We start from the raw sequence: 72,089 nt of genomic DNA on the forward strand, positions 1-72,089 counted from the left end.
ATTATGCTGAAAATCCTGCTTATGGTTAAACTGCAAAGGATTTAAGTCAATCTGATCTAAAATCTGTAGCAGGGCCTGCCTTGCAGAGCGTCACCAGAGACCAGTTAGTGGGGAGGAGGAGCCGGACCAAAAATTCCACTGCATGACCCGCCCCTTTGCATCCTTTCAGCCAATCACCAGCCCTCTCTCCCAGCAGCCTTTGCTTTCATTGCTCCAGAGCAGACTGACCTCAGCCAATCAGATGGCTCATTCACTGCTTACATCACTAACTAGCCAGTTCCCTCCAGCAGCAGAGAGCTTCATTTTCTGATCTGCTTTTGTGCTAAAATGGAGGCTGGCCTCTCGCCCTGAGTGGATCGCCTTCCTGGTTTAGGTTTAGATGTTGACATGCAATAAATCTGGAGACAGGATGGTTGTGGATGCACCTAATTCCAATGGGCCTTTTCAGCCGGTGGCTCTTATGCACTTCAGAGGTATGTAAGGACATATTATTCTTCCTGTATTGTCCTAGGGAATTAAGGGGAGAGAGAGAGAGAGCTGTGTGTTGCTGTGCTCCGGTTCCCCTCCACTGGTTACTGCTTGGTTAGTCAGCATACAGACGTTTGAGGCACGACCGCTGTTCTGTGCTTTGGAAAGCAGCTCTATTGTATTCGAAAGGGAATGGGTGAATGGTTATTTGTAAGGCTTGTGTGCATTAGGCTACTGTGAGACACGGGTGCTACATTAAAATCTGGTTTTACTAGCTAGCTGTTCTCTCTGCCCATCCCCCCGCCAAGCTAGTGATGTCAAAGGAAGTGAGGTCATAGCATAGGGAAGGGTCTTCTCGTGCGTGTTTAAATGTAATCGTGTGTTTCCGTATTTATGTGTACAATTATTAATTGTAGCCTTTGAGGAAAAGCTAAAGAACAGTCTTATATTGTGTTTCATCTTCACCTCCTTAGCTGGTCTACCCAGCACAGCATTTTTGTCACACTCCAGTTCATCTGGGCACACATTGGTCATAGTGTGTAGGCTGTAACGTTAGTCAGTCACTGCTCTGCAGCAAGCAGCCCCCTACTCTATCTCCCCACCCTTTTCCCTTGTGAGCGACATGCTTAGGCACTTTTTATTTTTTTTTAGACGTTTTTTTTTTCCACACAAGAAACTAAATGTGAATATGTCTGAAGTATATCTCTGTCAACAAAGCACCGCAGTCAATATGACCCAGCCATAGCAGTAATGTTTTAGGATTACAACATCGAGTTAGGCCTCTTAATATGTGTACAATGTACTCAGTCATGTTTGAAAGGCCCAGCCTGTTACCACTGTACTCTGGTGCAGCCCAGCGTTAGATGAAGCCTCAGGCAATTATTGATTACACTCTATTGAGCCACAGAGGCCACTGCCTTGAATGACAACTCAGTGTGTGTGTGTGTGTGTGTGTGTGTGTGTGTGTGTGTGTGTGTGTGTGTGTGTGTGTGTGTGTGTGTGTGTGTGTGTCATTCTGACCCTGTCTAGACCAAATGTCTTGTATCCAGATTTTTCCAGATTGTGTCTAGATTCAGTTGAAACTGATTGTAGTGTATACCTGGCATCTGAATGTATCTCAGTTGAATGTTTGAGTGACCATCTATGAGCTGTGAGTTTTCACTTTCCTTCTCACATTTGATTCTGTATGTGGGAAAGTGAAACTACTATAAACCAAAACAATATTTATATGTTCATATGGATTGGACAGGATCACCTCAGGTAAAGATTTACAAACTACCATCAATGTTTGTTTAGGCTAGTTTAGACAAATTAACTGTGTTTGGGATATTTTTATGAGCCTCACACGCACTACAAAAAATGATCAGGTGGCTTATGAATGTTGTTGGGAATGCGTTTGCATCCATGGCCACCTCTGAATCAGACTCTACATCCAAACATTTCCTCAGTATGTTTTGGGTGCATTTATGCCTGCATTTGAGCCATTTTCATGTTATCAGAAGTTTGTGTAAACAGGGTCTGTGAATCTCTTTTGCTCCCTGTTAGTTACTTTGAGATGCAAGACATCATTTTAATAACAAGCACTGCAGAGCACTTTTTCCATTGTCAGGCACAAGGGAGCCTCCGAATTGCAGCCATGAATGTGTCTTAAGAGTGGCAATATTTTTTTTTACTTTTCCCAAACGACACATGTTTGAGACGATTCGTGAACCGTACTTTACTGTATGTAAATCCTGGATGCATTCTCAGGTGCTGCTTACAATGCTGCCAAAATTACTTTTAATACATTTCATTTGGCCAACCTAGTTGCTCACATGCATTCAAACAGGCAACATGTTGTCACATACACTCTACACACTGTCCCTCTACGTAGCTGTAAATAGCAAGCAGTCAATGTTTACATTGATCATAACCTACTGTCGATAAAGCAGATTGCCAAACCAGTCCCAACTCCAGACTGGACTAGCAGCTGTTCATTTGACCCACTTGCAGTGATAAAGTAGAGACTGTGACTCCAGTTATTTATTATCTTTGTTTTGAATGGAGGAGGGGGGGGGGAGGCATTAAGATAAATCTCTCTCTGTTCTCCACAAGACATGGTACTCGTGTGTGTGCATGCGCATGCTTGTTCCCCTCCTAAGGCTTTTATTAGCTTCATTAATAGATGTCACATTGTGGTTAACATCAATTTTGGGATCACAACACTGGGCCTTTATCTGTTACACAACAACTCGCTGGATATTTTCAGAGTGCACAGAAACTTTATAACACAAGCAGACAGACTTATGTAATGGGAGCAACGCAAGTCTGCCACGGTCAGGGGGAGCAAGGCAGCACATTCCAGTGCAGCTTCATGTCCCAGTGCAACTAGCACAAATGACAAAAATATGTTACAACACAAACCTTATGCCAAGGAGAGAGAAGGTTCACTGACAGTTTAGTGTTGGAATTGGAAATAAACACTCACAAATAAAATAAATGGTAATCCTTATCTTTTTTTTTTTTTTTTTTTTTTTCTGTTGTTGTTCCAGTTGTTTCTACCAGTCCTCTGAGTTGAAACTGGTGAACCTCAGTTGACCTAACAGGACTCATTCTGAAACGTGTCCACTTTGGAGTGAATAATATTAATGATAAATGTCTTGGATGAATCATTCTTTTATGTGTTTTTAATCAGGCATTCTGGCACTCGTGTTTTTGGCATCTCACACACTTAACCTCTCTCCCCTGGAATTCCCAACCTCTCACTGTCATCTAGATGAATTGGCCGACTTGAAAGTGTGTGTGTGTGTGTGTGTGTGTGTGTGTGTGTGTGTGTGTGTGTGTGTGTGTGTGTGTGTGTGTGTGTGTGTGTGTGTGTGTGTGTGTGTGTGTGTGTGTGTGTGTGTGTGTGTGTGTGTGTGTGTGTGTGTGTGTGTGTGTGTGTGTGTGTGTGTGTCCAAGCAAAGTCTCCATTATGTCTGAATAGGATATCTCTCTTCTTACCTAGAATCTGCCTATTTGCAAGAATGTTAAGCACGTGTGTGTGCCCTTCTCTGGCCTTTGTCACTCTTTGTGTACATTCCGTGAAATTAGGCCATAAGTGAATAGGTTTAGCGTGTCTGTATCAAGTTATTTTCTGCAGTGCTTTCCTTGTTACACACCTGCGTGAATGAATTGGTGGAAGGTTTCAGTGCCAGCAGTTAATTGGCTAATTACTTTCCGTTTTAATTAAAACAAGATGCATGTCAGTAACACAACACAAAGAGACAGAGTTAATTTATCTCAGAATAATTTGTTTTATATACATTTCTGCATTAATATAGCATGTTTGCAGTGCTCTGTTTACCGTCCTCAATTGGTTATTATTATTTATCTTTTTTCCTTATTTGAACCCTGTGCTAAATCATAATTTGTCTCCCAACCTAATTTTCTTATCTCTGTAATTGGAAGTGTTCTGCCTACAGGTTATTGTACAGTCATGGAAGATAAATGGGATTTATCTATTTTTGTTTCCTTTTGACGTATATGCTATGTACATATCTAATCAAATTCAGCTCACCCATGGCGCCAACATCTTCATTCATGTGCAGACAGCTTCCAGGCCTCAGTGTTAGCTTATTGTTAATGCCACACCCTTATACTGATCATTTTTGGGGAAGAGAAAGTGTGTGTGTGTGTGTGTGTGTGTGTGTGTGTGTGTGTGTGTGTGTGTGTGTGTGTGTGTGTGTGTGTGTGTGTGTGTGTGTGTGTGTGTGTGTGTGTGTGTGTGTGTGTGTGTGTGTGTGTGTGTGTGTGTGTGTGTGTGTGTGTGTGTGTGTGTGTGTGTGTGTGTGTGTGTGTGTGTGTGTGTGTGTGTTCTTCGATACATAACAATAGTTTACCAGCAGGGACACTAATGAAAGCATGTATGTGAATCTAGCAAACTAACCACATTAAAGTATGTTTTGTTGGTCAGTTTTGGCAGGGTGTTAGGGGGGAGGGGGGGTGTCAATGAAACAGCCCATTTGTGTGACGTCCTGTTGTGTTCTTAAACCCCCAACAAAGCACAAGTAGACTTTATATTTCACAATTACTGTTTTCCGTCAGATCGTTTTATAGATTCCGCCATTTCCGAACGCAGCTTTATTACACAGGGGAGAGCGAAAGAAAAGAGACGAGCGAGACATAGGGACTGCTTTGTTGTTGCAGGAATCATTCAGCTATTACACAAACTCCCGGGCAGTTCAATTCTTGTTTCCTTTTTTACCCTCATAGTGTTTTAAAACTTTATTGTGGCAGCGATAATGTTTCCTGTCAACTCTACAGGATTCTCACACCGCCTCAAACCATAGCTCAAGACACACTGATCAAGTCTCATCGTCGATTACATGATTGGCCACCGCAGCGTGACGTGGGGTTGTGTTTCTCCAAAAGTTGAGTGGGTCTCAACTTTTCGCCACAGGACCGCTGCGTTTGTTTGAGTGTCCCTACTGCGACAACCCCCGTCGCAGCCTAAACGCACTACTGTTTTTTGCCGGACCGTTGGACGGCCGACGCGGGCAGTCTGAACAAGGCCTCGCTGTATCTACGTTGCATGCAGTTGCTGTCAGTTAAATTAACCCACACTTAAGTTTAGTGAAGAAGTATGTTGGCATTATATTTTTGCCTTTGCTATTATACAGAATCAAATTTAAGTCAGTCAGGGAAGAAACTTGAGATAACAAAACATGTTGTTTTTTATTGAGAGAACAAGATTGTTCTCAGACATTATTGCCTTGACAAAACAGACATTATTGCCTAATTAAGTCTTATTTGCATCTTTATGTACAACGGCACCAAAAAGAAATAACCCTGGTTCCAGAGTTTGCACTCCTACTCTTTTGATAAGAAAACAGTAATTGAGTGTAAATCTGTTTATTTTGAATGGCCCTTTTGGCATTAGCTTGAGAATTTAATAAATATGCCTTTTTACCTTCTTGGAAAGCATTAGATGAGAAGACTGATTCCAATTTCACATCTGTTTATTAAAATGTAAGGATGCAGCCAGTTAGCTTAGCCTTAAAGTGCTCATATTGTTCTTTTTGGCCTTTTGCCTTTCCTTTATTGTGTTATATATCTTTTTTGTGCATGTTATAGGTTTATAAAGTGAAAAAGCCCAAAGTCCACCCTAAAGTGGCTTACCATCTTCCAGAGAAAACACTGTTCTCAAACTGCTCCAAACAGCTCTATTGTAGTCCAGCCTTTACTTCCGTGACGAACGTGTGTCACTTTGTAACACATGTTATAATGCTCGCCTAGCTGCTAGCGTGGCACTCCCTCATACTCTGCTTCTGACTAGCTAGCAGTACTGCGCATATGCGACTCCCAACAAAGATGGTACAGAAGAGTGATGCCTCACTTGGTAGCTAAAACAGAGAGCTCAACACACAGGGTGAAAAGAGGAGCTGCAGCAATGTGCAGTACAACAAATGTATGGTGTTTTCTGAAAATTAAACCTATTCTGGTACAACTTCTAAATACAATTATGAACCTGAAAATGAGCATAATATGAGCACCTTAAGGCTGGAAATGGGGGAGACCGCTAGACTGGCTCAGTCCTGTGACGAGACGAAGAACACCAGTGTATTATTTGGTAATAAGTATGCTTTAGAAGTGTTGGTAGGCAAATACTTACCTTTGGACAGAGCCAGGCTAGCTGTTTCCTTCCATTTCCATGTCTTTATGCTAACTGAGCTGATTGGAGCTTCATATATAAAGGACAGATGAGCAAACTTCATCTGTCCTTTTTAAATATGAAGCTCCTTCTCATCCAACTCTTGGCCAAAAAACCTAATAAGCATATTTTCCAAAATGCTCAACTCTCCCTTTTTTAAACGGTGTATAGCATCATATAAATTAACTTCATTAAATGAACGGTGTATTTTAGATCCACATGTTGTTTTTTTGTCCCATAATAGCGGTTATTTGGGTAGCTGAAGAACATATGTAGATATTCTTCCAATGTGACTATCAAAGATAAAAACCAAACATCATAGGAGAGAAAGAAAAACAAGCTACATCAGAGTTGTGTCACATAACTGCATAATTATGGTGTCAGTGTGTTATTACAGCACAACGTGAGCAGATAGGAATTAAGAGTAACCGAAATGGATGTTTCCTCTTTGTGTTGTCATGTGTGAGGTGTTGGCTCTGGCAGAATTGTTTGTTTACGAGTCCGTGCTCTTGAGTGCTTGGGTGGAAATAAAGTGAAAAGAGGAAGTCTTCAAACCACCATGGACAAATATGACATACAGTGACTTAAATAGCTAGGTTTTCCTTTATGAAAATATCTTTTAGCTATTTTTTATTTTCAGCGTGTTTGTCAAATGGCTAGACTGTGACCATTCACCTAGTTCCCAAATCATCCTCCACTCCTTCTCCAACCATCTCTTTTCCTCCACTCTGCCGCCTTTCTCTCAATGCACTTTAGTCTTCGTTACTCATTTGCCAGTCTTCATCACTCTTCCGCCTCATATTTCTTTTTTCTATCGCATTGGTTTTTTAACTGTCATCCTTGACAGTTAAACTGCCCCTCCTTTCTTTTGTGACCCCTCACTCTTTGAACATGCCTTTTTTATTCTCCTAAATTCTCAACTGCCTTATCTCATCGCTGCTGTGTACCATCGCTACGCCTTCAGTTCTTTTGGTCATCCCTGGACACTTTCTCCTTTTCTTCCCTTTTCCAAAACTCACGTATCCCTCTCTTTGTCTCCTCAGATGTGGCCCCCGCAGAGCAGGAGAAGCTCTTCATCCAGAAGCTTCGCCAGTGCTGCGTTCTTTTTGACTTCCTGTCCGACCCGCTGAGCGACCTGAAATGGAAGGAAGTGAAGCGTGCGGCCCTGAGCGAAATGGTGGAGTACATCACCCACAACAGGAATGTCATCACAGAGCCCATCTACCCGGAGGTGGTGCACATGGTCAGTAAAACTGGAGGGGGTTAAGTTTGCGGTTCAAGCTGAAGATGAGGGCGAAACCTGGGCTGAGAATAGGGGCAGGCTGCAGGACAGAGATGGTAGGATCACAGCTTGGTGTCCCAGCTGATGCTTGTGATCAGGTTTTATTGGGGGGTTTGCTTAGGGCAGAAGGTGTCTATTCATTCCCCTTTTTTGAAATGATTTGTTCAGCAAGTATGCTTGCTATTGCCTTTCAAATTATTTTTTAAAAATGAGTTTGGGTTAAAGCCAAAGAGGAGAGGGAAAAGACATGGATGTTTTTGTTTCTTCCATAAAGACTTGCAAAAGCTGTAATGATCTGCAAGATTTCATGTATACCAATGTTACATTTTACTACTGAACTGGACTTTTCATATAGTCATCGTCAGGGCAAACTTAAATGTGTCCAATTCTTTGGTTTAAGACTATAAACCTGCAAAACTAATAACATTCCCACCAGCCTTAGCTGTACTTAAAGTGCTAATTAGCAAATGATAGCATGCTGATATGCTACACTAAGATGTAGGGCTGAGTAAAATAATCAATTTTCCAATTAAAATCTATCTTTGAGTGCTCTATCGATTCATAAAATCCAATTTTAATATATGCCATGTCACCATGGATGTGTAAGTAAATAGTACTTAAAACATACTTTTTGGTCATTAACCGGGTGCATTCTAAAACAATTTACTGAGAGTTGCAGCGGATCTGCAGTTTTCTGGGAGTCTCTTCCAGATATGTGGTGCATCAAAACTGAACGCTACTTCTCCGTGTTTAGTTCTGATTCACGCATGAGGTGGTATTAAATCTGCAATGGAACATGGAGGACGGGGCACCGCTGTCGAGCCGAGTAGAGTCGAGCAGGTACCATGTAATGGAAAAACGCCATATTATTCAACTTTTAAAGCCAGCAATGCAGTTTAGCTTAAGCTTTCAACATCTGTCATTCACACCGCAATTTCTTCATAAATTGCCACCTCTAGTATAAGTTAGTCTTTCCCAGAAAGTCTTTCTTCTGTTACAAGGGGTGGGATTCATTTCCAGCAGAAGCAATAGTGATTTAGTTTGAAATTATTTATTTACAACTGAACTTCAGCAGAACAGTCCAAGCTAACTCAACTACAAACTACTATCTTTTCATCAACAAAGCCAACTGCAGAACTGCGATAATCATGGTTATGACATTCCCATTTACAGTTTTCATTGTGGAGTTAATGCACAGTCATCTTCACAGCATGTTCTGGGTTGAAGTGCGGCGCAGTCCAGATAGTCTATCTACCTTTTAGCCTGTAGCCTGTCTTGTCAAACAAGGTTCCCAGTGTTTTAGTAGGCCACCTGCACTGTCCCATGATCTGCCTGGCGGAGAACAGCAGCCCACAGGGGAGTCAGTTGACACTGTGAGAGACCAGAAACACAACACACTCGAATTATTGTGGGACAAAGCCTTTGAGGCCAGTTGCAAGGACAACTTTTAACATTAACCTAAAACGAAAAATAATTTTAGAATACCTAAGATGTGACATTTCATGGACGTTTCCAAACACAGCTAAAATTTAGTTCAATGTATTATAGACTCTAAGGACGGTTACCCTTTTGTTTAAAAATTTCCTTACTGTTTTTTTGAAGCAGTAACAAATCAAGAATTGAAACATGGCACTAACATGAGTTCCTAATCATTTAACACTAAATAAATGCGTTGTACCCCTGATATGATCCCAGCACTTGTAATCGATCTTCAAGCAATTCAATTGATTTTAAAACCATGCACGGTTATGAGTTTATGAAAATAAGTTGCATTTGTCACATACTCAACACTTAATCACTACATTGTGCCGAGAAATGCCTGAGGCCTGTACTACGAAGCAAGATTTGGCGTTAACGAGGTAACTTCAGGTTCAACCCAGGGTATTGTGTATCACGACGGTGGATCACTTGTTACCGGCTTGAATCACCGTGGTAACTTATCTTGAACGCCTAACCTGCTCGGGAGCAGGTTAAGTTGTTGATTAGAGATCAACCGCTGTTAAAGCACTACCTACTGACCAATCAATACTCGATTGATAACGGCATCACCGTTCTTTGAAGATCTGGTGGAGCTCGGTGCACAGAGACAGAGAGAGGTGCGCTCATAAAAGTTAAAACATTTAAAGACTGACAACCCCGTTAACATTCCCCGATGGGTATTTTTATGAAATATATAGATTTTCAGCGGAGGGAATTACCTATAGGCTATTTGTCGGCTTCTTGAGCCGTGTGTTGACAATGCGCACATTGGTTTGAATTAGGTGTGTCCACGACTAAAGAAATCTTAGTCGACTAAGACAAAACGACCGATTAGTCGACTAATCGACTAAGGCGTGGCAGCCCTAGTTTGAATTATGTTTTGTATATTTTCTCTCACGATTGCTTACCACTGCCAGGGTTGCATCTGAAATAATAGGCTAAAGCAATGACAGTTCATGGAAAGGACAAGTGTAATTATGGTCCGATCTTGTGCCTGACTGATGAAGAAGTGATATTGATAAGTGTTGTGATGTACGCATTTACACCGTCGGCTATTTTTATGCCAGCTTTCCTTCCTGTTTTAGGAAGCAGCGACTGTATTGCATTTTGCCTGTAAAACCATGTCTGTGTTTTTCATATTTATGTAGAATTATAATTTTCCCTTATGTAAAATATGCGGCTCTGGTAGAGGTTTGCGATTGGTCGTGCTGTGCAAACACCGCCTCTTTTATGTGAACGTGCCGGTCGCTGGATTGGGAAACACTGGGTTGATTGGACTAGTTGATAACCACTGTCGTGACAAAGGTTATGCGGTTGGACCGCGGTTGTTAGGTCTGGTGAAGCCGGATAACTGAAATAAATCCAGGGCATGCCGATCTTGATTCGTAGTACAGGCCTCTGGTCTGTTGAAAGTGATGCACTCTATTGATGTGGTTTCACTGTTGGTTTAATGTGTCATGACGGGAAACATTTATTCGAGAGTGGGAAACTTCTGACAGGAAGTCCAGGTCTCGCTGTGTGTTATTTTTATTTTTTATTTTTTTACTTTGTGAAAATCTCATGTAACCTATTCTGGGTAGAGATTTTGGCATTGGTTTTGGTTGAAACATGAACTATGACTTTGGGTTATCAAAACAACAAAAGGAAGTTAACTTTTAATAGCGTACTGTCCAGTGGAATAAACACTCATATTATCCTTTTCGAAGTGTCCTTGGGCAAGACACTGAACCCGGAGTTGCCCCCAATGCTGCGCATCGGAGTGTAAATGTGTGTGACTGATTATCTGATGAGCAGGTGGCACCTTGTACGGCAGCCTCGGCCACAGTGTATGAATGTGTGTGAATGGTGATTGGTCCTGTACTATGTTAAAGCGCTTTGAGTAGTCGTTGAGACTAGAAAAGCGCTATATAAGAACAGTCCATTTACATTTACATCACTTCTTTTCTTCCAGTTTGCAGTAAATATGTTCAGAACATTGCCTCCATCATCCAACCCCACTGGAGCGGAGTTTGATCCAGAGGAAGACGAGCCAACACTTGAAGCTGCATGGCCACACCTCCAGGTTGACATTTAAATAGTTTAATTATCTGCAAAACACTGAGCGGTTTATAAACGGTTATTGTCCGACAACCTCTAAGCCCATGGCTTTAGTTTCTAATGTTTACAAAACGGCATGTCTGTATTTGATTTTAAATTGTTTGTTTGGTCTTTTGTGAACTGCCTCAACATTGAGCCGAACTGAACCTTATTGTCATTTACGTTATGCACACTTTACTCCCATCATGCTTAAATTCCCTCTCGGCATTCATTCCTTTTTTGTTTTCTTGTTTCTGTTGCAGCTCGTCTATGAATTTTTCCTTAGGTTTTTAGAATCGCCCGACTTTCAGCCTAACATAGCAAAGAAATACATCGACCAGAAATTTGTTATGCAGGTAAGAGAATAATATTTTTGCCAAATTCTTCCGACCATATAGTAGTTTCAAAACAACAATTACAAAACACAATTTGCATGAGGACTGTCATTATGGTAATCTCCCTTCTCTTGCATTGTAGCTCCTAGACCTATTTGACAGTGAGGATCCCAGAGAGAGAGACTTCCTCAAAACCACCCTCCACAGGATCTATGGAAAGTTCCTGGGGCTGAGAGCGTACATCAGAAAACAGATAAATAACATTTTCTATAGGTCAGTGCAGGTCTCCCACTGCTCTAAAACATGTATACCAAGAAAGATGGTCAACATATGAAACATTCATTTTGTAGGTTAATACAGTCTGTGTATTTTGTTTGCTCCTACAGGTTTATCTATGAGACAGAGCACCATAATGGTATAGCTGAACTACTGGAAATACTTGGAAGGTATGGCCCTTAGTTAAAGTTACAAGATCTAATGTCTTTGTGGCTTTCATAAAACTTCTTTTGGCATAATTGTGCTGAATGTTAAAGCTTCCCAATTATCAGCGGTTGCGTGCCAGTCTACTTATCAGGTGTGATAGTACATTTGTGTTTATTTCACAGCATAATCAATGGATTTGCCTTACCACTTAAAGAAGAGCACAAGATTTTCCTGTTGAAGGTTTTATTGCCTCTGCACAAAGTCAAATCACTCAGTGTCTACCATCCACAGGTGAGTGTGTCGAACACAAAATGAGGCATGAGAAGCTTGATTAGTTTTTTGTCAAGCTGTGTGGAAAGAGACATGGCACCTTTATTATTTACAGGTCACCTTTTAAAAAAAAAAAAAAAATAAATAAATAAATCTTGTCCAAACCTGCTTTGAGTACACGCCTCATGTTTTCACGAGAGCAGCAGGCCATTCTGCAGGTTTTGTCAAAAAATGGTGTTGCATGTCCCAGACAGTCTGTCCCTCAGGTGTGTGTGTGCCCAGTTACCTTTTTTTTTTTAGTTTTCTTGTGCATGAATCCAAACACGTTTAATAAATTGTTTGCTAATGTGTTTTGCAGCTGGCCTACTGCGTGGTGCAGTTTTTGGAAAAGGACAGCACTCTAACTGAGCCGGTATGTCAAATAAAAACATGGTTGAATCCTTTTCATCACTTTTTTTTATAATGCTGCTTGCTGAAACTCCTTTTTTGATGCGTAAATTGAAGTTGAAATATGAAGTTGGTGCCTTTTTGTTGATTTCATAAACTGTTATCCCCTTATCCTCCCTAATTGGTTATTCAAGACTACATTACTTTCGTCATCATCCCAACAGGTGGTAATGGCGCTACTAAAGTACTGGCCAAAGACTCACAGTCCCAAGGAAGTGATGTTCCTCAACGAGCTGGAGGAGATCCTGGACGTCATCGAGCCCTCTGAGTTTGTTAAAGTGCAGGAACCTCTTTTCAGACAGCTGGCCAAGTGTGTGTCCAGCCCGCACTTTCAGGTAACCAATGGGTGATCGGTGATCACAATCTTACCTTCATAAAGCGTGATTTATGTTTCTGCGTTAAATCGACGCCGTGGCTATACCTATACTGACCCTACGCTGGACTCTCCCCGTTGCCTGACGTACGCCTCTCAAACTATTTCAAGGGGAACTATGCAGTTTATTTTTTATTTTTTTTTTAGCTTAATTTACCTTAACTGAACAGCTTCGTAATCATTGGAGTGGTTATATGACTCTTTTTTTTTTTTTTTTTTTTTTTTTTTCGGGTTGAATGTTGGTCATCTCGCTTTCCCCTAGCGCCTGTGAGCGGAAAAACCACCCTTGGCCGGCGAGCCACTAACGTAGGCTACGCCGAAAGCTCTGCGTGGAGCCTCCGCAGAACCATAAATCACGCTTTACTCAGGGAATACGTCATTCAGGTTGAGTGGTGGTGGCTGTCAGTAAATGCCTGACTGAGGTGTTCTGTGTAGGTGGCAGAGAGAGCTCTGTACTACTGGAACAACGAGTACATCATGAGTCTGATCAGTGACAACGCAGCAAAGATCCTGCCGATTATGTTTCCTGCTCTGTACCGCAACTCTAAGACCCACTGGAACAAGTAAGATACTTTTGAATGTAGTTCTGTGCAATTACGCAGGCTGTGCTAATGTCCTTTTTAAAAGCTTGGTAATTCGCACTGCATGTAACACCGTCTGACGTGAGCTCGCATAGTGCTATCTCTCAAGTGTGTGTGTAGACATTTGAGCTTGGTCACAGAATGTACTCCTGCACATCAGTAAAACACGTCCCTAGAATTTGTCATAAACAATTTCTAAAAGGCTTTATCATCACCTTTTTAATGCATTTTTTTATTGTATATATTTCTGCAGATCACATTTTCATACATAACTTATTGTAATTTATAGTTTTGTGCTTTCAGTGCACATTGAAAGACTTTCAGTTACTTTCATATCTCTAGTATCTGATACGATGAATATAAGCTGAAACAAACAATTAACTGATGAACAGAAAAGTAATCTGCAACTGTTTTTTTTATAATCGATAAAGTAATTTTTCAAGCAAAAATGCCCAAAAAAACCATACGTATAACTTTCTACTTACATTTTTATATCCTTGCGACCTCAATATCTTTAAGGCTTAAAGGTGCAGTAGGTACGACTTATAAAACTAACTTTCTGTCATATTTGCTGAATCTGACCCTATGTTGGAGTAGAACTACATGAAGCAGGTCATTTAAAAACAATCTGGCTCCTCTGGCACCACCTACAGCCTGTAGTGCAATTTGCAAAAATCCACAGCTCCCCTGTTCAGATGCACCAATCAGGGCCAGGGGGGTCTCTAACTGCATGTCAATCACTCCTCATGCACACGCATTCATTCTCCCTTGTGGGGGAGTGGCTTAGGAGACCGTTATGGGCATTAGCGGAAAGAGGGGAGGGGGAGAAGAAGTTGTCGATGTTCACATTTTTTGGCTAAGTCCTGGATCTTCACAATCCTACCTATGGCACCTTTTAACATTTAAAATAAAATGTGTTTAAAATGTTCCATCCAAAAGCAGACGGCTATATATTTTTTTTAAATGTCAGTTATTTGCAGGTGCTGTAGCTATTCGCCAAGTGTCCGGCCTTAATTTGTGTGTGTGTGTGTGTGTGTGTGTGTGTGTGTGTGTGTGTGCGTGTGTGTGTTCCCAGGACCATCCACGGCCTCATCTACAACGCTTTGAAGCTTTTCATGGAGATGAATCAGAAGCTCTTTGATGATTGCACACAGCAGTTCAGGGCCGAGAAAAACAAGTAGGCACTATAGACTCTTCTCCCACTCAGTTAATCTTTTTTTAACTATGATGTCTGAGTGACACATAATTATCAGCCTCAACACCGCAGCTGAATGGGTGTTGGGTTTCACATCTTCTCAGTGGAGTGGAACAGATTAATGACGTGAGGTTTGGTGCTTTGTTCAACAGAGAGAAGGCAAAGTCAAAAGAACGTGAAGAGGCTTGGATCAAGATCGAGAACCTCGCCAAGTCAAATCCACAGGTGAGCAGTGTGTGCAACCATCTAACCTCACCTGTTTTTCACTTTACTACCACAGTGTGTGAGTGTGTGTGTGTGTGTGTAGCATTAATCTTTACGAAATAAGTGTCTTGTGTTTTCTATAAGCCAATTTTGTTGTAGAATTGTAGTTTCCTTTCCATCTTATCCCGTTAAGGACTCCATGTGTTCATACTATGACTTGGTAGTTACTGTTTTCTAAATTCCACTGCTGGTGAATATGGAAGGAGCTTGATGAGTGGGCTTGTTCTGAGAATGTGCTTAGATGTGGTGAATGCGTGAATCGGACAGCTCTAAAAGGCTCTCTAAAGAAGTATTTGATTAATTTAAAGATTAACTATATGCAGACATTTCTGTCCCCTCCGCAAAATTGATTTTAGCTTTCCACTGACGTTCAATACAACTTCAGTGTTGAGCATTTAGGAGATAGTTCAACATTTTGGAAAATATCCTTATTCCTTTTCCTGCCGAGAGTTAGATAAAAACACCTACCCTGGCTCTGTCCAAAGGTAACAAAATCGTATTTAAATCCTAATTCTTGGCCGGGTGCAGTAACTTCCCGGGGGCTTGTTGTCACCGTGAGGTTGCCCGGCAACCATTGGAGACTCCAGGAAGTCACTGCGCCCAGCCAAGAAATAATCCAGCACACAAACCTGCTGTAAAACAATTGTTGTTTTTACACTTTGGTTTTTGTACGGATTAAACATAGATATAAGGCATAGATATAGGCAAGATATAATTTGATATATAGTTTTTTAATTGGTGAGCTTTACAGGGGCTGGTATACAGATTTTGTTATTGTTGGACAGAGCCATGCCAGCTGTTTCCAGTCTTTGTGCTAAGCTAACTATCTGCTTGCTTCAGTCACATACTGTATTTGAAGTACAGGCATGAGAGTGGTATCAATCCTCTCTTCTAACTCTAGGCAAATAAGCACATTTCCCAAAATGTTGACCTATTAATTTAAATGTGCAAAAAAATAAATGTTTCAATCCAAACAGATCAGTGCAACAACATCAGTGTGCTATAAATGATTTAGTTTGGAGTTGAATTTATTTTGGTCTCCCCAATAACTGATCTCTTAACATCTTTTGACACAGGTGCTTTTTCAAAATCAACACTTCCCAAAAAATCAGTAGTAAAAGTCCTCAACTAAAGGATATAAAACAGCTAACTGCAATAGATCAGTGCTGCCTTTTTTGCTTCAGTTCAGAGCCTCTTGATTCATTCTTCTTGCATGCGACTGAAAGTCTTTTCTCCATCCTTTTGTTTTTGTTTTTGTTTCTCTTTCTTTTCAACATAGTTCTTTATGTATGTTGATTCCTCTGACCTCAATAGTCCTGTAGCAATGGAGACGGATGTCCCTTTGATAGAAGATGTTCTGAGGTTAAAAAAGACAGTTGAGGAGGGCGCGACTCAGGTAAACCTGACTTTCTCTCTGTCTCTATGCATCTTTCCTGTTATAATCACTTTATATATATAAATAAATAAATAGTGTGTGTTCCCGGAGCTTGCAAAGTCTTCTAATTGAAGCTACTCGCACTATCAATTATCATTATATACTTACTGTATAAAATGATAGTCTTTGTTTGTGTTTTTGTTGTTAATTTAGTAATAAAAAAAAAAAAAATGCAATATCAAATCTGGCCATGGACTAAACACTGGAATCAAGAGCTTTATTTTTTGTGTGCCTGCCTCCCCTTGCATGTTGTCTAAGTAGTAGGAGCCCCAACGTGTTCAATATTACCCACATAAGTATATCTGAAATGCATTTTAAATACATTTAAAGTGTGTGTCAGTCATAAAATAAAAAGTAACAAGAAAAAGTGTCTGTGTAAAGTGCCATTATGAAATAAAAAGAGCCTTTTGGAATAAATAAATTCTATATTAGAATACAAATAAATCCTATAAAGTTTTAATAATTTAGTTTTGTCAGATATATTTGACACAATTCTTATGGTTATCTCATAATGTCTTGTAAGACTTTGGGGCTCCATAAATGTCTGATGTTGTGTATTAAATTTAAAGTTGTCCTAATAATGTTAGGCAGGTATGGCTGGATCAGTACAATGTTTTAACTCGGATCTGGTTTTCCTCTGCAGATTAGATTTTCACGTATGTAACTGAATTGTGCCCAAGCTGTCGTGCTTCATCTTAAAGATATGATCAGAACAGGGACAACTTGACATGCTGACAGGAGATGACGATGAGAAACGTTCTAATTAAGTCTAACATTCTCTTCTTGTCTCGGCTCAATCTGACAGTTGCAGCATGACCAGCGGAAAGAGCGGCCTATGGTGCGACGCAAATCTGAGTTGCCTCAGGATATCTACACCACAAAAGCCTTGGAGTCCCACCGCAGAGCTGAAGACATGTTAACCACCCACGATGGACTCTAGGTCCCGCCACCTGCCGGCTCTTTGTTCAACTGCCCATTTTACCCTCGACAGCCATGGACATCCTCTTCGCCCAGGCGCCAAAATTACACTGACGACCCATGTTGGGCTCTCCATCCCTCCTCCCAGCACCAGTTTTCCCAGAATCCTCAGTTCTCCTTCATTCCTGCTGCCCCAGTGCAGAAGCCCGGTTTCCTCCTCCCTCAGATTTCTGCTTTCTCAGGTTTTTTTTTTCTTTATTTGGAGAGGAGTAGGAGTGTGTTTGTTTGTTTGTTTGTTTGTTTGTTTGTTTGTCTGTTAGCCTTCACCACATTCATTGTGTTCCCCGATTATTTCCCTGATCAGTTCCTCTTACCTTGCTTTCTCCTTCCATCCCCCCTGTGCGCTCACTGTAAATGTGGAACCTGGGAGTATGGATGCCACAACGCTGGCTCCTTCATTCCTTCTTGCAAACACAGTGGATTGGACATGGAAACATAGGAACTGACTGACTCACTGTCTAAGGATCGTCACTTGGTCTCTGCTTGATTTTCTTTTCTGTCAAAGGGAACAAAAGCAGAACCTGTTGATCAGATGAACGACATGACTTTCCTGTCATCCGTTGTATGTTTTTTTTAATTTTTTTTTTTTTTTTTTTTGCTCAATCTAATGGACATCTTGTCAGTGCCAAGACTGTTGTGTTCTTTATGTTTGTTTTCATGTTTTTATCTGTGACTTTAACAGGGACACCTGCCTTTTGTTTTGGGTCACTGGTGTTTTGAAAGTTTTTTTTTTTTTCTTAAGTTTAGCACACCAGACCAAACTGAGACTCGTCCTTCAGCCTTGCAATGTCCAGGAAAGGTGGCGAGGAAAGAGTAAGTTGTCCTGTGGACATCTGACACTTTCCATCTTATTGTTTTGTGCCATATGCCGCTCTTTTATATGCTCGCTTCCTTATGTTCGTTGGCAATATTTGAAAACCAGACCATAGTGATGACTAGACCGTTCAAACAATGGTACTTACTGTCTTTGAGTTTCGTAGGTGAGGATGAACCTGAATGAAAGCTGTTTTGTGTTTGCTGCCTAAGTTGCAATAGCAATATCCAGTGCTTGGATGTAACAATGTGAGCCCATATAACGGCTGCATAATCAAAAGAGGAGAGCGCAGCTGTGGGGTGTTCAGGGTGAGTGGTGGGTTTTATATATATATATACTGTAAAATGAATATGGATGATTATCTTTGTAAAGGAAATATAATTGGAGATAAGTTTTTTTTTTTTTCTTTTTTTTGATCTGTACTGTCACAACACCTAACAACTCCACTCACTGATGGTTTTTAGCAGCCGTTACTATGTTAGGAGCTTTGCTCATTGTGTTTCTTTTTATTATATCATATTGTATGCTATAAAGATTTTAATTTCCTCTACTTAAAAATAGACATTAATTTATTATCAAAAATAAGTGCTGGTAACCTCAGTAGCTATTAACATACTGACATCAAATGATTAATACACAAATTAGTTGATGTGAGTTACCAAAAAATTGACTTCCTTTACGTTTGCAAGTGTGGCATGTTTGTGGCTACCATTCCTAATTTCAGGTGTCTGGTTTGCAGGCAGCTGTTTAAGGTTGGAAAATATCTTCCAGTTAGTACCATTGTTTAAACTAAGGAGGTCTGCTAGATTTCTTCATATTTGATGTGTTGTATTTCTATGTCTTGTCTCTGGAGGTAAAGTAGCGTGGATGTCAGGTTTTGAATTTTTTTTTTTTTTTTTTTTTTTTTTTTCTTCTTCTGGCTATTCAGGATGCCCAACGCTGAAACAGACTGGTATCAAATGGCCACAAAAATGCCAGATGCTGAAAATAAACTGACATTGTGACTTGGCTTGTTAACTGTATTAATACTGTATTTGCTTGAATGCAAAAAGATGTAAATTAAAACTACCATGTTAAACATGTACCTTTTACCCTGGAGGAATGCCATTCACCAAACTGATTTTTGTTGTCAAGTTCATTGTGTTTATGAAAGAGTCCGGCTTGCTGGGAGAGATGTTTTATGGATTTTATGAGTTTGAGTCAAGAGACGTTTGAGGTTTATTTTAGCGCTGAAAAAACAAGAGGTGATTTTAAAAATGATTTGGTGGCTTGTTCTCTTTTCTGCAGGATCTTTGCAGATCTTTTAATTTTAACATATTATTTCCAAAACATAACTTAAAGTGTCCTTTTGTATGTGACCTGTACTATATGATTCATTTAATATTGTATATATGATTTACCTTGTCTCATGTAGTGTTATATATCTAGATTAATTTTGTACAAATTGTCCCTCTGTACAGAATAAAACATCAATAGCAAGTGAAAGAAGTCAATCTGGCACATACCGTCTTATTTCTCCTGTTCTTGGATGTACTTTCAGTGACACAAGGATTTAGAAAATGTTCTTATTTTTGTTATCAAAATCTGCAAAGTTTCCTCCCTCCTCTATATAACTGACAAATGTTTATACCCGTTGTGTGCTCCTATCACTGTCTTTAGTGGTGTACAACTATGTAGGATGAATAAAGAGATTATTTGAATATATATATTTTCAACCATGCATCCATTTTGGCTTTACTTGACTGGCAGGGCACATCTCAAATAACTATTCTGAAACACTTGTATGCTACAGTATATAAACTAGTCCATTTGCTGTAACATGGATAAAAAGGCTAGTATTGGCAATGGGGGTGTTATTAGTTTGGTTTAATGCATTAAACGGCAGTAATGTCACTTGTATAGCCACTCTGGCAGTGGGCCGCTTTGAACACAAGAGGGAGCCAGATACCTGAAAAAGGACATTTACAAACAGTTCTATTTTTTACAGAGAATAACGTTTGCAACGCCACTTGTAGCATTCATTGTGCAGGTCTCAATTATCTCATCTATGACTGGATTCAGCAACACAAATATGTCAACCAAAGCTCAAAATGGACACCATAATCAGTCCGTCACATACACTGCAATGAGCATGTCAGTCTCACTGGCTTCCAGCAGTGCCCTAACATGAAAAATTCTTATGACGGCAACCTAAATCTTACTGTGAAATCATTTTAATAGGCCCGATATACAGTGTGCCTGTTCTGTGGTTTAGAACAGATGTTAGCCATCCGTGTTTATCAGTGAACAATAGTTTCTCAGTGCTAGAAACTACAGAAACAAAACTCCAATATTTCACCAAGCTTTAGCATATGGATCTGTTCTGACAAATATAGTTTCTATAATATACTAACCAGAACCATAAAACTTTCAATGTTATCCATTTCTCAAGCAGACTTTTTCCATCTATTTCAATGGATTCACCTTGTATTTTAGAATTATAATACTGCACAAACATTCTGTTGTTTTTTCATTTACAATTTCTAGCTATCATCATTTATGATCCTTTCATCTTTAAGGTTCTTTAGTTTTTTTGTTAATACATAAAATAAAGTAGCATTGGAGTAGAGCTGAAATAAAAGGACAATGGACATCTTTCAAGCCAAAATGTCAAACATTTTCTAAATTTCAGTTTCATGAATATGACTATTATCTGCTTTTCTTTATCATATACGTTTGAAAGTAAAGTGACTATATTTGGGGTTTGAACTGTGGGTCAAACAAAACAAGAAATTTGAAGATGCTACCTTGGTCTTTGGATAAGTATAATCAGCAAGTTAATCAATAATGAAAATTAAATTAGTTGCAGCCCTTAATTGAATTTAACCACAATTCAGGCAATGCCCTTAAATACATTTAAAAAAAAATGTATGAAGTATTTAAATGCCCAATGAAAGTAAACACATGCATACATACAGTACTCTAAACATTTGCAGACATAGGGAGAGAGCTCTTCAATTCCATGAATGACTTTAATTGAGTTCCAAATGAGTTCCAAAAAAGTGATGAGTGCACAAAGCTGCTTCATAGAGATGAAGAATTAGGTTTTTCTTAGAAGTAGCAAACAAATGCATCAACCTCTCTTTTTATTACATGTGCTTCATGGATTACTTCCTGTTTCAGTAATGAGAGTGTTTTTGTTGTTATGTCGTTTGCCTTGTACTTTTGTAACAGTTGGCTGTAGTAGCTTATCTCCCAGTGCAGACAGAGTATTAAATCTTGATGTTACACAAGGTGAAGGTAAAGCCATGTGAGTCACAAAGGATTGGCGAGTGGAAGGCCAATTCTAAACAAGTGTGTTTGTTTTCGGAAGGGGGTTGATTTCACGGAAACCAGACTTTTTCTTTTTTTTCCTAGAGGCATTTCCGCAAGATCTGTTGCCTTGTCCTGAGCTGACACTGCTGATGGAAATAACCCTGGTATACACAGTTGGCCTGAAGTACCAATGTTGTAAACTCACTTCTCCTTTACTCCATTAAAGCAAGGTAAAGTGAGCAAGAGGGATGACTATACTCTGCTGGTATTTGAACATGTATGGTCCTGTTAGATGTTCAGATGTGCAGCACAACAAATGTCAGCATCATCAATAAATCAACATATTTCTTTATCTTCTCCCTGTATTTGAGGAATTGAGGAATATGTATATGACGAAAACCACCCTTTTCAGATTTATAAATAAGTAGTGCACTAATCTTTAGTTTGCTTACCATCTCAGGTACTGTAGATACAGGGTTTGTGAGTTTTGTGTCAGCCATTGTATTAGCATTAAAAACCAAAATGTTACAACACCACAGCAAAACTAGGCTACAGAAGTTCATATTAGTGCTGCCTTTGGCCCTAGTAGTAGAGACACCTACTTTTATTTGTCTAATGTTGGCTTTCCTTCCATCCCTCTCTGTAGGAAGCTGCCATGGCTGCTGCTCGACAGCCAAAAATGTTACTATTGCCTTTATTAAACCTGAACCCTCCTGTACCTCAGTGTCTCTTTCTGCACTTCCAATGGCCATCTGACGTGACCACCAGCATACACCACAGAATAAACAACACATAAGCAATACTAAAAACTAAAAACAGATAATAATAATAATAATAATAATAATAATAATCATAATCATAATCATAATCATAATATAAGGGTGAAAGTAGGCTAGGACAGACAATATGTAAGCATATGTAAATGTGTATGTATAATATTACAAATCCATTTATTATGAAGTGTAGAGGCTAAAAAGGGGATTTAAAATTTTGTAAAATATGTCGACATAATAACAATAATAACAATGTGTTTTCACAACAGTGTTTTTTACTGCAGCCTGGTGGGGAAACAGACATGGTACTGCAGCTGTGACCTCAGCGATAATGAAAGATTATCAAAGCAATTTCTGCCTCTATCTTTCCAAATGTTAACCATGACCCTAAGTGAACCTGCAGCCAGGGTGTCACTCACACAGTCTAAGTGTTACTGTTTGGGATTTTTTTTTCTTCTTTTTAAGATAATGTTTTGGGCATTTTAGCCTTAATAGACAGGACAGGGGGGAGAGAGATGGAGAAGACATGCAGCAAACGGCCGCAGGTCAGATTTGAATCCTGCGCCGCTGCTTTTTAAGCATCATCACTGACAGGTTGCTGAAAGAAATAGTGTATCACTGCATTCAACGTCGTAATGTGAAAAGTGGCTGTTTGGTTCCTTAACTCCTATGCTCTGGTTCTTGTGATGTTTCTTTTGACAGTTACATTGCTAACATGACCGTACTATTATCAGTTATGTGTAGTACTTTGCCATCTGCCAGTGTGATTGTTGGGGTCTGAAGGTAATGAGATTTCTTTGTTTGTTTGTTTGAAGTAGGAAAACACATTGCTATTTTATACACATTAAAATTCTGGAAAGATATAGCAGCCAAACCAAAGAAACAATACCATGGTATACTACATTATATTGTCATTACATTAGCTGATTTTGTTGTACGTGTGATGTGTTTGTGAAATACAGGCGATACCGAAATAATTCTCACTGATCCCGGTCTGCTCTCTGAAATCCCACAGCATCTCCTGGGTTTGTGTATTGCAGTGTATTGTTACTAAGCTGTCCTCACTTGCCCTACCTGACTCACACGTGGCTCAGAACCAAGACTGACAGACTGCTGGAAGGGAAACCTGCCACCATCTGGAACATAACAGACCAGTTGCAGCCGGCTCCTAGATAAAATCTTAGTATCGATCTATAGATCCATCAATGTATCATCCATGGGAATTCATGAAATTGCATATTACCATTTATTTTGTGTGGATTATTTTATGGATTATGGACATTTTGCCTTTATTTCAAAGGTCACAGCTAAAAAGAAAAGTATTACAGCAAACCAACATTCCTGGATCTGAACCTGAGACAACATGACCACATTATACATGTCCCAGATCGCTGATGCTCCAAAACCCCTCTTCTGTAATCATATATATATATATATATATATATATATATATATATATATATATATATATATATATATATATGTATATATATACTTAGAATCTCATTCTAAGATTACAAATGTCATTTGAAGCAGGAGCTACATTGTTCCTGTTGTGCTCTTTAATTCAAACGTCTGTAGACCATCAACTAAATGCACAACAGGGCCAGCAAAGCTTTAAAACAAGCTTTGGAACATTTGGAACAATTACATGTTATGATGGAGGATGGGTCGGGGTTGAAGATCCTTAACATTTAAATTGCAGCTTTTGCCTCACTCTGTATTTTTGTGAGAGCCAGTAATGCTTACTTGCACACTGAACTGAAAAACATGTGGGAGTGAAAGAAAAACTGATGTCATAAAGATTTATTCATAAGCTACCTTTACATGTCTTTATTGTTGAGTAATTAATAAACTAGTGTACTGATCATCTCTGGACTCCGCTCCACTGTCACTTCTTGAGTTTGAATGACATATTAAAGTAGGACATAAGGCAGTCTGGAAGACATTAATTGGCAGCGACTCTATAAAACCACGTTTTTTCATGCACCTGACTTTTGTGTACCCTTTGGTGTATGGCGGCCATAACATCATGATGCAGTGTGGGGCAGGACACTTTAATTTCTCAAAATGTAATATCGTTCGCTGACTTGTCATAAAAAAAAATCTGGTATCTTTAATTGCATGCAGGCAGCAACTGAAATTAAGTATATTAACTTGCCCCAAAAGTACAAATTTGCATTAGAGAAACAAATGAAAAATATACATTCTAAGTTACACTGGACATGATCATTAAGAATTTGGACTTGCTCTTTCTCTAGTTTAGTATTCTCTTAATTTCTCTCTCCACTCAAATCAGGCATACAGGATTTTGAAAAATATTTGTCTGCAGGATGCACTTGTCTTTATGTGAAATTTTAACGTTATATATAATCTTTTAGGCTACGGGTGAAAGCTGTAACATGAGAGATAAAAAAAAAAATGTACCATCTGTCTCCTGAGTAGTTTAACCCACTGCAGAAATTATGATTTATTTTCAAATAATTCATTAATAGTATGTGCTGTGCCGGTTTACTCACCTCAGAAGCCTTCATGAGAAGCAGCCAGGCGTTTGAGGTTTCTAGGTTGAAGTCCTGCCTTGATCCTACAGGGGGAGGTGTTACTCTGCAGGGACTAGATCCTGAGCCTGATGGAGGGAAGATGAGAGATGAAGGAGAGGGCAGATGAGGTGAGTGGCGGTGTGGCAGCCGCAGCTAACAGCCTCACCACAGCCTCAGCAAGGTAATCTAATCGGCTGTTTCAGCTCTCTCTCTCTCACTTTCTGGGGATGGAGAAGAGCTACTATGGGCATCATCTCATTATCTTCAATCAGGTATGTAGAGGTTTGAAAACAATAAAATAAAATAAACACTGCTATTTTTCCCCCTACAGGATGGTTTGGTCAGTGTATTTTGTTTGTGGGTTGATTTTAATCTTTGCTTGTCTTGTGAGTGAAATTGCCATTCATATAAGGGTCTCTATCTTCTTCAGATGATGTAATGAAACATTTCCCTCTGCTTATAAACCAAGTCGCATTTCTTCCTGGTCAATTTAATATGATCCTCATCATCCTCCGTTCACTATTACTGTCAGACCCACATCTATGCAAAGAATCATGAGGGGGATGTTAAAAAGGCAAGAACTTTCATGATATTTAGGTAATGTAGTTGATATCTGACAAGTTTCTCTCATGAATAGTCTTTCAATCACATTGCACAGGGAAGCAATTTAGTAAATATGGAAGGACACGAGTGAAGGTTAAAGCTACAAGCCTACATCCAATTTAAAGTTCAGTCCACCTTAAGACCGGAATGGACACTGCCAAATTTGTCAGAACATTTAGCCACACCCTGACCACGAGACTGCGTGGACTGGAAAGGTTCAAAGGTCATAGACCAGGAGTAGGTGACAGTAGTCTCACATCGCCATATCTCGCTGTGTCAGTGCAAGAGTGGCCCGGTTACACCACTGATCTATTCTGAGATAGGGGGAAAAAACAGGCTCGTTTGTGTGCCTATTTTTCAAACCAATCACAACTGACCTGGGAGCGGCCCGGATGCAGCAACAGTGCCCTTGCAAAATAGATAATACAGTAGTTCTGCTGTAGGCTATTATCTATTTTGCAAGGGCACTGTGAGAAATGTAGAGCCAGGCTAGTGGGCAGAGGCAGAGGCAATCAAGGATGGCACCTGCAACCACCTCCATCATATACAACCACCTTTTATCAGTAACCAAACTACCATGTTGACAACCCAGATAGCAGCTGACTCTGGGCCGGATCCGCCTCCAAACCGGCAGATCCGTGTAACAGTCACGCCCGTTTTACTGCCCCATAAAATGGAACCCCATACTGGCCCGGACTCGTCGGAACGGTTCATACCAGACCAGAAGTCAGTCGGCGGAATCGTAGTTGTTCTGGCCCGGGGCATTCGGAACAAGCGCGCGAACTGTTGGTCTTTCTTTGGATCAATTCGGACTGCAAGCTTTGTGGAAAGAGTTTATAACGGTAAGTTGAACAATGTCAAACAATCAAAACAATCAATCAGTTTAGTGTGCTTGTTTGTAGTGCTTGTTAACATCATTTCGGAATGTTTTGACCAGGTTTTAACTTCTTACGATGGCTAATTAACTGTTGGTCTTGGAACAATTCGGACTGCAAGCGTTGTGGAAGAGTTTAACGGTAAGTAGAACGATGTCAAACAATCAAACAGTTTAGTGTGCTTGTTTGTAATGCTTGTTAAGATCATTTCGGAATGTTTTGACCGGGTTTTAACTTCTTACGATGGCTAACGTTAATTGAAGAGGCATTGGCTAACGTACGCTTTTCAGCTGGGTTAGCTAAATTAACTGAATGAACTGATAAGCTAGCTAGCATTAATAAACAACTTTGTGTGTAGCTAGCATAAAACATTAATGCTGTTTAACGTTGGTTAAATGTTGTACGTTAGTTTTGAGGTGCTGTCAATTGGCGCTGTTCAAAACTAACGTGAGAAGTTAAAACCCGGTCAAAATTGACTGATGGATGCTCACGCCTACTCCTGATTGTACACAGACTAATGGTGCGTTCTTTTTGTCTTGTAATCGCGACTAGTAGCTCGAGTGTGACGTCACATCCATGTCGGAAAACGAGTAACCGTGGGTTACAATAGAACAACAAAAAGAACGCACAATAAGGTTACATGCAGAACTGCATCTGCGTCGATTTGTGCGTCTTTCTGCAACACTTTTAAATGCTTCCACATTGCCGACACGTCAACGTAATTGTTCGGTAAAATTTAATCGGTCTTTTGACGCATTATGCATAGCTGTCAACATCGAACATTGAAAATAAGGAAGATTTCCCGGAATCCATCCCCAAAATAAGGGATTTTTTTTTTTTTTACACGATTCTTACCCACAAACTTAAAAAAAAAGCACTAATCATTAACAATCTAAAGAGTTTATAACTACACAATATATATTAAAGAATTACAGACCAATGGATATGTTTAAAGTGCTTTATTTATGAACAAAGTAAACATTACTTACACATTTTCATTTGCTACAACGTGTTTTAGCTTAATGTTGGGAGACAGAGTGAGAAAAAAACTCAAAGAATTGGTGGTTAATTTGGTAATTTTGGCCGTCGGCGTCCTGATCCATCATCACACATCACACTCATCTACTCTACTCTCCTTGATCATTCGAAATTCACTTCCCGCTACTTTTTCCCTCTTCCTCGAGCCCGCACCGCTGCGACAAGGCGTTTTTTTTTTACGTCACTTAACTGCGAATAACTTTACATCAGAAATGTTTGAAGGCTCTATTTGTCCGTTGTTTAGTTCCAAAGAAACACGACAATGTATAAAAGGCTTCATTACCTTGTACCTCACGTTTTGGCTCCGTAGCAGACGTTTTTGTAAATATAAGCTAACGATTGTGTCATAACCAAGTGACTTACTGTCGCATAGTAGAGGAATTACCGTATAGTACAGGAGAAGCTCGCAGGCAGTTTCGACTTACATGAGCTGTTTAGGTTTAATTACTAATGTTAACTAGCATGTTAATTAGCAATAATTAGCCTGTGCCCATGTTATCTCCTTACAATCACCTACACTCTCCGTATCTGTAAGATTGGGAATGATTGAGATTTCTCTTGGCACAGCTGCCAGAAGACTTCCAACTTTCAGACACGTTGCTCACGTCACATTCTCTCAGTTGGAGGCTGCGCAGTAAAGCTGGCCATCACCGGAAAAGTGCTTCTAATAGCCTTCACTGGCCTCCGTTCAGAGCAACGGGGTCTATTGGTCCATTATATACTGTCTATGCGCTGCGACTGTCGTCTTCTTCTTCTTCTTCTTCTTCGATAGTAGCCTAAGCTACTGTCTGTATACTGCCACCTGCTTTACTGGAGGTCTAGCAACCCAAGTGCAAGCCACTTCACATTAGGGCTGGGTATCGATTCAGATGTTACAATTCGATTCGATTTTGATTCACAAGCTCTCAATTCGATTCGATTTCGATTTGACCCAATGAATATATATTTAATACAAATCCTATATTTATTTTTAAAAAAGAAAAGTGAACATAAATTTACAAGTGGTTAATTAATAAAAAGAAACTAATAGCTACAAACCTGTATATTAAACTCTGTTTATTTTAGGTACACTTAGGTACATTTACCTTTGCCCTTCCTGTCTAACAGGTAGGACATATGCAGAAATGTAATAAAGTTATCAAACATTAATTGCATTTTACATGCATTAATTATAAATTATATATAGAATCCTTGTTAAAGTTACAAAAGTTCTTTAGTCAAGAGCAGTGAGTGTTTTTCTCTGTTCCCTTTGTTCTTTGTTTAACTTTAACGACAGAGATAATTAGTGGCTACTGTGTACTGTCCCTTTAAGACCATCCGCTGCTAACGCGGATCTCACACGCGCCTCATTCTCTCACGAGTCACAACTCTTCACGTTCCTCATAAGACTGCTATTAGTTACGAAAATACTCGACAAAAATACATTTTGCCATAATTGTGTGTGTTATTGTTTGTTCAAGCGCGAAAGAGAACTGTATTCTGGGCTGTCTTGTGTGCACGCACGATATCAGCGCGAGTCTTTATGTGTGTCACAGTCAGGACATTCACGTCATATTCATGACAGCACCGGTTACTCACATAATCACGTAATGCTTTACTTGGAGTTGAATTGAGAGATTTTACTTTAAAAATTTCTGAACGACATTAAAAAGAGTCTGTAGCCTGCTTGACACACCTCTGAAAGAGCTGTCAGAAAACGTGATTCCCCTAAATGTCCTCTGCCTGGAGATACTGGGGAAATGTTGAGGGGTTCCTCTCCTTCGGCCATCCTACACAGGCCACTGACTACTGCACCACACAGAGGGGGAGGGCCGTGTTACTCTCTACGCTGCGGGATTCCTGTACTTTACATCTTTGGCAGATTAATAACATAGCAACGGTAAAAATTGTGGTTTTGTAACCTTTACTTTTTCATACAGTGGGAAACCTTGAAACCGGTACCCGCCAATGCCTATCCATGACCTGATACAGAATCCACACAGATAAATTTAGAATGATAAGATGCACTGAGATTTAAGGATGATCCAATACAATCTAGATGTGATTAGTTATTAATTTGTTTTGAGTTACTAAATGAAAGGCTACAGAAAATTAGGTCTACTGCCACACCAACAATAGTAATCATGGGCAACATCTAAAGCATTTCTCAAAACAGTGGGTTATTGGCTTGACTTAGAGGTAATTTTCAGAATTTCTGTTAATGACAGCTCATCAACCAATTGACTTTCTCTCTTAACAGAGGCTGTACGGAAGAACCAAGCTGCTAGCAGCACATCGGACAACGAGATTAACCAGCACGCCATCCGCTGGTTCAGCCTGGCCTCTGACCGTGGAGGTGGCCGCAAAGAACGTGCCATGGCCAGAGAGGCCTTTCGTTAACCGTGGTAAGAAAGTTGCTTGCTGGCGGGGCTGTGGTCTGCTGGCAGAACACCGGGTGCTTTCTGATCAGGTGCCATCGGGATGTTGCCGAGGCGACATAAATTTTGTTTTACGGTGGACGGACTGCATCATTACTGAGTTGTTGTTTTCTTTTAGCTTGAAATAATCCCATACTTTAGACACTTTCTTCTTCGCCCCTCCCTATTTTCTCTCTCTTCCTCCACTTTGCAAACAGCGCCATCATAATTACGTTGTGTTCACAGCATAAGCGCGATGTGCGACAGTAATAAATGTCCATGCAAAACAGTGTTCTATATAGTTATATGGATTAAACGAAGCTTTGCATGGATGCAATTTAGTATTCAATTCAATACTAAATTGAATTGTTCGAGCCCTTGTTAAGTGAATGCCAAATTAATCAGAGCACATATGTGACTGGGTGCTGACAAGCAATGTAGCATTTAAAAACAGCATCACTGATCTATTTTAACTGAACATTCTTTTATACTTTGCAGAAATGAACGCATCGGCCATCCCCCACTCTTCCACCACTGATGATTTGTTGGGTGTTATGTGAGGGTTGTGGCATTCCCACTTCACTTGCCTCATCAATGTTTCCCAGAAAGCCACCAGAACGCGTATGTACATTTTGCAGTTTTTTCTGGGTTTCATATGACTAGAGTTGGATATTGTATTTTGGCTATAAAACCTTTGTTATTTATACCATGGTCACGGAAAATGGTTAAAATATAAATGGCTGGCAGGTATTATCTATTAAGACAAACCTATCGCTAATTAAAACGTTACATCTTGTGTGTTTAGGCTGTAGAATCTCGTTTCTCTGCTGGCTTTAGCTTTTTTTTCTGCTTTAATTTAAAAAATAACACCTGTGTCATAGGTATGTGATAGTAAAGAAGTCTCTTGTTCCTACAGTTGTTAAAGACAGAAATGAGCTGTAAAATGTGTTTATTAGATTGATTGTTAGTTTAGCAATTATCTACTTTGTTTTAAGTTTCTGTCCTGTCTTTTTATCTCAGACATTTTAAATAAAATTTAAAATGTGTCACTCATCTGTTCTATCACTTTCTTTGCTGAAATTCTGTGTAGGACAAATAGAAACAGTCTGTGTAACAGAGTGTAACAGCTTTGACTGTCCATGCTTTTTAAATTCAAAAGAAAGAAAAGTAATCGAGTTTAAAATGTAAGGAAAAAGAAAACGCAAGTAAAACAAGAAGTCTTAAGATGGTGGGGGAAGGGGATTACGGTAGTAATATTAACTCATTACCATTGACGGCAACGTTGCCCAGTACGATTGCTCTAAAAGTTGCTCCGTGTATCATCAGCTTCAGTGTACCTTGGTAAATACAAGTCATAATAGTTGTTATACATTATATAGACCAGTCAGTTAATACATTATATAGACCAGTCAGTTAATAGAAACAAAAATCAACAGATTAATTGAGAATGAAAGTATTAGGTTAGTAGCAGACTTCCATCCTATAATTGTAACAGTGCATGGGCTTTAGCGCCTGCCATAAGTTCTGTGGTTGAAACTATCCCAATAACCCTTTGGCTTCTCAGACAGAAATGGTATACCTTCACTGATATCTATTACTAGCACCCATAGCACAAGCTGAATCATGCACAACATCTAAACAAAATTAAACTATCCCTTTAACTGAAAAAAAAATCCATATTTTGGAGACTGGGATCCGGTATGGAACTGGTCCAGATCTGGCCCACCTTTGGGCCAAATGACTATAAAATAATTCTCATCCGTTCTGGAGCTGGGCCAGTGCCGGCCCAGATGTGAAAACCGGATCCGCACCGGCATTGGCCCGTTGCGCTAAAGGACACCGGCCCAGGTCCGTTTTACTGATCTGGCCCAGAACTAATGAAGGATCTAGGCCAGATCTGGGCCGCATGATTTTTGTTATCTGGGAAGGGATCTGTTTCCATCTGCTAAAGAAGACAGATGTATCAGGATCAGTGTAGTCTGTATGCAGGACAGAGACAGCTGACCCAAATGACAGAGATCCTTAAGATTTATTTATGTTATGTTTTCATGTTAAAAAAACACAACAGAATATCAACTCTCAAATGTTGATTTTGGTATCAGCCTAACAAAAAAATCAGTATTGGTCCAGATCCAAAGCTCCAGAAAAGCCCAAATGGACATCAGTTTGTAGGATAGCCAAGCCTTTTTCACAGTAGACATTTTGGCTTATCATAGTAGGAAATGCAGGTGTCATTTTCCAAAATGTCTGAGATCTGAGATGTCTGTGATCATCGAGGTTGTGATTGCAGGACTAGACTGGGTTCAGGGTTGTATCTAATAATGTATGATTTTGTGTTGCTAGATTTTGCGTTGCTAGGTTACTGATGCACTGCTAATGTAGCAGGTCATAATCAAGCACACCTGCCACCAGTCGGACCCATACGTGGTCGCTCAAGAGCGTGTTTGTGGACATTATGTTCGTGTTGGCCTGTCGTTATTCTGTAACTCAGTTCGTCGGTACTTTCTCACATGAGATTTCGACCTTACACCCCACTTTTGGCCGAGAGTTGGGCTTTCCTTCCCCGGCCGTGGGCAACCTGAGACCACGGAGCCGAGACCCTTGGTAGCTTCACTTCAACAAGCTAACGTTAAGTATTTGCTGCCCACGCTAACATTTGTCTGTTATGAGTTGCTGTCTTGGTTTAGAGTTCCTGTGCTTTACTGCCAATGTAAATTAGCTGTTGGTTGTTTTGTTTGTTTATTTGCTTTGGTGTTAATTGTGATATATGCGAGCTAACTTCCTAGCTGAGCTTATTATTCTGGTGTTGTGGTTTGGCACACATTATGATGCTGTCATGCTGCTGAATAATGTTAGTAATGAAATTTAAATAGACTGTTATGAGTTATGACTGTTATGTCCTGAAATGATCTTTGACACATTTCCCCCTTAGTTGTTCCTATTGATTTGGGGGGGGGGGGGGCTGTTCTAGGTGAGTGAATATTACAACATTGGCAAATATGACTATTGTGTTGCAAATTGTCTGTAATACTGGCTGCATGGGTAACATGGCATGTCTTTTTTTTTTTGTATATGACAGGTAGCTTAGGCAGTTTACGTTTTTTATGTACACTTCAGCTATGACAAGAAAAAAGTGGGTTTATGGTTTTATGGTTTATGGTCAGCTTGCTTGAAAATTGTTCACATCAGAACGTGCTGATCTCCTGTTCTGTGGTTTATGGTTCTGCTGCACTTGGCTGCACTCCTACCAATGCAATGTTTAAGCTGTCGTTTACTACTAGGCCTAACTAAGGTGGTCATCAGATGAGATGTGGTCAGGATCTGGGTGGATTATCACCTTGAGTCAACAGTTTCCTTAAGGAAACCCAGTAGTATGTTGACAGCGCTTTCTTGGTGATGGAGTGTTGGGAGATTTTTTTAGGGACACAATTCTAGATTCCTTTGTATGGTTTACCTTAAATAAAAATTTTAATTTCTGTCATTTGTGCAAAAGAGGCACTCCGTAGACTGTGACAAGCTTATATATTATAATACATATTTTGTGTAAAAACACACACATTTTTACAAAATTGCATTGCATGTGTCTTCTTGGGAGGACAATCTGCACTTATTTTAAGCTGCAGATTGTGTTATCAGTTTGTTCAATAGCGCAATCTTTAGTTTATGCCTGTTGTTGAGATTTTTATGCGCCTTGTACCTTCTACTTTTTACAATTTTCTAAAGCAGCACATTTAAAATTGAAAATATCACCTTGGACTTAGGAAACTGATGGGCGTAATTTACTATTTTATGGCCGATGAAGGTGAAGACTATTGTCAAACTGTCCTTGACCCCAGCCGACCTGTGACCTGTCACTCTGAACAAGACAGTTTGGCTGATAGTATGGATTGTTGTACACAGCAGTTTTAGTGCTCTACACACTGACCGCAAAATCTGTGTGTGTGTGTGTGTGTGTGTGTGTGTGTGTGTGTGTGTGTGTGTGTGTGTGTGTGTGTGTGTGTGTGTGTGTGTGTGGTAATTCAATAAATACATAGTCTATTATGAAATAACCACAAGGTAAAGACTATTTTTGTCTTACTCCTGTGTGAATTACATACTTGACAAATGAAAAGTACTGAGTTTTTTTTGTTATTTTCACAAAATGCAAGAATCAGAACGTGAAGCGTTGTCCAAGTGATGTAAATATCGCCGTAACGCAGTTAGGCTGCTGTTTTTTTTTACGTTTTTCAGACCGCACACATTCTTTACTATAATTGCTGGAACTCCATAGTAACAGAGAACATATCTCCAGTGTTTAAATGTTGACGTTTTGCTCCGACGCAAGAACAAAGAGAAAGCTCTTATGATAACTTACGTAAGTGTGACTTACACTTGGAACAGAACAGACTGCATGTAACAGACAAACAATCATCGTGGGTGGTATAGAGACTGACTCATGACAGCATTCCCTCAACGGCATAACCTGTAGTCATCAGTGTTTTGAATCTTGATGTCAAAGTAATGAGCACACTGGTAGTAAAGTCCTAATAAAATTTAGCATATTGGTCTACAGCTGTTGAATATGATGCTGCAAGCAAATACCTGGATACACGCAGAGTCTCTGCTCTCCAGAAGGCACCAACCCTCATACTGCATTCATTGTGGTTTAGATCATGTCTTATTTTGACGATATTTACGATAGTGATCACATAACTAAAGAACAGTCCAGAATAGACTAGAATACTCTTACTTCCATTAAAGCTTCCTGTAGAGTAAATTATCTGATTTGAAGCACTTCATATAGTAATATAGAAGAAAAGACACTAAAAACTTGAAACTAGAGCTGAAATGATTAATCGATTAATCCCTTGAAAGAAGCTTTAATTTTATTTTAATTAATAAACTATTTTTACAATTAATTCATCCAAACATTTGCACAAAGGTTTCTGGCTTGTCAAATGTGAGAACTGGCTGCTTTTTATTGTCTTACAATTTAGTAAACTGAATATATTTGGGTTGGTTGGACTAAACAGCAATTTAAGACCGTAGGCTCTGAGAAAGGCTTGTATGTAATGATCAGTAAAATTTGTTAATCAAGAGAATAATCTGCATATTAAACAATAATGGGACATATTAAGTAATTGAGAAAAAATATGCCCGCACTCTGCTAATACTCCCATACGTTTATTGTGTTGCAACGTTTCGACCCTGCCTAGTCTTCATCAGGCAAATGGAATGGCATCTCATTCTTTTCCGTTGTATCCCCCTTTTTGCCCTGCACCTCACCGGTGGGGATGTGCACACTACCACTACTGCTCTACATATTAAGTAATTAACAGATGCAAAGTTTGTGGGCATATTTTCTATTGATGTATTAAATCCCTCGAATATTTTTCATATATCGTGGGGACTGGCTTTTGTTGATTGTTTGGTTCTTATACTTGTTTTACTGACCTATATGAAATCAAACGTTTTTCATTCATGCTTTGAGTTTTACCATTATATTTGCCTAAAAAAAAAAGAACTAAAAAGATATAGAGCATGTTTAGTCAGGATTCGTATAGGCCTAGGTACTAAAAAGCTACAATAAAGCTGTTTTTTCTGCTGTCCGTTACATTAATCCAGTTTTTATGGACAGCCAACCGTTGAGTTTTTAGCGCCACAGCAATCCCTGTCCACATGGTAGCTTACATAAACATGATTCCAATACGTTTCATGCAGTGAGATATACATAAGTACTGGTATTGGATGGAAAAAAGAATTAGCAGATACCCTGAATTTGAGGTATTGGGAGAGAAACCGTTGCACATAATGAGTATTGGAATTTAGAATATTAAATTTTAATTCCAAGAAAAGATTTATTTGTGCGTCATATGCTGTGATTGACGTCATTGGCTCTAGTCTTATCCCCATACACTGATTGTGAGCTACGTCATGCGAGTAGTGTTTCATTATTATATTATATTGTAATACTGCTAAAGTTTTCTGCATAAATGTAATAAGAAAAAAACTCAAATAGAAATGGTAAACTATATGTTAACATTTTTCTAGAGATGAATTTAGCGGTGATGGAGAAAAATGTTCAACATATTGACTGATTTTTTTTTTGCCATGCACTCCTCCCACATGCAAGCTTTCTGCCCCCTAACATTTTCTCTTTTATTGAATTAGTGTCTCCTGCTGATCCCACCATATGATTTTATGTTTGAGTTAGTGCACATTCTGTATGAGGCCCCTCACATATAGCATATCCTCCTTTCCAGTCTGAGATGAATGTTAAAGGAGAGCATGTTTGAAAGTTACTGAAAAAATGTTGACATCTGTAATCATATGGAAACCTGCAAACTTTACAAGTCATCTGAAGGTGTGCAATGTTAATGCATACTGCTTTATGAATATTTCTTAAATGTGGAAGGATAATGGCTTGAGCTTTAATTGTCATGTGAATGAGAAGGCAAGAGTTTCATACTTACACTTCAGTAATGACCATGTTTGCTGAATTATATACTGTACATCCAACATGGCGTGACATACGGACTGATTTAAGATTGAAAGTTTGAACTGAATGCTGGAGTCGTTCTATTTAGATGCCCTTTCATATCCTGCATTTTCTCTTGAAATATAAGGATGTGGGTTAATTTGTGTCTTTTATTAGGTGCAAAAGGGTACAATTTTCTTTTATGAGCAAATTCGGGGCTGCTAATTATGTGAAGGATGTATAGTTCACTCATCACTTTTTTTTAATCTTGTGTATAGTTATTAAATGTTTATATACCTCTTTGAAGAAAACATTTCAGACCGCACACATTCTTTACTGTAATTGCTGGAACTTTGGCAATACATTCATATATCCATAATAGCAGAGAATGCATAGTGTTTATATTTTGAAGTTTTGACCCAAGAACATACAGAAAGTTATTATGATCAATAGCTATATGCAGACTAGAACTGCATGTAACAGACAAACAAGTGTCGTGGGTGGTATAGAGACTGGAAGAATTCATCACAGCATTCCCTCTACTGCATAACATATAGTCATCAGTGTTTTGCATGTTGATGTCAAATTAATGAGCACCACTGGCAGTAAACTCCTAATAAAATTTAGCATTTCTGTTGAATGTGATGCTGCACGCAAATACCTGGATACTCGCTGTGTCTCAAGGTGTATGCATTTTGTCCAACATCATCTGGTGTTCAGTTAGTTCATGATTTGTATACCATATTTTTATGGTTTATTTAATAGCCCAAGAATGACCAAAACTTAAGTGTGTCACAGTGTCTAAATAATCAATTCCACGTTGTTCTCATTGTTTCATTTGTGCTTATTTTTTGACACAAGGATGTTTCATGAATGGGATATTTTTTTTTAGATGCTTCAATGTTTACATGTCCTAGAATAAGGAATGTGCTAGTGGTATGGGATTAACTCAGATTTGTAACTTTGAACTCTGAGATGGAGTATCAAGTGTGATAGTGCAAAGTCCGTTTTTCCATTATTTTTGTCAGTATACAGTGAAAATGTGTTCCACCGACCGGGGAACTTATGCTAAAATGCAAAAATAACATTGTGCACAGCTGTCAGTTTTCAGAAAAATGTTCGTTTACACGTACCCGTGTATATATGCCGTCAATGCCGTCAAGTGAATGCCAAACCTGTAGGTGGCAGTGTAACGAGAAGCTCAAGCCCACGTTAGCCAATCAGAACCCCGTAAATAGCAACAACAGCAACAAATCACTTTCTCTCTTCTCTTCCTCAATTCCTCGGCAGCCTAAACCTTTGATTATCTCAGTTTACGTGCAAACGTGCAAACAAAGTTTTCCAAAATCTCCACTCTGTCCGGAGGTTTTAGAAAGAATCGTTTTCAGCAAATTCTCCGTTTGTGTGTAAACGAAGGGCACAAACTAAGGGAAATGTCTCCATTTTTCAAAATAACCATGTACATGTAAACGGGGTATTAAAGGACAAATATGGTAATAATTTAAACGTTTGTGACTATAGCAGAGCATGTTATTCACCCGTACGATATAATAGCAATATACTTTATTGACAAAAACACAAATATTTAATCTTCAACAAGATTGATATTGTTGCCAGTGCAATTAGAAATTCTAAATAAATCACTTTAATCTGTGGTTATAATTCTATTTCTGATAACTGATAATTAATTTAAATCCGTATCGACAAATTATTGCTGATATTTGATGAGTGACTGCCACAACCAATATATGGTATAGCGCATCCAGAAACAAAAATCTTGTTAAAAGTCTTCATTAACCTAGATAGGCCATCTGTAAATTATGCTGCAAGATGTGTGTGGTGCTTCAGAATTCAAATTAAGTTCACAGCGGCAAAACTGACTCTCCATGCAATGGAGCCATCACTAGAACAGCAGGGGTATTGAACAGACATTTACTCTAATTATAAATCAACATTTCATCTGCTCAGCCTGCTCAGATTTCTCTCTCTCTCTCTCTCTCTCTCTCTCTCTCTCTCTCTCTCTCTCTCTCTCTCTCTCTCTCTCTCTCTCTCTCTCTCTCTCTCTCTCTCTCTCGGCCACATCTACCCGCAGCCAAATACTTTGGTTCATCCAAGGTAAATCTGCACTGGGTAAACAATCAGCTCCATAAGGGAGGCAATTTAGTAGGGCTGCAACTAACGATTATTTTAATAAACGATTAATCTTTCGATTATTTTTTCAATTAATCGATGAATTGGATAAAAAAAGCATTAATTTACATCAACTCAATACATGCATACTTATTGTTTTAGTTAATAGTTGTGTAAAGGTAAGTAACCCAAATAGCAGATACAGACAAGACAGACAGACACACACACACACACACACACACACACTTATTCATTAAATTATTACCATCATTGTAGTAAGTGCAAGTTAAGTTTGTTTATACACTACACACTATTATATTTGTCAACAATAACTGATATGGGACAAAGCCCATAATATATACATAACAGATTGAAAAATTAATGGGACAAAAAAGGCGAGTGAATAAAACCGTGTCTTTAGTCTTGCAAAGTATACCACCCCTGCTTTATTACTGTTATTACCAAGCTAACGCTAGCTTGTCATGCTAGTCAGCTGGATAACAAGTAAACAGCAGCACCAGAAGAGCTACTGGAGGGACGGTACGTTCCTCACTTCAGAACAGAACAGAAGTAGGATAGTGTAGTGACTTTACCCTGCTGTTGAACTCCCTTCCTCCTCATCAAGGACTCCAACACGTTTACGTTTTAGGTGCTGACTCATCACCGTGGTGCGCCCGTGCCATGCCATGTCGCTTTTGCTTATCTTGCAATTAACACGTTTTTGATTTATTTAGTGTGAAATGCTCCCACACCTTGGATGACTTGGGTCGTGTTAGGTTTAAAAAAGTTAAAGCCAGGCTATGTTTGGAAAACAATGTTTAATGGGGCTTGCAGCTAAATTTAATCAAGTAACTACATTAATCAGCATTTGACTGCCTCACCCAAAACCTAGCTTCTAAAGAATTAATCAGGTCATGTCTGACATTTAGCATATGAAGAAGACTCATTGTCCCCACAGGAAAGGTAACTATTGTTTATGCTTTTGGGGAGCCACTCCCTGCAGGGCCAGACGTGATTAGAACAAAGGAAATGCAAACTCTGTAAACTTGAACAGAATCGGCACTACCATGTGAAACAACCTTTGTCTGTGACTTGGAGAAAACCTGAAATCAGAGGTGTGTCTTTAACCTGGGACAGTTTCCATTCAGGGAAACACCCACAATTCCAAGGGATATAATTCTGATCCTGAGTAAGATTCGGGGCTTCAACTGTGACCCCGCAGGTGGAAGCATGTAGAAGTCCGCTGTTTACAGTGTATTGTTTTGTCATGTCGCATGGCTGCAATCTGTGTCCCCACAAGGGGAGGCATGTCTGCAGTCTGCTGCTGGCAATGTTTTATGTTTTATGTTTGATTGTGTTTTGACTGTTGTTTTCATTGTGTTATTCATTAAACCTCTTGCTTAACTTTCAATTCGACCCCAGCCTCTCCTCCTTCCTCCAGAAATCAGAACGACCACGTCATTTAGACATTTCTTAACAGTCGTACTGATTTCTCTGCCTCCGCCGAGTGTTTCAGAACAACGTTACGGGTCTCTCCGGTCTCTCTCCGTATTTCCTCTAAAGTATTTCCTCCGCTCTGCGCTCAACTCAATTTTTTTTTTTTATCTCCGCGACTAGGTGGCCTAATAGTTGCGCGACACAACGAATCGATAATTAAATTCATTTCCAACTTTTTTAGTAATCGAATTTTATCAATTCGTTGTTGCAGCCCTACAATTTAGACCACGATTCTGAAAAGTTCTTTGGAATGAACAGTGTGCTCCTGTCTCAAGATGGCCACTTAACAAACAAATATAACCTTTTAAGGTAACCGATTAGTAATTTTGGCGTCGGTCCAATGAGCAAGACTGGTCCGATGTCAACAGCCGATGTTTACCGACGCAGTGACACAGCACATGATTTAAATGCTGAAGTGAAGACTGCGTGAAAGGAGGACATGCTAGTGCAGTTTGCAGTAATTGCAAGGTCAAAGTAATGCAAGGAGGACGCTGTGTCAAATCCTTCAACACCACCAATTTGATCACTCTTCTAAAGAACTGCATCCAGAAATTCACAGACAATATCAAGAGCAAGCTACTAGCAAGCAGCCTGAACACAAACAGCGGCAGCTGCAGCCTCCGCATTAGCCAGTGTGATGTGGAGGAGAGGGAGAGAGATAGGGAAGTGTATATGCAGTGTTAAATATCAGTTATCGGTATCGGCAAACATTTTCATATCGGTGCATTTCTACTTATAACACACCAGAAAGCATTACAGACAAAGCTGGAGAAACACTTTGCCAAACTTTAATACTAAGAGACCATACTTACCAGTAGTAAGGCACAAAAGTTTTGTAAGGCCCGATGATGGTGCCACACCAGCGTATCTCAGAGCCAGCTTGTCAGGCTCAGCTCTGTCAGAGTTGCTTTAACAAGCACAAGTTGCACTTGGTCAGCTTCAGCTGAAATGTCTTTAAAGTGGGATTATGCCTATAATGATAAGACTCTATTTGAATGACCCACTGGTCACTGTTGGCCCCTTTTGGTATTCAAATCTTTGTTAGTGTTAGAGAAGATTTTGTTGTTTGTTTGGAATTAATGAGTCACTCACATTATTATGCTAAAATGCTATATTAGCAATAGCTTCAATGTACAGACGAGGCTTACTGGAATATGGATATTAGTTGCAGCATACCTTGCTACTCATTTCATCTCTTGCAGTTGTGATAGTATTAAAAGGACACTATGTCGTGTGATTCCTACTAATGCACTGTGACTCCTTGTGCAGATCTGTAACCTGGGGCCCGTTTCAGGAAGGAGGTTAAACAAACTCTGAGTCTAACCCTGAACTCTGAGTGGATTTACCCTGAGATGGGAAACTCTGAATTTTCGGTTGCAGGACAGCTGATTTAAGTTGGTTCAATTAACTTAGAGTAATTTGACTCAGAGTTAAGCGCATGCACCACCACTATAAAAAGGCAGCATGAATGGAGTCATGATACTACGATTCACCATGGCAACAACCACAAACAAATCGGTCGGCTTACTTTGCCCCTCTGGAACTGGAACTACTCGTGCACTGTACAGCGAGTTTGAACATATATTTCGTTACAAAAAAGCAACACGGCTGCTGCTATAAAATAGCAAGAATTGGTGTGGGAGAAAATTGCTGCTCGAGTCAATGCGTAAGCTCTAATCTAGTGTATTCATTTCATATTTAATCACAGATATAATATTACTAGTGTAAACTGGATTGGTATTACACCTATAATTTGGTAAAATAAAGGTGCAATCCTGCGGGCGAAAAAGTAAACTAATCCCATTCTGAGGTTGCAGCACCATGTACCTGCACCAGCACATTTTAACAGAATTAAAATGTATAATCATTTATTTCTTTTGAATGACTCTCACTGGTTTGACTCTACAAAAACAGTTCAGAGGGAGGCACACTTTTCTGACAGCTCTGCATACAGTGGCTTTACTAATATGCTCCGCATCACCAATGTTGTTAAGAAAACTGCCGTTTGCAAAAAAACATAATGCACCACAAAGAATTATGTGCTCTGATGTAAGAACGTGTCCACAATGGGTGACGTTGGTGATATGAGGACGGATAAGGTTATCTACATATCTGATCGACTGTGAAGAAAAATGATACTGCTCAAATAGGTAGTTATCTGGAAATGAAAATACATCTTGTCAGGCCTCAATATCACCCGACGTATGTTTAACTCCCTGCAAAGTAATACAGTTTCTTCATCAACGGGATTGTCGACAAAAGGACATGCCATGTTCGAGAAAAAAACGTTTTCTAATCTGCCTAACATAGTTAATAAACCAACACTGTTTTTTTTTTTTTTTTTTTTTATTCATGCAGATGTCAACACTGCGCTAAAATTTGCCTGATACAGACTGAATGACTGACTGAGGGAATGAAAGAGCGCTGTGTCAGAGGGAGGAGACTGAGAGAAACTCAAGGTTTATTGAAGAAAACCTGATCCCGACCAGAGACCTGTACTACAAAGCAAGATTTGGCGTTAACGAGGTAACTTCAGGTTCAACCCAGGGTTTTGTGTATCACGGCGGTGGATCACTTGTTACTGTGTTGAATCACAATGCAGTGTTTCCTTTAGGATTTTTTTTTAGCAGTGGGGGCAGATCTGTCGGAACCTGCTGTGTGCATTTGATTGTTCTTGTCTTTTGCAAAAATAACTCCAAGGCTCGGCTATAGGAGAATTCAGAAAGAGGTGGCCCATTAATGCTGAGTAGCATGCTGCTAGATGGTCCCCCTGTGGCCTGTTCTTTAACACTAGAATGGCCAGGACGTTTTGAAATGTATCTGTGTAATAACTTTGCTAAATAAAAAAATACAATCCTGCTGGTACCTGACTTTTCCTAAAATTAATTAATAATTATGTGCTGCTGTGCATGGCTGTCAGTTTGCATATATGCTGTGCTACTGTAAAACTAATAAGACAAAGGTCATGAGGCTTCTAGGTATTATTCAATTCTTATGCAGAACCTGGGTGATGCAGCCTGGTCAGCCCTCAAGAAGACACGGGAAAGGGATCTGAGTATTACACTTGATGATGAGGAGTGGGACAGAATCTGTAGGACTATTAAAACTATGTCATGCTATGGTGCACCTCATTCAGTTCAAGACTATTCATTACTTCTATTGGACTCCCTCCAGACTGTTTAGAATTGGTCTGAAAGACACACCAAATTGTTGTAAATGTAAGATGGAGGACGGCCAATTACATCATGTCCTACGGTCCTGTGATAAGGTTTAGGAATTTTGGACCAGGATACATGATAACCTATGTCTGATTGCAGGAACCAGGTTCCATTCAGCCTAAGATTATTTGTTCTGGAAATGGGTCAGTCCTAAACTGGATGGATAAGCACATAAGAAGCTGGGTCCGGACTAGTGTAATGATAGCCAGACGATTAAGAGGATGGAGGAAGGAAGGGGTGCCGTCAATTCAAGAGTGGGCTTGTGAGATGGCTAGGGTGGTGACGTTTGAAAAAATGTCATATAAACAGTTTGCCAGATTGGATGTCTACACTAGGAAACCTACTGTACCTGAACTTTTTGGAGGGGTACTAAGAAGCTTTGTGCTGAGGAGAGATGTGTGTGATGGGCTTATGGTGTTGTCATTTATAGATATGTCTATTTTGGTGGGGCGGGATGTTTGTTGTGAATTGTATGTTTGAAAAAATTATTGTTAATCACAAAGAAAAAACTAAGACAGGCTTTCCACAGAAACCACGTGTTTTTTTGTTTTGTTTTTTATGGCAAACAAGATCAGGAAGAATGGAGTGATCAGTGAATTACACTGTGGATTGAAAAGTCACAATAGCCAGTGATACAGTTAAGCCCCACTGTCTGCGTAACCCAAGATGACCCTTGAAACTACAACTGTAGTAAACAAGCTTGGCTCAATGATCAAGTCATAACTAAAGCACCAACACCAAACCAACCACACTTATTGGTTATGGTCTGTGTGTACTAGGAAATCCTAAAGAAATGACTGGCTTGTGCGTGCATCTGCTGTAACCTTCCCCTTTGCCTTTCCAGTTGTCCAAACCATATCCTGAGGTGAAATGGGTCCAGAGGAGTGTGGGGGGGCCCTGCATTGTGGTGGCCGAGCTTAGGAAGGATTTAAACACTACTACTTAGCGGCTCTTAACCTCACTGAGCCTTTTGGGACTACTACAAATCCTGTTGTGCTAGAGCATTACATTAAGCCCTTGCTTTGAACCTAGGCCACAGTGAGCACATGGACTGCAGCATTTACGGTAGATTTTTCAGCTCTCACCTAACTTGGTAAGATATGAGCCTTGAGTTTTGAAATGATTACTAGACTCAGAGCTTGATATTCATTTTTCAAAATTGGGGGGGGGGAATTCCCATTCTACTCTCTTAGTTGTCATCTCTCTGATCAGATTAGTTGGTAAGGTTTGTATTACTCAGTGAATTTTTTTATTTAGTTCTAATCCCGTGTTGTGTGCTGAATTCACGTTCACGACATGGCATTTTGTAACATGTGCCTTTTCCAAGCGGTTTCCAATGACGGCTCCTCAGATGTTTCTGTGTGTTAGTAACCAATACCACACTGAACCAGAATCAGTCACTTACAGTTCTATAATCCGTGCTCAACTGTGCAGGTAACAAAGATGATAATAATAATCTTTATTCAAATCGCTATGGCTATGTTCAGAAGATTGTGTTGTCTGGTGACTTTCCCAAGCAGCGGCTCGAGTGAAGATAATTACAGAAACTATATGCACTATAGCTTTAACCCTGATATTACGCTGACCCCAACCCAGATGTGCCTCTTCCTATAACATTAATCCCAACCCAAAGATTAAACATGGCATGGACATTCAATATCTGGGGACTGCTTTTCACACATTCCCAAGTAGGCGGTCTAGATTGTTAGTGGCACATTAGAGCTGCGTTCTCGACCTTTTCTGCAAGTCTTCCGACATAACGAGCAACTCCAGAGTTGAGAAACATTGTCTTATTGATAGAAATAATAATAATAATAATATCAACACTGGTATGAATGATTTGCTTTACAGAAAAAAATGCCAAGGTTATATTTTTCCAAACTTTCAGTGGTATGAGCTGAATCAGTTCTCAGATGGTCACATTTGTGAGGAAATAATTAAAATTAACATGCTAAAGTGCCTTAATATAATGACATTAATAAGAAGTTACATGTTTTTAGGAAATGTGGGTGTAGGTAAGGAAAAAGTGCAACTATGCTCATGTCAAATGTGTGCAAGTATGCTTGAGTAGATAATCAAAGGTGCTCTTTGCAATATGTGTATAAGCTTGACTAGATCATTACCCTTACTGTTAACACATGATGAGCTGGTATTGACCGGTTACATCAGTATGGGACAGTGGAAAGTACAAAATGCCTAGAGACAGGATGAGAGACATAGGTTGTGAAACAACTGTTCTGAGTGTGGTTGTGTGAGAAATCATGTATAATAATCAAATAATCAGTTAGTTAAAATGACTCATTATATACAATTATATAATTGCATGTATGTACCGGATCTTAACTTCAGTTAGAAGAGGCTGAAATGTGTGTAGAGTGGTCATGGGGTTCAAACTGCCAGCTCAGGAATCTCTCCTAGGGGATGAGTTGATTAGGTTAAGATATATATCTAACTAGACAAGAGTTCACAAGGGGATGGAGAACCTTGGACTGATGATGCACTCAGAGGTGTTCTCCCATTGGATGGAACATTGTGTGCCAAGAGGCTAGGACTAGCCTGTGCACTAACAAGGAAACGCCAAGTCTAAATTGCGGTTGCCTCCCACCTTAGTATTAGCCAATGATAATAGCTTGCACATTTCTATATAATTTCATGTAACCAGTATTCAGTATTCTTTTGGGGCAACGGGCGACCAGCACCCGCTGACTGTGGCTTCTCAAACTGAAAGAATCCTTGTATACCAAGGGTACTTTGTACCAAGTTCTATTATTATTCCATCTATAATAAACCACCTTAAATGAGAGAAATGTTTCTCTTCTGTACTAACCGACCAATTGGTACCCGTCACATACCATAGAAAACAAGACCTTTACAAAAATGAATGTAATTTCAGTTCCTCTGTGACAAAGGAAATTAATAATAGGTTCAACCTTAAGAAGGCTGTTTGTGCCACTATGTGGTTTGCTGCCCAGTTCTATTTTTAATGGTACTAAGATTTCGATATGAAATATCCATTTAAATAAAGGCTTTTTCAATTTTTTGCAAGAAGAGTGTCTTGGACCTTTTTTCTCTTTTGAAATAATAGGTTGAACTGTAGCACCAATCTAAAGAGCTGACTTGCTTGTGAAACAACCAGTGCATTATACCAGAACCGTTATTTCAGCTGAACTTTAGTGAGTCACTCTCTTGTCAACCATTCTTTGATTCTTCCAGTAAAAGTATCTTGACTAGTCCCCAAGCGTCTACTGGAAATGCATCACTTCTTCTACAATGTAAGTTGACACATGGCTGATGCAACAGTAAATCACAAAAGCATGCCCCCTTTTCAAGAAAACCTCACATCCTCCCAACGATTCTTTCAGTAAAAACAATTAGTCATGGCTTAGCTCTTTCTTTTTTGAATTACTGTAAATCATTCACAAAGAACATAGAAGAGACCTACAGTATGTCTCACAAGTGAATTTAAGATATGAAAGAAATTCCATTCAGCTTTTTTTGTAGCAAATGATTGCTAATGTCTCTGTAAACATTTCTATCAAGTAGGACAGTGTATTCTTGGCTCACGCTGGCTGTTGCAAATTAATTTGCATACTTCTTTAATTATTCTTCCTCTTATTTGACAGCATCAAACGCCTATTGTACAAGTAAATACAAGTAAATTCAGCTGCATGCATTTGGCAGTGTTGTTTTCTAAACTCACCTCACAAATAAAAGGCTAAGCATTTTTGTGTGAAAGGCTAATGTGGAAATCAACCGTGGGGTCTCATTCACTCGGCTCCTCGCTGGTTATTTCAAGGGAAAGCTGTTGGGCTGACATTCAAAAGTTCCTTTTTTTTTGGCAAGGGAAAGCTGTTTTAGGTTAACAGACCCCAGATTCTTGGAGAGGTCCATACTGTAGGCTGTAGAAAGAGGGCCTCGCTGCATAGTTTATGGAAACCTCAGGGAGTAGTTCACAGTAAATGCAAGGACGTAACGGAGAACATAGGCTGGACCACAGAAGGGCAATTTTTTTATCTGTCGATATGCATCAAGCTTCAACATTTGGGAGAACATTCATTCAAATGATTAGTGCTTTTTTAGCATCATCTGATAAACAAAATAAGACAATCTGCAGGAGAGCAAGGTCTAACATAAGCCAGTTAACAAATATGCTGGCCCTCACACATGCAGAGCACGTAGGAGCCCTCTGCATATGTTCTGCTTCTCATTATGTTTAGGCCATCCTTCATCCTTCCCCCAGGACTATAGTCTTTTAGTCATTTATGTGTCAACAGAATTACCACGGAGAAACCTCACTGTATCAGAACGTTTTTTTCCTTCTTTAGCCCTTTGTTCTGCTCTGATGTGTAATTCCATATGTGATCCTTCACTAAAGCTTGATGAGCTCTAAAGGTCCTCCTTATGGTGGCTACATATTTATTATAAACCTTGAATATGTGACAGGAAGGAATGGTCTGAAAAGATTAGAATTTTGGGCTTGTGTATCATCACTTAAAAAACAATTCTTTTTTTTTTTAGAGAGATAATTGAATAGAGATGGGATGCATTTTGTATGGTCGAAATATACTCCTCCTGTCTGCTGCCTTCCAAAAAACTGTGGCTAATCTCAAGGCAGCGAGTGTATGAGCCTGTCCTCATCTGAACTTTGGGTGGATGAAACTGCAAATACACAGCTGAGTCCTGCTGCTGCGTAGCCTCTCTCTCTCTCTCTCTCTCTCTCTCTCTCTCTCTCTCTCTCTCTCTCTCTCTCTCTCTCTCTCTCTCTCTCTCTCTCTCTCTCTCTCTCTCTCTCTCTCTCTCTCTCTCTCTCTCTCTCTCTCCTCCCTCCCTCCCTCCCTCCCTCCCCCCCCCCCTCAGCATTAGCTTGCTTTGCTCCATTGCCTCCCGCCTGCACACAGCATGTCAACAAGTAAGATCTGAGATGTGACTGTGTCAATTTGGACTCATATCATTTCTAAATATGTGAAAGGAATGTCATTTGGAATTCACCGCAGAGGAAGGAGAGACAGAGCTCCAGACAGAGACGCAGAGAGACACACACACACACACACACACACACACACAGAGACGCACACACAGACGCACAACCAGGTTGTATAAACGGTAGGCAAAGCTATGCGGTCATCTCACTCCTAATGAAAAGTGCACCGATGACATGGATGTAAAAAAGGGGCTTTATTTCCGTGGCAACCAGTGCAATGGAAGGAGCAGGACAAACCAAAAATACTGCATTGCGTCATAGCGTTAAATCTCAGTGACTTTGTGTTTGCATGACCACAGCTCCAGTATATCTTCACACTACTCCTGAATAAAGTCCAAGTCCAGAGGATGATGCAGACATGAAAATCACTCACCAAAATCGGTGACCTACGTGAATTAGATTCGATGAGAAAATGTTTAAGGGGGATGGGGGTTAAGTACTCGGGCCTGGTGCCCAATTTCTGGTGTATGGCTATTTTAGAAAAATAAATAAATTAAAAAGTCCAGTTTTATATATGTCAATGGTGTTAATGTGGCTAAAAAAATGGAGGCAAATTTTATCAAACTTGGAGCATGTAGATACAGGCAGCTTTAGTTGAGAAAGTAGTTAAAACAAATGGCGCTGGGCATGAATAGAGGACAAGAGGAAAAGGGTGGAGATGGGAAGCCGTTTAGCACTCCTTCCTCAAACTGAGGGAGCCAGGTTCTTCTGCAGCTCATGTTGAAAGAAGATACTGTATGGCAGCAGCGGTAAGAAAGTGCTTGCTAGTCATTAGATGCTAGTCACAAAGCTTCGGTCCGTGCACTCTGTCATACGAGTACGTTACCGGCAACGACCGCTACCGCTACGACTGCGCCTTTACTGACCGACCGTGATACAAACGTATCACGTGTGTGCACGTTCATAGCGGAACATGATTTGTGAAAGCTATCTGAAGCCCATACTGCCTTGACAAAGCTGTCTGTTTGGAATCAGCATGGCAGGTATTTAAACATAACGGCCTTGTCCCAGAGTTTAGACGTCTAGCTATATGAAAAGATAAACAATACGACGTTTTTAATAAATGTAAATAAAGCAGCTAATATCAACATGGACAAAATCATGAATGTACTAATTCGCTTTTTTGATGATGACCTGGCCAAAGTAGTAGAGTTTAGTTTTCACAATGATTCATTGTAGGATTATATTATTGCAATTTGTAAATCCACATTGACTCTTTATTTAACATATGTTTGGAAGAAGTAAAAATGTATCCAAAACGTTTTAGTGACATCGCTTAGAGTACCTTTTTTAAATTTAAACTAAATTCTCTCACAGTCTCATAGTTCAGTCTCTTTTTCAGTCTTTTTTTTTTTTTTTCTCTTGTTCCCTCCTTCCCTCCCAGCATTGTGCCTTGTGAATTGTGATGTGGAGTTTCCTGAAGGAATTGTTTCCAATGAAAAACGTTCAATACAGTTAGTTGAGGAAACTGGCGGCACAAACCGCAGTGAATTATATCCTTAGATGTGTCATAGAGCCACTTAAACTCCTGTTTCCATTCACTCCTACATTGTCCACTTTTTGTGTTTCATTTTACATATAATTCATGAAACAAGGAATAATCCATTTAAGTCCCTCCTAAAACAGCATCTCCTGGCTAAATCTCCCTCATTTTATAATTTAATATAATGCTAGATTGTAACGTACGCTCAGGCATATAAATTCCACTTATGTGTTGAACGGCTGGGTTTATTTATAGATTCCCTTTAGTGGCATATAAGGTGTTTTTATTACTCACCTATAAATTGGTTATTGAGGCTACTGTATGTGTTGTATTGTTCTTTTAAATGTATTATTATAGAAGATATAGTAGGGTTGACAATTGATGCTTTCATAAAATATTTTCACAATGAGATTTTAGATAAATAATCATCAATGTGGATATAATGACTAAGTGGGTAAAGGCAAATAATAGAACAGCTAAAACAGTCAAATTCAGAAAATTACATGACTTTACTGTAATGCAGCCTTTAAAACCAGAAAAAGACAACACTTATGCCATATAAGCTATTACGAAGATATCTACCGGTAGTCTTATATCATGATATCGATATAATATCGATATATTGCCCAGCCTTACTTCCCGTTATTCTGACTTGTGTTCATGTACTGCTAGCATAGTCGCATCATTTAGCCTAAATTAACTACTTTTGCGGTGTTGGACATTTGTAGTGATTGCAAATGTTAACAGGTGAAACTGGATAAAAACAATGTATAGCTATAACTAGATTAAAACATATTGCTAACGGTTTGTTGACACTTCTGGTTTTTGGTTCCGAAAGCAGTCGAGAGCGTCTTTTGTTAGAACAACAGCTACTGATAGAGTATCCCAGAGTGCTATGTGGAGCGGTGCCAGATAAACAAAGCGGTCGAGCGATCTAGAGAATGAACAGAGAGAGGAAGTGGTGCTACTACCAACGTTGGATAAAACAAAGCAACTTCCCCCAACTGTCATTCCCTGAACAGGGAGCACCCGGTCATATCATATATCTCGCTGTGCTCCAACACCAGTACAAGTCTATCGGCACCTTCTCCATTTTTGTTGTTGTTATGGAAATGACAGGTCTCACTACTCCGCTTGTCATTGGTTAGCTGTCAAAAAAGTGCTTGACGGAGGGCATTTATTTCAGAAAACTCTAATTTTTTTTCATCTTCAAAAATATATTTGTGAATGGGAATGGCGAACCAAACTCATTTCAGGACAGTAGTATACACACCATTACAAAACGAAAAAATAAAAATATGAATCGATTTTTTTTTTTATTCTATGAATCTGTTTTGAATCTGTAGAGCTTGAATCACGAAATGTGAATACATTTTTTTGCACACCCCTATTCAAAAAGATTCTCTGAGCTGCAGAAAAAAAATGTTGGTGGTGGGTTTTAAAAAAAGCGCTCAGGATTTTTTTGGAAAACACGGTTCACTCCATAGGATTATAATATAAAACAGATTCCAAATGTGAACATTGCCTAACTAAATATTTTGAAATGTGGCAGCTAGTTGATGGCCAGTGCAGGCTCACAATTGGTTGCAAATATTTAGCAGAGTATGCTGACACTCAACAACCCATTCTGCTGGCTACCTGGGAAACCTGAGGGGCTCTTTATACATGATACTCTATAGCCTGGATTTGCTTTCCATGTGAGACAGAAATGCTCAGATTGTATGACTCTTTGCAGGAGGCAACCGAAACAATGAAAACTGTGTTGCAGCTGTGACTCTTCACTATGGATAAGAAAACCTTTTAGAATGAGTGATGACCTACCCATTTTTGTTACAAATGTCAGAAACACATTGTATGGACTTGCATTAAATAACACCTGGCATACTCTGGCTTAGATCTGATAACAGTGTGAGCCAGACCACCTCTGAAAGTCTGGCAGGCCTGATCCCACTTTAGATTCAGATTCAAATAGCACTTTAATATCAGGTGTAAATGTTGGTGAAGCCAGGTTTTGCTATTTTCTTTTCATCTGCGGATTTTCTCAACCTGTCAGGGTTTATTTTCCGATGATTAACTTGGTACACTCTTTTTTTCTTTTTAAAACCTGATTTTAAAAGTAATCTGTTTTATGGCTATGTTCCTTCTGAAACATAAATACACGCACGTCCATGTGCTTGTCAAAATAGCAGGTATAATGGCTCTGTTTTGAGACATTGAAATGTGATAACCCCAACTCTGCCTACAAATGTCCACTCAAAGACAATGTTCATAGAAGCAAATTCTCTTTTTGGTTAATGTAAGTATTTATAACGGTATGGCTGCAATTAATTGTGAGAGAGAGAGAGTATATTGCTGCAATGCTCAGTTGTACCTTTTGAGTACGAAAACACTTAGTCTACATTCACACAGCCTGCGTCGGCCGTCAGGTGGTATGGCAAAAACACAGGTCTTTCCATTCATTTTGAATAGAGGTATTTCGTTTAGGGGCTGGCGGGGTTTACCGCAGCAGCAAGCCGGAAAAAAACGCAGGCCAAAATTTCCGGGTACTGCCACTATTCATCTTCATGTACGGAAAAAACTGAAAATCTGCAAACTTTCCCTAGTTATTAGCTAGCACTAGCGGTAGCTAGCTTGGTTAGCATAATGCTGAACAAGACCTTTTAGGCGACCAAATGTTCCAATCAACTTTGAAGTGAAAACACAGTGAAAGGGTCATAGTTTATTCAAAAACATGGACAACACCCGAAACAAGTTCACAGCTATTTTAATGTACACAGGGCCATGGATACGCATTGCTAAGCCTTTGTCATGATCCCCTGCTTTATCGTCTTTTTTTAAATAAATGGGACCATAATTTACTAAATGAACATCATGCTATATTGAAGACTTGAAAGTAGCGATTGAGGCCATAAACTCATTATAAAAAAGTTTATTGAGGTAATAAATCAAGTGAGAAGTAGGGTCATTTCCCCAGACTTTTATAGAAACTGGCTTCTTTTTGCAACTAGTAGAGTCACACCCTGCTGGAACTTAGACAGAATGCTGGTTTATTTCTGCATTGGCTTCACTTTTCAGGCCTGGAAGCTTTGTCCATTATTTTTACAGTCAATATGGCTATAACAGTGAATATTACCACAAATGTACCTTTTTCAGGGATTAGGGAGTCCTAAAAAAAAAACAAATCTTAATTTTCAAATCCGATCCAAGTGGCCATAATGAGTTTTGTGAGACCTGTGTTTGATTGTCCCTTAATATGCTCTCACTAAGCCTAAATTGTTCAGTAGTCTGCAGCTCAAACTTCTGAATTTGCGTCTTTCCTTATGGCTCTCTTAGTTTCCTTCCAGACAGCTCTAACACATTGGCTGGTACGTAGGTAGGTGTTTACTCCTCAAAAAACCTCTCACCTCCCCCACAAACACATTAAATATGGAATCACAAATTGAAAGTGTTGACTCCTTATGTAACCAGACTGTCAGGATGTGATGATTTGAACAAAGTTTCTCAGTACTGTGTAGGAAGCAGAGGGCATCGACAACAGCTTTTGCCAGACTGAAACTCATGTTTGTTTTTTTTTTTTTTTGGACATAAATTCTTGTTACAATCTCTTTAGTCTTACAGCTCATAAAATACTGTTGGCCTTTGACTGCCGAGAGATGGGATATAATCAATTACATATACAATGTGCAAAGGTTGGGAAATCTTGCATTATTTCTGTGTGTCCGCTTGTGCCCCTTGCAAGCATTCAGGATTTATTCCTTTCATCAAAATCCACTATGATGTTATTCTAGTGTCTCAACTTGATAACATCCCATATGTGTTCATAAAATGTACTCATGTATTTACATCTTTCCTTTCCTTCTCCAATCTTTGTATAGTAGTTCATTGCTAGGCTTAGACTTAATTAAGTCTGTAGAGCCCCGTGAACACTGTTGGCTTCCTTCCTTGTTGCCTATACAAGCGTCTTTTTGTCGACACGTTGCTTGTTTCTTTCCAAGTTTTTTTCCCAGCCTCGGCTAAACATGGGTCTTCTTAACCTCGCTTTTATTGCTCCAAAGCCCTTATCCCAAACACCTCGCCCTTTTCCCTATTGGCACTTTATAATACAAACGAAATGTGCTCCACTGTTGCCCTGGGTCTTAAACCATTTTGGATGAATCAGGCACTGGTCCAGTCTATGCTGGATGTTTACCGTGTAGGGAGCTACCTAAAGCATAGCTTATTAACTCGTTGAGGGCACCATGCTCCTACATGTGAAAGGGCTCGGAGGTGAATTACCTTGTAGTTTTATATTGGGTGTTGTAGGCTTTCATAAAATAGGGTATGTGTTTGCGGTTAGTAAATTGGTATGTTTGGTGTTTTATAGCCTTTGATATGACCTTTATTGTTGGCTAATTGACAGCATAGATAATTTAAATTCTATAGATAACATCTGTCAGTAATGGATAGTTATTCCTTCAAACTTATTTTTTCCAGCCAGGCATCTTAATACACACTCCTGTCTCGTAGAAATTATAAACATAAATACACAAAACATAACGTAAATGTTTTGATGGAAACCAAATACCAAAATTACATTTTCTATTACATAATGAGAACATGTTAATTGACCCATACTCAATACGTCAATACAATATTTATTGACCGCATATTTCAGTTATTCTAGGCTTTTTTTTAAAGTTTATTTTTGGGCTTTTTTATAGCCTTTAATTGACAGGACAGCTTGAAGACAGGAAAGGGGCCAGAGAGGGGGGACGACATGCAGCAAAGGGCCGCTGGTTGGATTCCAACTCTGACCACTGTCAAGGACTCAGCCTACATGGGGCGCACGCTTGGTGAGCTAGAGGTCGCTCCGTAATTTAAGTTTTTATGGTTACGTTGGTACACGCAGCACTTGGTTAACGGAAAAATCATGGTCTTTGATACAGGAAAAAAGTCTGCAGTGACCTGAAGCACCAGTCACAATGAGTTTATTAACATTTGACGAAAGCCACAATCTTTCTTACCCTTGATGCTTGTGTTGCCTAAACCTAACCAAACTAGAAATATAAGACTGTTCGTCCAATCGGCTGCCGGTTTTCATTTCTTGGGCAACATTACAGATTAGCGCCGCCTGCTGTTATGGAGGCGTATTACGTCTAGTCTCCTCTCGTCTTTTTGATGTGGACCTCGGGGACGCGACTGATCATATCGACGGGGTTTTCTGTCAACGGTCGGCCGTCGGCTATATGTGTCTACACCATTAGAAAACAAAGACACCAAAGCAACAAATGCTGTGTCCTCAACAGTGTTGGGAGTAACGGCGTTTAAGTATAACGGCGTTACTAACGGCATTATTTTTTCAGTAACGGAGTAATCTAATTAATTACTTTTCCCATCGTTGCAACGCTGTTATCGTTACTGAGAATGTAAAGTGCCGCGTTACTACAATTTGGTTGAAAGAAGCGCGAGGTGCAAATGCGATGATGATTGACTGGGTGGGCGGATGCCCTGCTCACGCTGTCTCACTGCACGCTCTGACTACCACTAAACACAAGACAGCGACAATGGCGACGAGCCAGGGAAATTCAAAGATAGCGTTCTCGAACTGGAAGTACCGGCACTACTTCTCCCTCATTGAAATTAAAGACAAGAATGTTTATGTAACATACTCGCTATGCCCAGGAAAAAAGAACTTTATCCACGACTCAGGCACGGCGCCAGGATTCCAGTTTTGGATGGGCCAGACCAATTTTGGGTGGGCCTTAAATTAAAAACGTTATCAAATCCCTGTTTAACCTAATACAAATGACTGGCTAATATACTGTTATATTATATATATTATATGTGCTTACATAATAAAGATTGTAATAGCTTGATGCTATTTATATGTTGTTGCATTGTAAAAAGTTTCGGTGCAAAGGACGGACCTATCCGCGATTGCTCTCCTTGGTTCTGCCCAAAAGAAGAGCGCTTTGGAATCTCCATTACGCACCATACGTGGCTCTGCTATAGCGCATCTCTCCTAAGGCCTATAGACTGTAAAAGTGGTCAGGAATCTAATATTTCCCCAAAACATAGTTTAGTTCTGCTCGTATAACATGAGGCCGAATATTTCACAATTCTTTTCAATTGTTTTAAGTTTTCAACAGTATACAAATCAACAACACTGCCCAACAGTTTCAATCAATACTCGGCCACAGAACGTGTTCATTGACAACGTCATCTGTCATGTAAAACAAGACTCGAGTTATTTCCTTACTTTAGTGTGATGATTCATGTTATAAACATGTTTAACAAAAATAAATAAATCTCATTAACATTATTGGCCATAACAAGAGAAAACCATGAGGGAACAACTTGACAACAGTAACAAGCTGTTATAGAAATAGAACTGCGCCTGCAGCTCTGTAGCGGGTTATGAATTGATTATTTTAATCCATATATCTCACGACATAATACAATACAAGCAGAGTAGCCTTCACATACCTTACTGTTATCCTCTGGCGGTCCTACACAATTAAACTCCCTAAAGAAGAAGTGACCGGATACTTTAGCACTGGTTGAGTTGCGGGCTCATCCACGGAAGACCGATCCACAGGGCTATATCCATAGGGGCTATATCATCCACTCGCGAGGCAGAGGCAAAGGCTAGCACCGGCGCTGGTCGCGCTGGCCGCGCTAACCGCGCTAGCATCGCTAGCATCCTGCGGTGTCCGAGACAAAGATGTGCTAGGCGTTGTGTATCTGAGCTCTCCTTCATCTCCTGGTTGCAGCGATGACTCTGAGACCGTTCGTGCACGTTTAAGGTACCTAAACAAGGGCTGTTGCAACCTTGTCCTTTACTGGAAATGATTTTCACACTCTCAGATCACTGGGAGCTAGCCTAGCATACCGACAAGCTACATCCGATCCGAACCTCACTGTCTGCTGAACTTGCGCAGAAACATAAAAAATAGACATGACCAGCTTTTTAAATTGTTTTTGAAAACTAAACATTTAGACAATTTTAGCACAAATTATGAGATTATTTGCCGATTTTTAATAATTCTTCAACAAATTATAATATATTAATTAATTAATGTTTTTTGAGGAAATGTTTTGGGTGGGCCTAGGCCCGTCAGGCCCACCCGATTTTTCGGGTCAGCAACAGGTGACCAAGGCCGAGCTGAACACAATGATTGCAAGGTATGTTGTTGAAAACATGCTACCCCTGTCCACTGTGGAGTCTGAGTCATTCAGAGCTATCCTAAATACCAAATGTTCTAAAATACTGTGTATAGTGTTTTTATTATTCAATCAGTTAATAAAAACATATTTGAAGATGTTATAAAACGTAATAGCGTGATAGAACATAAAAAATAACGTCAACGTTACTTTGCTGAGTAACTAATTACTTTTACAATGTGGTAACTGAGTTACTAACTTAATTACTTGGGAGAAGTAATTTGTAACTGTAACTAATTACTTTTTTAAAGTAAGATGACCAACACTGGTCCTCAAAAAACAGGCCACATGCCCTCTCTCTTTCTGTCTCTTGAAGTTCTCTCTCTGTCACCATCTCTTGCCTCTCGTGCTTCCTCTCACTTGATCTCTCTCTCTTCCTGGCTCTCTCTCTCTCGTCTGAAACGGGACCTGAAATGACCAGCACACGTTCCCACTGGGGGGCTTAGACTGATTCATGTGGGAGCTGCCGCAGAGCTTCGCATTTCTTGTCTTAATATGTCCAGGCAGATGAAAGGGGGAACAGAGCAAACTGATGGCACAGACCAGTGCTGCATTTTCATTCCTTTGAAATGTGAGTGTGATGCCAGGATTACCCAGGGGGTCTTACAAAAGCCAAGGCAATAATGAAGAGGAGAGGAGGGTTACGGGGGAGGGAGGAGGTGTGTAGTTGCAGATTGGTAAAAGAGAACGAGGGTAAAACAAGACAGATTGGGAGGGGGAAAAATAAAAGCCATTACTCGCTGCTGTGGATGGCGGTAAATGGGGATGCAATGATTATAGATTCATCATCATTATCATGATTATTATGCATTCCTTAATTTCACAACACTACTAATGTATAAAATCATGTGAATGCTCTTTAGATTTTAATGTGTTATTAATTGCTGCCTTTTAAAACAGAAATAACACCGTAACCAGGGGTGGAATGTAACTAAGTACATTTACTCAAGTACTGTACTAAACTACTTTTACTTTACAAATTAAGATTTTAGCACACAAAACACATGACGTTTATAAAGTACAATGTGGTGTTATAAATTAAACTACTCAATCTTAATGCTCTTTTTGACGCTTTTGGAACGTTTTTTTGAAGCTTTCAGCGCTTTTTTCATTTCCAATTTCTAAAATGTGAGGATTTTCCTGCATTGAGTACTTTTTACTTTTAATACTTTTAAGTACTTTTTTTTTTTTTTTTTTACATTTTTACTTCAGTAACATTTTCAATGCAGGACTTTTACTTTTTGCAGTGTGGTATTAGTAGTTTTACTTTTTGCAGTGTGGTATTAGTACTTTTACTTAAATAAAGGATCGGAATACTTTTTCCGCCACTGACTGTAACCAGGAAGCAACAGGATGTAACTTTATATGTTTACTGACTGAAGTTCTTGAGAGGATTACATTCTGTCTTCCATAGACTAACGTTACGCGCTGCTTTGTTGGTTTACGTTGCTCTGAAGCCCAATCTCACCGCTTTGGCATTGATTGTAAATGACACGTCTATATTTAATTCCCTACCAAGTCAATGTTTCATTGAATAACTTCCCACGTAATTTAACTCCGTTATTATGTATTACCTTCACTTGGCCGTGCAAAGCTGGCTGCTGATCCTGCAGGTGCTGCATCAATTTTGATGTATTCGCTCCTTTAGCAGCTACTTTTTTTACGGCAAAAATATGTCATCTTCAATAATGCCCTGGTAAATCTTGGTGTACCAAAAAAATTCTTGAACATCTATAACGTGAGACAGGTGTGTCGGAGGGAGGACCAGTAGGTCAAAAGTTGCAAAGAAACTCCCGCACAATATCTAACTTGCAACGATAGATTTAATAGCTGGCAACGTTTCGGTTCTAGACCTTCAAGACCTCCCTCTTTCTGCATACTGTTGTAGCCTACTTATAACTCTTGTCATTGTAGAATATGAATGTCAACTTGACAATACTGTATAAAATAATCTATTGTGAGCTAAGGAGTTCTGCTCTAGGAAAACCATAGCATTGTATAACTAAACCCAGAATCTAGATCATTCAGAAAAAAATTCTGAGGCATTTTCAGAAAATAGTGCTTGTCAGACATTAGTCAAAGTCACACAAATCTCTTTCAAAAGTTATTGATACCGCATATTGGAAATGTCTGCTTTTCCATATATTGGATATTATGTGACTTCATTGCCCACTGTAACCCAATATTTAATTAGAATAATGCCATAAATGGATATGGATCAATGTATACCTCTTATTAAATAATATAAAGGCTCATTGTTTGTTTGGTTGTTATATTTGTCTTTTGCTTGACGGCATAGACAGGGAGAGAGAGGAGGACAGAAGGAGAGAGAGCAAGCTGGCATTGGAACAGAGAGCGAGAAAGAACAAGAACCAGGTGAGCAGTGGACAGGTAATGTTAGTCAGGACCACATACTGTAGTTATAATGCCATGGCAGTTTGTGTCTTGCCTTCGTTCATTTCAGTGGACTCCACAATGATTTCACATAACTAAACAGTATGATATTTTATTATTAATGCAATAATCTTACATTTACAACATTTTTCAGTGGACTTCATTCTAATCATGACATCTTCACACTAGTTCTTAGTACCTTGTTAACTATCTTTTAATTTGATGCTGTGACTTTTTAGTTTTTTCCATTTATTCAATATTAATTATTATATGCGTAATACAGTTTCATTTGTAATACCACCTCACATTTGTAGTAATGGCCCTGTGGCTCAGCATTAAAGTAAGATTTCTCAGAATTGTTGAGGTCTTTCTAGTTACATAATTCAGTTTTTCCCTTTCCCTGATGTTCCAAAATAATGTTAAAATGCACAGTTAGCACTGTAGAATAATGTTTAAAAACAATTACATTAAAAGGGTGCCAGGCACCCCTAACACTCTGATCCTTGAATTGCCCCTTTATTAACCATGACGTTTTAAAGCATGGTAAATAGTGAAATTGGTTAATCGCTGCATCCCAAACGGTAAATGAAGTAATGTGCAACAATACTGTAGTCTATAACGTGAAAAGTTTTGCTTTATGTCACATCCCTTTTAAAGAAGATCATGAAATCTTCTTAAAAAAGTGTAGGTAAAGGAAACTGTTTATCTTGACATACATATGCAGAAACAAAATTGAATTAAACATGCAATCGGACAATTCAAAAGCAGCTGGACTCACAGTAAATCATCTTAATTTATGTTGAGTTATTGACTAGTGACTCCAGATGTTTGCAACTCTCTAATCACCTATAACACATTTAAACCTGTAAACAAATTTAAACATGTTATTGCAAGCCCTTTTTCTGGTGAGCTTGAAACATGTCATAAACCCTCAGCTTGCCTCTATTCGAATGTGCCTTTTGAACAGCATTTATTTTATTAGGTTTTTTTATATGTTTATTTATTGGGCTCTGACTCCACAGAAAGCTAGACACAGATACTTTATGCATGACACAAAACTAGGGAATATATGACAAACATTCTACACTGTTGTGTAGAGAAGAAACTCATTCTTTATAGTCACGTGGTTTGAAGTAGTAAACCATTTTGAAGTAGTAAACCATTTTTACACATGCACAGTATTAACCTTTTGGTTTAAGGTTTTAGCAATGTTTTGCACACAGTAATTATCATCTGCATGGGGTCAAATATGGCCGCAAAGTTAATAGATTTGTTTTTAAAAAGCCTATTATTATTATTAAGTCTTGTAAAAAGAACTCTATTTTAAAGGTGCCCTGCCACACAAAACCGTTTTTCCTTGTATTTTTTGAAATATGTTAGGTCCATATGTGTTTGTGTTATGTTGTGAATGTGAAAATGAACTGCTACCTCCTCTGTCAGCTCTAGCCACTGAAAAAAAAATAGGCAGAGAAATCAGGCCAATTACAAAAGCTGGTCAGTCTGACATCATGTTGCCTGAGCTCATTACTATTCATGAGCTTGCCCAGCTGCGCTGGGTAAAGGATGCTAGCTGTTAGCCAATCAGATTCAAACAGCTTAGCTTGTTGAATATTAATGAGAACTGGCAGAAATCGAGCTGAGTCTTCCTGCAGGCTTTCTATACCAAACTAGAATGGCTTGAAACAATGTAACCATGGCATTTTTTCCACAAAAAATGTTAGAGTCCATGGTAGAACTTCAGACATCACCACAAAGTAATGAAATACGTGTGGCAGGGCACCTTTAAATAAAAATCCAAGTGTATGATTTATTTGCAATTAGAGCATGTTAAGTGATTAAAGAAATTATTTGTTTCCATCATTTTTAATACACACACAGCTGGTCTATCTGCCTACAGAAAACTCACAAACAAGCTTGCTGATCTCTTTCATAGGTAAGTATCCAATGTTATAATGTCTTGTTTTGGCTAGGCTAATGAACTGTATAAACTCAGAACATTAATGTTAATAAAAAACATAATTTTCCCATAAGATCTATAGTATACGTCTATGTGTTGATCACTTCGGTCTGTACGGCTCGCTATCTACCAAGACGTGGTTGCTCCCTTCCTGATTTAAATAAAAAAAAAAATAATTAATTGTTGTGTTAACAAATGTTACAAGACAACAAAAATAAATCTCAGAGGAGTGATGAACTAAGAATCATTGTATTATGGAATAATACAAGCCATGTACAAAGTACAATGATAGTGTATAACAAAGCATTATCATGTACCATGAGCTGAAAAGATTAGTTAACTATTTGATTAGTCAATTGACAGAAAATACATTTTGGTTATTATTCAGTCATTTCACTCATTTCTTTTCCAAAGCAGAGAAGCCAAATATTCTCTGATCGCGGCTTCTCCGATGTGATGATTTGCTGCTTTTCTCTGTTCTATATCATAGTAAATTGAATATCTTTGGGTTTTGGTCGGTCAGACAAAACAAGATATTTGTCTATGTATCAACTTGGACTCTGCAACATATCACAATTGATGTCCTTTTAGAGATACAAATATTAATCAATTGAGAAAATAATCTGCAGTTTAATTAATAATGAAAATTAGTCCAATGTAATACATAATACACAAAATAGACCAAGATCAAAAGTTTACCCTTGGTTCTCCTCAACTAGTGACTTTCAACTTTTTCAAACCGCTGATCAAAGAAAGATATACACAACTCATCCCATTTTACAGAGCATCTTAGTTAATGTCTTAGTTTGGTAACCTACTCAGCCTTTGGCTCGCCTGAAGATCTCAGCCTTCAGTGTTTTGCTTCACCTTCCTGTCCAGCATCACAAATGCTGCCAGTTGATGTTTGTCCCACTACTTTAGCTGTATCCCGCAGAGACAACTCAGGGCAGAAAACACATCCTATTAAACACTGTTGAGTGCACAACGACCTTATGAGGACAGCAGTGCTTTGATTCTCCTCCTAGGGATTTGGTTTTTGGTAAACACATAAACCTCACATTAACCTTTCCTACTCTTCAAACATGTACACTGAGAAAAGAAACAAAAAAACTAGCTGGTATACATTACTGTATACAAACGAACCAGAACAAATGTGTGTAGACAGTGTTCCTGGAAACACATCTATATATAAACCCTTTCCACTGCAGCAGAATATCTTAAATAAACACAGTTTTGGCTTTTTAATACAGTGGGATTTAACAAGACAAAGTAACTATTGCAAATTGAGCACACAATAAAATCAATGAAGACAATTGTTCACAGCAGCTGTGGATGCTTCAGAGAGCGATAGACATAGAGGCAGAGAGAGATTGTGTGTGTCAGAGGTTTTCTCACTGACTCTGTCTTGCCACCATCTGTCCTGAGGACTGGCATCAATGTGTGTACAGACGGGCACTCGCTAATAAGCTCAAACAGGCAGCAGTGAAAGAAGCCACATGAGGACATCCTCCGACATGTTCGCCATCATCATTACTCAGGGAGTGCAAATAAGGGCAAAGACAACTGGAGTAAAGACTTACCAGGAATCGCCAGACTACTGAGAGAAAATTTCTGCGAATCGGACAAGGTTGTGTGAATAGTTATGCAAATATTTGTCGATTTGATGAATAACAATTGCAATACAAGTTAAAAGTGAGGTCTAGTCACAGATTCATTGCATGTAGGCTAACCTAAAGGTACACTTCTTACATTTTTTGTCTTTATCTCTCATAAAGCTTTTTCTCTCAAGAGGAAATAAACAACACAATCATAATTTTTTTGCTCACTGGTTTTTAATACTGTTTGGTTTAAATATATTTCTAAAAAACAAAACATTTTGGGTATCTATAAATTGCAGGAACGTCTGTCTGTTATGCGAAACTGACAGGTGTCTTGCTACGGGCACGAGTAAGTGCGGTGCCAAGTTTGACGTTGTTTGGATTAGAAATGCTAAATATATTGTTGAATATATATCAGTAAAAGAAGCACACATTGGCTTTTGCCGCTCTAGCCGCTGGCCACTCCCCCTCTCACACTGCACGCTGACTGAGCACAGCGCAGGACCAGAGACAGAGAGGTTCAAAGAAAGCAGCGGAGCTTTGGCAGCTAAAATGTGAAATATACCTCAGACCCACAAAAATGTGCAAAGTAGCACTACTTTGGACTATCTTTGACTTTAAATAAACAACAATTTTGGGTGTTTGGGGGGAAGGTGCACATCACACCAGATGCCACATGTAGAACGCTTTACAACAGTGGGGGGGTTACAGCCTTTGACTCTTTTCCTGCTATTGTATTAAATTGCTGTGAGCTGGCAGAACATAATATAGCATAATCTGAGGTTATTCCTTCACAGCGCTCTGCAATGCGAGAAAATCTCAGAGTTGAACCGGGCACGGACACGGCAGTTTTCATCAGACTCACCCTTGGTCTGGTTAATTATGTCTACTGCTAATTAACAACACTAATAACAACATTATCGTCGCCGAAATACCCCCGCAAATCTGATGACTCCACATTGTCATTGTGATATTTTGTGATTACATTCTGAATCTGCCCCATTCTCTGTCAGGTAAATACAGTAGTAGGCTACAATGTCTTCCTCTGATGTAGATGCAGCCTACACTGTAAGTCAGTAGTAGTAATAGGCTATACAGTGGAGTTGCATATTAAGTGGTTTGGGGTCCTTCTGTAAGTCATTTTAGGGTACAATTTGGTTTTGAAGAATTCTACAAGCAATAATACCACAGGCCAAGCAATCGCCCGTTCCAAACAGGCACATTTTCAACAGGCTCTGTACTAGTTGTTTAAAACCTGAGAACAAATAGTTATAGCCTTGAGCAGCTTTTTAAGAAAAAGGCATCACAAATAAATAGACAGTGTTGTTGATGCAAACCACAAGAATCTAGGCCAATCCAAAATATCTAACTTGAGCCGCAGCACCAGTAGCTTCAGACCTCTAGTTACTGTCCAACCTACGCCAACTACAGGCCTTTTTAACATATGACCGTAACACATGACCGCAGTGGAAATTTTTATCGTGACAGTTCTATTGAACGTAACGGGCACAGTTTAAAACTTTAGTTAACCTTGTAAAATGGAACTAGTTAAGTTTAAGCAACAAAGGTCCTTGGTTAGGGTTAGTAAAACCTCAAGAATTGACCTTAAATTAGTCACGTACAGTAAAACTACCAAAATGAGGATGTAACGTGACTTCACAGACGTCATTGCGTCCCGAACTAGCTCTGTAAAACTCTGCAGAGTTTTACAAAACTCTGATTTTGGTTTGCACGGACCCCGGTCTGTTAAATTATGAAATATAATTATAAGTAGTGGTGTAATGCACCATAATTGATCCCTGGTCCGTATGGATCAATACTCACAATTCAGAAAGCATGTGAACCACGGATTAATTGCAAAAATAATAGTGTGAAATACATTTTTACTGTCTCTGTTACTTACAGTAGGCTGATAAATCTCCATGGAGGGTTTGCTGTCAAAAGATACAAGCAATGCAAATTTCTGTTCAGGTGAACGGGGTATTTTAAAAAACATATGTTCACGTGAATGGGGCGTGTTAAAAGCAGTTGATAGAGACGGTCATGGCTACTGGAGGAGCGGAAAAACTTGAAAAGCCGTGACACTGGCTACAGAGCTCCGTCGTATCGGCGGTAGTTGGTAGTTGAGTTACCTGAGAATAGGTGACTGTGAGCCGGGTCCAGAGCACAGCGAGCTGCTGGAGGTGACACAAAGTGGGCATTAAGCGGCAACAATAGTTAAGTTTAGAAAAAAGATCGGGGTTTCTTAAGCCAGTGGTTCACAACCACTGCAATGATTACTTTGCATGCCCACACAGAGATTCTTGTTAATGAGTCAGTGTCGGGTCTTGTGTACTGGAGAGTGATCTGTTCAGCGTCGCTGTGCTCCATGGGGATTCAACATCTGGACACACATGCACACAAGCATTTCCGGGGTGGATGTAATTAGTTTTCCCCGGGAAAGTGAACTCTGCTCCCCAGCTTGAACGCGCTGTGTTTTATGACAGTTCTTTAAGTAATGAAGATAATAAATATATATGAAACATCCTTTTGTTACTTGAAACATCATGATTGAATGAAATGATGACCTCTGTCTGACGTTACCTACAACAGATCTGGTGTCAGTTAAACTTCACCGGGTTAGATGTTTGTAACACTAGCATGAAGCCTAAAGCTACACTACAGAGGGCGCCTCGGTAGCTCACCTGGTGGAGCGCGCGTCCATATACAGAGGCTCGGTCCTCGACGCAGCAGCTGCAGGTTCGACTCCGACCTGCGGCCCTTTGCTGCATGTCATTCCCTTCTCTCTCCACTTTCATGTCTAAGCTGTCCTGTCATAATAAAGGCCTAAAAATGCAAAAAAAAAAATCTTTAAAAAAAAGAAGCTACACTACAGAGACATAATGCCATCAAAGTCACCAATGGTGTAATGTTACAATAGCTGCAACACTTTTACAGTCACACAGACGGTGACATATTCAATAACATTGTGCTTTTTCCATTCTTTCAGACTACAATAGGTAGATACCAATTATTATAACACGTTATCCACTCCTCATTGGCCTGCCAGTTGCTGAGATACTAACAGCCCACAGGGCAAGCAACAGCAGTTCATTCAAGTTGAGCGTAAACACTAGTGCTCTTTGATTTAGACGGGGTCGTGGAAGGTGAAGCGGAGGATGGTGAAGAGGTAGATTTTTCTCTGTTGTTCTATTCAGTGCAAGGAGAGCGATATCATTGACTTGAAAGAGAAGGTGCCAGCATTGAAACTTATCATAAATCTGTTTTGTAGGTTAGTCTTTATGATATTCTATCAGTTGTGGTTTCTGGAGCCCTGCCAGCTCAATAAGTAAGCAGCAGAAAAAGGGCTGTTTTTCCAAGATCTGCATTGTCCTCAGATGAACCTCGAACGGCTGCCAAGAATCCAGCAAAGTTTATAGGAGGTAAAAGTAAGCAGGTTAGAAGACATCTCTAGTTGTCAGCCACAACAACAAAGGCGTAATTCCTCAAAGCAAATTTAGGCACAGCAGGTGAGCCTTTTCTTTTCCTCATCAAAACACTTCTGTTTTTCACTTTGAGAAAGTAAAGAGGGTTTAGATAATAGTGTTAACTCAATTTCAATGTGGGCAAGAAAGGAGGGGTAAGGACGGAGAGGGAAAACTGCCTCAAATTGAAAGAACTGAAGGACAAAAGACAACAGATCCTTTGAAAATGTCAACCGAAAAAGAGTGAGGAACCATGAGTCAGCTCAATAACTCATTACTTCTACAAGAGTCATCTTTCTATATCCTGATTGAAATGAGCTGCCCTCATAAAGAAACAGTCTGTCATCACATGCAGCAAATAGTTATAGTGAAGCACACCAGACACATTCTTATCAAGGGTTCCCATTTATTTTTTGTAAAGGCAAACATTATGTTCATATTAGTCTCGCATTGTTAGATTTCCACAGCATTGTGTCAGCGCTGGAGTATGGTCTGGCTACACTGCTTATTTATTCTGGGATAGGGGTAAAAATGCTCTGACTTGTATGCATTTCTTTAAAGGAACACGCCGACTTTTGGGGAATTTAGCTTATTCACTGTAACCCCCAGAGTAAGACAAGTTGATACATAGCCTTCTCATCTCCGTGGGTGCTGTAACGCTGTCTGACGGCTCCAGCATTAGCTTTGCCCAGCACAGATCCTGCAGGTAACTGGTTCCAACTAGCCTATTGCTCCGAATTGTGACAAAAGTGACAAAATAACACCAACATGTTCCTATTTACATGTTGTGATTTGTAGAGTCACACCGTGTACAACAACGTAACATGAGACACAGCCATCTTCTAACAGTAAACAAACCGGGAACTATATTCTCAGACAGGCTTGCTGCGAGCATATCACTCCGCCCAAGTACTATATTCTTCCGCCTGAGAATATAGTTCCCGGTTTGTTTACAGTTAGACGGCTGTGTCTCATGTTGCATTGTTTTTTTGTACACGCTGTGACTCTATAAATCACAACATGTAAATAGGAACATTTTGGCGTTATTTTGTCACTTATTCGGAGCAGTAGGATTGCTGGAACCATTTACCTGCATGTTCTGTGTTTGCCTCATGCCACTGGAGCCGTCAGACAGCATTACAGCACGCACGGAGATGAGAAGGGTATGTATCGACTTGTCTAACTCTGGGGGTTACGGTGAAAAAGCTAAATTCCCAATAAGTCGTCGTGTTCCTTTTAAACCAATCACAACTGGCAGCGCTAAGCGCCAGATGCAGCAACAGTGCCCTTGCAAAATAGATAGTGGAAGGGATGGGACATTCAACACTTCAAGCTCTATTCCAGCAATGTATACCCATTGAGCCACACTATGTTCATATCAAGTCTATTCAGCTGCTGTGTACACACATTAGAACAAACGTAACAATATTTGATTGCAAGTATAATGACAATAACACAATTGCGGTACCACCAATAATTATATTAATGGGGATTAAGCAGTTTATTATTTGGTCTATATAAAAATCAGTAAATAGTGAAAAATGTCCATAACAATTTCCCAGAGTCAAAGTTGACATCTTGAAATTGCTTTTGTCCGACCCAAACTTATTCAACTTACAGTGATAGAAAACCGAGAAATGCAGCCATTTCTCAATTTTAGATGTTAAGACAAGTGAATCGTTTGCATTTGTGCTTGATAAATGAATTAAGATTTACCAGTTTGCTGTTTCAAGATTGATAAAGTGATTAAGCAACTAATCGTTTCAGCACTATTCATTTATAAAACTAACGACACTTATTGATACACCAACTTTTCCCCTTCAGCCAAGGGTAAATTTTTTGCACAGATTGTGCACACATTTACTGATGGGTAGATGGAACACCTGTATTTTATTAATCCCAAAAGAAAAATTTGCAGTGTTACAACAGTCAAATCACATGAAGCACAAAACAAAGAAGGATGTAAGAATAATACAGAATAGAAAAAAAATCTGAAAATGGAGCCTAAAAGTAGGACCGTAATCTAAATTAATTAATTTGACCATTGTTGACAAAAGCATATGCTTCTTTCAGGTGATATGACTATATGGAATATGAGCTCAACTTTTATGCTTGCAATATGCTGATAAACCGAGACAAACCCTTGACAGAGATATAAACTTACCGTTTGACTCTCCATCATCATGACAACTGTAAGCTGCAGACAAATTACATCTTCCCTCCATGTCTGGATTTTGGCCACCCTGCAGTCGAATATGACATGTATTTACTGTAACAGGAGATTAGGGCTTAACCAGTATACCATGTGCTCTCTAGACCTGGAATGCACACCAGACCAGTGAATGGCATTTAGCCAGTAATGGCTAATATGTGTGTCCAGATGTTGAATCCCCATGGAGCACAGCGACGCTGAACAGATCACTCTCCAGTACACAAGACCCGACACTGACTCATTAACAAGAATCTCTGTGTGGGCATGCAAAGTAATCATTGCAGTGGTTGTGAACCACTGGCTTAAGAAAAGCGATTTAATTCAAGTTGATGACTTAATTTAAGAGCTATATTTTTATTCCTTCCCGATTTTAGTTTTAGAAAACACTATTTGGTTCAAGAATGATTAGCCAATTCTCTATATTCATTAGGAAATAAAACTATGGTTATTCTCTCAAGGTAAAAAGTGATACGAAACACTGAAATCCTACTGAATTTCATCTATACTGAATGATATATTTCACACATTTAAAGTGAAATATTTAATGATGTTGGCCTGAATAATGCTGACCACACATTTCACACTCAGTACTACTACTGCAGTAGTGGCAGTAGCAGTTGTATTAGTAGACTATTATTATTATTATTATTATTATTGCAAGTAGTAGTAGCTGTAATGTTAATGTTACTAACAGTGGCAACATTATAGTAGGAGTAATAGAAATAGTAATAAAATCAATTTCAGTTTTTCAGAGGAAGAAGTTTTGATTCAGTGATTATGATTTATTAGTGTTTATCTTTCTTTTAGCATTGATGTAACAATTGAAAGATTACATCATTCAGAAAGACTTTTTAAAGATTCTTAAATGATGCTGTAAAAGAGGTTTTTGTAATGTTTTTGTAATAATGAACTTTGTCAAGAGTATATTTCAGACAGAAAGTCCTGCGAAAGAATGACTGTCATTTAAGTCTGAAGTTGTCCAGCCGTAATGACCAGTGCATAAAATATGAGTTGACTGTGAGAGCGGCAGAGATTCTTTCTTGCACACACTTACATTTGGCATTGCAGAAGATAATGCAGGTGAAAAGTACCAAGCAATTGTTGAGGAAAGTGACAAAACTGCTTTTTTTATTTGTGTAACTACTTTAGGTCACTGGGCAACCAGCGTTTTGCTGGAAAACAGCTTACTAGAGAACATGTTGAAAATGTTTTAAGCTGGAATGTTTCTTGAGCAAAATGCAGCAGTGGAGCATCAATGGGTAAAGAATCCCCAAAACAGAGGCGAGATAAAGACTCTTAAAGACCGAGACATCACTAAGGCAGAGAATATGTAAGAAATTAAAATAACTCAAATTAAGATTACAACTAATGTTAATGGAAGAGCAGCCAACTGAAACATGACAAAACGCTTCATGGTAGAGACCTGACCAAAAACCTGACGACACAACTATAACCCAGTCTCAGTCTGACCACACCACTTTAGTTTGGGATTTGTTCAGACTTAAATTACAACAATACTTTCATTAATGCAACATCTTAATTTGACCCGACAGAACCTGAGAAAGGTAGGTAAGAGGAGCCTCTATTATCTTTAGTCCCGCGATAACAACCCACTAGACTGTGGCTTCATCGTCTTAAACTCCTCTTATTCACTAATCATTTTTGTACTTTTAAGATCTCTTCATAGCATCTTTGTATGTATTAACTGCTTTTGGTTTAGACTCCCTCTTGTTGAAACTCCCATGCATCCGCAGAAGTGTGCAGCGGACTTCAGGCAATGATGTGTGAAAGATTTTCTTTGCTCTCCAATATTGCTGCGAGAAGATGCTTTTTGCCCCCTTTCTTAGCTTTTCCTCTGAAAATGAGTTAGTGGCCGTGTTATACATTTAGCTTGTGAAGTTGTGTTTATTTCTGTGGGTGGATTCTCACGGGTGTTCTGTATGTAGTCCTTCGGCTCCCTGGTGAGAGCAGCGCTTTCTAAAGTGTTTTGAAATGTGTCGGGCAGTTGTCTTGAATCGGTTTCCTCCATATTTCTCAACGTTTTCTTTTTCCTATTGTTTCTCAAGAGTTTTTCCAAAGTTTCATGCTTCATTAAAGATAGAGTAAGTAGTGGTAAGGAAGTGTGGAATGACTGCAGAGTTACAAATCACAGCATTATGTTTGCATTAACGTAATATACTTAAATTTGTCAGGTATTTAATTTGCTTGATTAGCCAAAAAAATATAATATATATAATATGTATCAATAAACATTGTGATATAACATTACATAGGGGCAGTTACAACTTCTATTACGTTGCCGTCTAATCATAACAATAAAATCTCTGATGGCTGAAACTTTAAAGTTAGTGTTGATGTTGACTAGCTGAATTCATTGGAGCAGAGTTTGTGTTCAGCACATTAAAGCATTTATTGGTAATCTTCACTGTGACTGCCTGATCTTGTCATTTGTGTGGCTTGTGTATTTCTTCTTTCTCTTGACAAATAAGAGACCAGCCATCTGTTCGCTGTGAATTTCCCTGTGATAACTTTACAAGGTGCAGCAAACTGAAACGCTCTACGGTAAGCTCCAGACCTCATCAGTCCAGATCCTTCCTCAACTGTCGGTCTGTTGAGGGACCGGTTTAAGCCCCGAGTTGGCTGAATGTGACGGGGCGCATGGCTGCCGTCACGGTAGCGATACGCAACCTATTTTTATTACAAAGACTGAGTGAAGAGGTTGCCTGTATGTTGGTTTGACGAGTCTATGTTCAGTTTGTATATTGGTTTTATATCATTTATCTAATTTAATTTAATATTAATCCTGTAGTTTTGTGCACGGTTTTTTAACATCTAATACTGCTGTGATTTGCTATAGGCCTAGTTATATTTATCTATTCATCATTGTTTATTGTGTAAAACTGTTCAGATTGTCACAGACATCACTTGGTAGAATAACCACGCAGCACTTAAGTCTTTGGTAATTAATTTTTGTTTATTGAGTGTAAAACTATACAGAGAGTCAAATGTTGACGGCTTACCAGCATGTGCTCTTTTGTTGTGGGGGAAGATTTACTGCTGTTCTTTTGTTTGAATTATCTGTGACTTCCGGGGTAACAGGAAGTTGACCTGTATTATGTATTATATTTTACAGGCAATAAGATGTCTTGTATTATAGATTGTCTTAATTGTAATGGCCATTGTATACATCATATGCTGTATCTGTCTAGACTTTCAGCTATGTGTATTTAGGCTGTTTAGGCCTTGTTTGTGTGCTCACCTGAGCCACCCCTGGGTTGTGTATATTTGTATGTTCCAATTTGAGGGGCCGGCGTCAGGCTATATAGAGTGGCCATGGTATTTGCTCGGGGGGAGAGCTGAAATGCACACTGAGGAAGTAAGATATAAGTCTGTGGTATATCCTCAGTGCTGAGACTTGAATTAAGGTCCATTTTTATACAATTGTTTCTCTGATTGTTTGCTCGTTATGACTTGTAAGTCAATTTTAATTTATTTTCTTGAAAGTGCTTTTTAGTTACTTTCCTTAATTTTTTCTATTATCATTTTTTTGCCTATGGGCCTTAATTGGGTCATTGATAATGAAAGCCCATCATTTTTCACATCACCTTTGCCTCACCCTGAGTGTTAATATCTGCTCACGACTAGTCACCGCATCTACCCTCAACACTGATCTACTGAGATTCCTCCATCCATTAATAGTTGATGGTGTCCTTCTGTTTTGTCTGTCATATAACTTTACAAAAACTTTCTTTGTCTCTGGGGGCTCTTATTAGTTTATAGGAACGTATTTTGAGAAGAATGGCTGTTGATTAAAGATGGCAGATCTTCAAACGCATCACAAGCAACCACCCTCACCTTGGCAGACAGAAAGCTTAATGTGTCTTG

At 39.2% G+C, this 72,089-nt stretch overlaps 1 protein-coding gene and 1 long non-coding RNA gene across 4 annotated transcripts; both read left to right on the top strand.

Annotated features, from left to right (window-relative positions):
* The first annotated feature begins 298 nt into the window (after positions 1–298).
* Positions 299–19,795, top strand: ppp2r5ca (protein phosphatase 2, regulatory subunit B', gamma a). 3 transcript variants are annotated; one of them, XM_028565543.1, is made up of 14 exons: positions 299–473; positions 7,183–7,382; positions 10,852–10,962; positions 11,240–11,332; positions 11,454–11,584; positions 11,698–11,757; positions 11,917–12,025; positions 12,363–12,416; positions 12,616–12,786; positions 13,260–13,387; positions 14,481–14,582; positions 14,753–14,825; positions 16,144–16,260; positions 17,105–19,795. In XM_028565543.1, the coding sequence occupies exons 1-14, from the start codon at positions 380–382 to the stop codon at positions 17,237–17,239; spliced, it is 1,578 nt and encodes a 525-aa protein (XP_028421344.1). In that variant the 5' UTR covers positions 299–379; the 3' UTR covers positions 17,240–19,795. The 3 variants fall into 3 exon arrangements, with proteins under 3 accessions (XP_028421344.1, XP_028421346.1, XP_028421345.1); XM_028565545.1 differs by having other exon boundaries at positions 16,179–16,260; positions 17,105–17,185; XM_028565544.1 differs by lacking the exon at positions 16,144–16,260.
* Positions 19,796–26,015: 6,220 nt separating this feature from the next.
* On the top strand, positions 26,016–42,250 carry LOC114547306 (uncharacterized). The gene is made up of 5 exons (XR_003691136.1): positions 26,016–26,143; positions 26,239–26,317; positions 29,454–29,598; positions 30,109–30,231; positions 42,053–42,250. It is a non-coding gene; the product is annotated as an uncharacterized LOC114547306 (long non-coding RNA).
* The last annotated feature ends 29,839 nt before the right edge of the window (positions 42,251–72,089 follow it).

Source organism: Perca flavescens, chromosome 20, assembly GCF_004354835.1.
Source record: "Perca flavescens isolate YP-PL-M2 chromosome 20, PFLA_1.0, whole genome shotgun sequence".
Taxonomy (NCBI): Eukaryota; Metazoa; Chordata; class Actinopteri; order Perciformes; family Percidae; genus Perca; species Perca flavescens.

Excerpts from the sequence above, each read along its gene's own strand:
- ppp2r5ca (XM_028565543.1), top strand. The coding sequence starts at position 380 with ATGTTGACATGCAATAAATCTGGAGACAGGATGGTTGTGGATGCACCT. Across the intron at positions 7,383-10,851 it reads ACCCGGAGGTGGTGCACATG|TTTGCAGTAAATATGTTCAG; the intron begins GTCAGTAAAACT and ends CTTTTCTTCCAG. Across the intron at positions 10,963-11,239 it reads CTGCATGGCCACACCTCCAG|CTCGTCTATGAATTTTTCCT; the intron begins GTTGACATTTAA and ends TTTCTGTTGCAG.